General features: G+C 42.1%; 2 protein-coding genes and 2 non-coding genes across 4 annotated transcripts; 1 reads left to right on the top strand and 3 right to left on the bottom strand.

The window, feature by feature from the left end:
- Positions 1-21,484: 21,484 nt before the first annotated feature.
- LOC139917253 (transmembrane protein 151A) lies at positions 21,485-35,871 on the bottom strand. The gene is made up of 7 exons (XM_078291714.1): positions 35,803-35,871; positions 29,698-29,736; positions 24,654-24,992; positions 23,518-23,652; positions 23,189-23,328; positions 22,844-22,883; positions 21,485-22,717 (listed from the first exon to the last, which is right to left on the bottom strand). The coding sequence occupies exons 1-7, from the start codon at positions 35,869-35,871 to the stop codon at positions 21,485-21,487; spliced, it is 1,995 nt and encodes a 664-aa protein (XP_078147840.1).
- A 923-nt stretch (positions 35,872-36,794) lies between these two features.
- trnay-gua (transfer RNA tyrosine (anticodon GUA)) lies at positions 36,795-36,882 on the top strand. The gene is given in 2 exon segments: positions 36,795-36,831; positions 36,847-36,882. It is a non-coding gene; the product is annotated as a tRNA-Tyr (tRNA).
- Positions 36,883-37,510: 628 nt separating this feature from the next.
- Positions 37,511-66,857, bottom strand: spag17 (sperm associated antigen 17). Its single transcript, XM_078291713.1, has 48 exons — positions 66,747-66,857; positions 66,108-66,248; positions 65,408-65,467; positions 64,986-65,114; positions 64,688-64,844; positions 64,072-64,284; positions 62,621-62,790; positions 62,023-62,163; positions 61,761-61,842; positions 61,516-61,634; positions 60,399-60,599; positions 57,878-57,982; positions 57,490-57,640; positions 57,180-57,383; positions 56,179-56,318; positions 55,274-55,428; positions 54,852-54,961; positions 54,048-54,118; positions 53,178-53,453; positions 52,281-52,395; positions 51,481-51,614; positions 51,131-51,236; positions 50,707-50,876; positions 50,266-50,374; positions 49,843-50,006; positions 49,291-49,417; positions 48,246-48,418; positions 47,344-47,488; positions 46,611-47,101; positions 46,200-46,385; positions 45,803-45,939; positions 45,136-45,266; positions 44,443-44,576; positions 44,121-44,309; positions 43,160-43,273; positions 43,008-43,056; positions 42,661-42,751; positions 42,442-42,492; positions 42,247-42,340; positions 41,819-41,930; positions 41,543-41,582; positions 41,148-41,212; positions 40,391-40,527; positions 39,451-39,629; positions 39,054-39,114; positions 38,816-38,963; positions 37,774-37,938; positions 37,511-37,658 (listed from the first exon to the last, which is right to left on the bottom strand). Exons 1-48 carry the CDS (start codon positions 66,855-66,857, stop codon positions 37,627-37,629), a joined length of 6,585 nt encoding a protein of 2,194 aa, XP_078147839.1. The 3' UTR covers positions 37,511-37,626.
- On the bottom strand, positions 60,123-60,193 carry trnag-gcc (transfer RNA glycine (anticodon GCC)). The gene has a single exon. It is a non-coding gene; the product is annotated as a tRNA-Gly (tRNA).
- Positions 66,858-72,089: the final 5,232 nt, after the last annotated feature.

The raw sequence follows: 72,089 nt of genomic DNA, 5'->3' as shown, positions 1-72,089 counted from the left end.
GGAACCGGAAGTGCAGTGAAATCTCTCAGCGGTACAGAATGTACAGAATGTGTGATCATTTATCTGCTCAAGAAAGTAACTTTGTATGAAATACAGCAAAGTTTGACTTTGACTTTGTGCTGGAAGCAACACCTTGATAAAGATTCAGCTGAAGGTAGCATTAGTGGAAGTCAATTGAATGCCTGTCTTTTCTGGCTTTTTGTCAATGCTAACCTTTCAAAACCCTTAAAACTTGCTTTTCATCTGAATTTCTCCTCATCTAAATGTTTACCTATCTGTAGTCCACAGAGTAAAACTGGCTAAAGTTGATGTGACCAACTGAGATCCATTATAAGCAAGGGGCCGCAGTAATCTCATGATCTACACACAGAAAAATAAGTTGCTGAAAATGGTTCTTCGGAGTGATGCCGTAGAAAAACCATTTCTGGTTCCACAAAGAACCTTTCAGACTGAGATTCTTTAAAGAACCACTTTCCGCTCTCCTTTGCTTGACACCTGCATTGAGTTTTTCTTTATCTGCCCTTGTACAGCCTCATTTGCAATATTGCGCAATATATTTGGGTTTGGTTATTTTCCACATTTACGCCATCACCCACCATCCAATAAGTAAGAATTAGTATCCCAAAGTACTTTTAATATCCCAAAGAACCATATATGGTAGACATACAGGAAGTAGATTTTCAAGTCTAGGTGAAATTTGTCATGTAATGAATTTGGAATTTTTAAGATTACATGTGTGCACACATATAAACTTTTTTTCCTTCAATGATTGCCTCTGAATGTTAATATATTTTTCTATGCTCTCTAAGCTGAGACCAAATCTACATTGTTTCATCTTCTTGTAAAAGTTCTTAATCTAAATATGTTTTAAAGCCCTTAGTGTACAAGGATGTCCCACTGTGTCACACAGTGTAATGGTCAATGAGAGACACAGTGATTCAAATTTAATTGTCTTTAATATGTTGCAGTCAACAAAAGATTTGTCATGGATCAGCCAAATTTACACGGTCAGGCAATAATCCTATTGAAAGACAGGGAGCTCCAAAGCTGTGATTGTTGGAGAGGTGCTTCCAGATATGATGTAATAACAAACATACTGTGGCTAATCTGTGAATTGTGCTATATTACACTGAATTCTTTCAACAATTATCTCTTAAATTATTGAAGTATCGTCCCCTTTGGTTATCTTCTAAAAGGCAGCGAGGTACAGCATCTGCAAGACAAAGCAACAGGATGATTATTCAATAAAGCATAACTCCAGCTATGACTGGGCAAGATATTTCATGATACTGGTGTAATAGATTTTCAAATTCATTCAACTTACGTTAAACCAGGGGGACAGTCCATTTGCCGTGGAACAATATCACTGAGAAGTGGAAGACATGCTTGCTCATTAGCATATGTTAGGTTTAGTACACAGACATTTGAGATTAGTGACAACCTGTGATGTAGTAATACTCTATATACAGTCGTACCTGCATTCGTAACGTGAGACACAGAATCCCCGAATTGACCGACATGGAAAAGCACTTACTTCATATTCACCTATAGTTTGAGTGCAAAAAACAAAGTTATAAGATATGGGTTTTCCTTCTTTGACCATCAGCCTTGTTGCTGTTTACTGTTTGCTCAGCACCTTGCTTCTAATATGATTTGACAGTTGCATCAATTAAATAGAGAACAAGCCTAATCCATTGAAATCAAGACAAGATCTTGGAAGGTTACAACTTGAATACTCACATGCAAAGACCAGCAGAGCCATAAAGATCATCATCATTACATGTTGGCGTCTCATTTTCACCGGTATTTGAATATGCAATGTCCTGTCTTTGGTGAAATGGTCAGTGAGCAGCTACACACTTCTCACCATAGATCACCATACAATAAATAGGACTGTGTAAGTTAGAGGCGGTGCCCTACTGTCCAATCAAATTATAGGGCTGCATTTGATGATCCTGCTTGTTCTGTCTAGTAGTGTGTTTTTTATTCATAGGAAGAGTACATATTGATCTTTGTGCCTAATATGGTGCTTTTGGCTGTGCCATCTCCTGGCTGGACCAGTGTGTCCTTCTCTGCCTGGATGAGTCTCACTTTATTTACTTTTTTATTCTATTTTTTTTTTTTTTTTCTCTGCAAAAATATTGATGCACACTAACAACACAAATATCAAAAAACTAGAAAGCAAAAACTTAAGAATCACAAAACACTGTAAGCACAAACATCGCTCCTATAAGCCCCTACAATGAATGTGCCGATTATTGACTCCCATCCATCCCTTGGTTTAGTTTACTCAGTTACCACATGGGTCCAAAGGCTGGATTAACTCTCCACAACAGGCCGCACTTTCTCACAATCATCAAGCAGATTTAAAACTAATACAAGGTTGTACATTTTCATATTCAGGCTTGGGCATTACAGGACCCTCTGCCTGACCACACACCCCTAGGCTCTTTTTGCCTGCCTTGTTGAAGTGAACGTTTCAGTCACACTTAGCTGCAAACTGCTCCAGTGCACATTGGAGATCATGACGCAGTTGGGGAGAGGATCAGCTCCTCCATGTCTGAGGCCATGGTTCTCTCTTGGAAAAAAGGTGATCGGTGAGCAGCTGTTGCAAGCGGAGTTTTTTTTTTGCCTATTTACATTGAAATTTAAAGAGAACCTGAGAAAAGAACCAACAGAACACGTGTCAAATAAGCATTCCTGGAAGCATCAGAAGTTGATGGCTAATGACGTTCAAGCAGTTAAGCGTATTGAAAAAAGAAAGCAAAAATCTAACACTTCCTCTCCATGTTGCATTTCTGTCCTATTATGTTTGCCACTCCATTTTGGTGCCACCTCATCCTTTTGAATGTTCGTCACCTGCACTGGCACCCTGAGGTGATTTACGCGCTGCTGGACCATTATTCCAGTGGGAGAGCTGCTGAAGTGTGACACTGACACCTGACTCATAACTGAGCTCTTATATACTAAATACCAAGATTTTAAATGATGTGTAAAAATCATTAACATCATCTGGTGTTTCCTATCTGCCTGGATTTCTGTGTTCACACTCTCTCCCTCTAGTCTCAACTATACATTATGTGTGAAAATCACAGCAGGTTCAAAGATGAGTACAAATGAATTGTTGAGGCATTTTCTACTGGCAGCCTAGCTTAGAGGCAGATAGTAAGACATTAGATGCGTGAAAAACACTGCTTTGGTTCATGTCGCCAAAATCAGTGACCTTTTAGATTTAACAGTCTTTTTCTCTTCTTCCAGGTGAGGAAGTGTGTGGTAGAGACCAAAGGCAATGCAATACAAAAGCATGTAATACATGCAGGTGGGTTACCGGAAATATGTCAACCCTAGTATAATTCCAAAATGTTCTGTTAACACTTGTTCATATCACCAAGAATACTCAGGTGACTGCACAGAGAGTGCAAAAAAATTAAAAAAAATCTTGAAACATTTTACAGAGGTTTCCTACAATTAGTTGTAATCCATTTTATTATTCAGTGTGTGAATGTAGCTGCTAACATTGCGATCACACTGGAATAATGATGCTTTGAGTGAATAAATGTGCAACTACATGTTTTGACATCATAATGGCATAGCCAAAGATAGGAGCACTGAAAATTCAACTTGCTGTGATATCATAATGGTACAGCCAAAGGGAACAATGAAAATTCTAGAATTTTACAGATTACTGTCATAATGACTTCAAATTTTCAAATCTCCTCTGATTTTTCATTTTTATCAGTTGATATAATTTAAAATAAGTCTCAATATACATTTTTAACTCTTTTTCAGTGTTCCAGATGGTACTATGATCAGCAGCGGGAGACGGCAGTCCTAATCATGTTCTTAAAAAGGACGTGTCATGTTTAACACATCTAAAAGTGTAGTTCGGGACAGAATGGAGCTTGTGTAGTTGCACAGTATGTGTTAAAGATGTGTTAATTGAAATAATTTTGACACAAGATGTGTAGTCCCAAAATACACTCACGGGTGTGCTGAGAATGACAAATTGTTTATTAGAGCATGGCCAAGAGAGAGTCCTGTGTGTTGGTACAGCATGTGTGGAGAGCAGATTTCACCAGACAGGCAGATAACTATGTGTAGGTAACATAAATCCATTCAAGTTACATGTTAGTGCACCATATTTTACATTTTCAACTGAGCCATACCCATTGCAAAACTATAGTGTACATTAAATATATGTTTTCTGTAGGCATGTGTGTTTAAGCGTGCAAAGCTGATTGATATGACATTAATTGTAGGCCTTATGGCTTCATTTTCTAGATTTTCTTCACAATGGGTGGCCTATGCAATATTAAACTGTAACTATAGCAGCAGTAGCAAAGCAACAAGGCCTACGCTGGCCCATTTATTCCCACTGCTCTTAATAATTATTGCTGATTGATAGCTTGTATGCCATTTAAACACCTGACCACATTGTGAAAATCAATTCTAAACTCATTTCATAGTTTCAGTGTTCATCAGTAGCGGATCCATACGAGATGCTGATCTGAAATAGCCTGTAGTAAAAGGCTGATTGATAAGGAATTAAACAAAATTGTTTAAAAAGCATTGCAATGAATATGCTGAATCGTTAAGTCAAGGTCTGCTCAGATGTGCTCAGGCTGCATCGATATTCAGGTTAGTTTTAACACAGGACTGTGTTGAGTTTGGGGGTAAATTAAAGAGTAATCATTAATATCTGTCGACCCTTTTTAAAAGAGCTTGCTTTTCTGAAATACACTTGCTCTATATCTGGTTATGAGGATAAATTTGACCAAACCGATTTCAGGATTTACCCATTTTTAATCATGCAATATGTGCATTAGAATTAATATTTTTACATTAAAAAAATAATGAGCGCCTTTCGGGTGGCCATCTATTCTTGCTCATATCAACATGTCCACTATGCATTCCCAGATCCCACTTGATGTCTGGTCAATTGCACACAAGTTCAAAATTTGTGCAAAAACTTGTGCAATCTTTGGCAAGTACTGACTTGACTTTAAAGGTTATTCTGAGGCAAAGATTGTTTTCATTCTCTCACCAATACCTCTGTATTTTCTTACATTTTAAAAATGAATTAATGAGTCATTTTATGATCCATTAATGGATGGCTTGGTCCCAGGCTCATGAGTCATTTTCTGCACGTCAAGGATAAAAGCAGCTCTTAATTATCAAAAATTACCCAAAAAAAAAAAAGAAAAAAAAGGAAAAAACCTTGAAGCCGTGAGGCTGGTTCACTGGCAGCGGTTTGAATTCCCTGTCTAACTTTATTTTGGTCTTTCAGTCTGTCATGTTTGTCATGGATTTGTTCAGCCAAACTCAATAAAGACCCAATAAAGTATATAATAAAGATGCGGTCTCTCTGTCTGTCTGCCTGCATGTCTCTCTCTGTGAAATGGAAGACATCCATCCTCCCTTTCTGTCGTTGGTTCTCTCTCTGATCTGTTCTTTCATATTCTACCTGGGTGCAGTAATGAGGTTTGTTCAATAACTGTATGAATTTAACAAGAAAATGTCTTTGCTTTTATCTGTCTGCGTGTGTGTGTGTGTGTGTGTGTGTGTGTGTGTAAGAGTGCAAAAATAAAGAGGCAGTGGCGCTTTGGAGTACGACAGTGAGCGGGTTACAGGTAAGAAGAAAAAAAAAAGAAGAGATTTGTGCCTCAGGCTTTGGTTTAATACTTAGTCAAACTGACGTGTGAGAGAGAGAGTGTGTGTGTGTGTGTGTGTGTGTGTGTGAGTGTGTGTGTGTGTGAGTGTGTGTGTGTGTGTGTCTATCTGTGTGTTGTGTTGGAGAGTGAGTGGTACAGGGTGAATGCAACTTCTTGCAAACACAAAAATAGACAGACTGGCTAATTAGCATAGGTAAATGTGCACCCACATACACACACACTTCCAAACACAGAGAATGCATACATCAGCATTCTCAGACACATGCATGGACACAAATACAGCACATGCAGAAATATAATGAGAGACTTCTGAAGTTTTGAGAGAGAGTGAGAGAGCGCGAGAGAGAGAGCGAGAGAGAGAAATCGAAAGGGGAAAAAGGCAGACAGACTGCATAGTACACACTCCTGCAGAAGAGCACAAAACAGAGGGAGGGGGGAGAGAAATGCGCAGAGGGGAGATGTGTGTGTGTGTGAGTGAGAGAGAGAGAGAGAGAAAGAGTGATAGTGGTTTGGTGGGGAGTTGAGGACCACATACTTGCACCGCTGAAAGAGCCAGCCTACGCAAACAGGAGAGCAAAAGAGACGGGAGAGCAGCAATCGGGATGAAAGGGTGGAAGTAAAAAAAAAAAAAAAAAAAAGCCGCCGCCAAAGAGTGGGAGGGGTGAAGGAGACCGCATGTTCGCACCGTTCCACCAGCCAGCGGACGGAAATAGAGGGATGAGGAGAAAGGGGGGAAGGAATGGGGAGGGAGGGGGACGATAACACCAAACAGCATATGGAAAGCAGAGGGAACGGGAAATGTGAGGAAAGAGGGAGGCAGAGAGAGAGAGAGAGAGACAGAGAGACGGAGGGATGAGGGGTTAAAGAGTGTGCAGAGCTGCTGCGAGCGAGACAGACTGCATCCCCATAACACATTACGGCTATTATTAGATGGAGAGGAGAGGTATACCGGGAGGAGGAGGGGGGTGTTGGGGGGCTTCGGGAGGAACGGAGAGAGAAGGGAGGGAGGGGAGGAGGAGAGAAAGAGAGAGGGCTACCGGTAAAACAGAAAAGAAGAGGAAGAAGAGAGGGGGGGGAGTGCCACCTCCAAGCTTGAGGACGGGAGGGAAATGCATGAATGCATGAATGCCCCCCCACACACACACACACTAACACCTATCCTATGGCGTGATACTTAGGGAGTCCTACACAAAAAACAGAGAAAGGATGAATTTTTATGAGGGGAGGGAGTGGAGAGCGAGAGGATGCAGTGGGACGAGAAAAATAGCAAAAAGAGAGAGGGAAGAAAGAGAGGGTGTGAGAAGAGGAAGGGGCTTGTGAGGAGAAAACAGCAAAAGAGACAGAGCTAAAGAGACAGCGAACAGGAGGGGGGGGGGGGGACCCAGGGAGGGAGGAGGGGGGTGGGGGGGATGGGGGGGTCAGGGAAACGCCTGTAAGCAAAAAACAGAGGAGGAAAATATAGCAACAGACAGATGGGATAAAAAGGAGAGAGAGAGAGAGAGAGAAAGAGAGAGAGAGAGATCAGTGTGTTATTTTAGAGGAAGCCGGAGCGTGTCCGGTTATGTCACTTCGGATTTGTTATGTATTCCTCACTTTCTTCACTCCTCTCTCTCCTCAATCCTTCCCTCCTTCCCTTCCACCTCATCCTTCGCTCCACCGCCTTCAGCCCAACTCGACGAGAACACAGCCGGCTGCTGGTGTGGTGTGTGTGCGTGTGTGTGACTGTGAGTGTATGTAAGCACCAACCTTCCTCCAGCCACCCCCTCTTTCCTCTCTCCCTCTCCTTTCCAGAATTGATAGACTGCTGTTCTGTCACTGTGACTCCACACTAATTTCACTGTTAATGTCGTGAAGCAATTTGCAGGGATCTGACAACATAAAAAAAAAGTTGGGAATAATGAACGAAAAGTAGGAAAATTGGAAATCTCTAACAATCAAATCCCTAAAATGTATAATGTTAGTGTTTTTAATCCAGATTTAGCTTCATAAACTCACCATAGGTTCTCTGAAACACCTTTAAAAAAAAAATCAGTTTAACAGCGGTTTCAAAACGGAAGTGAAAAGAGGACCCATATGTGACTGCAATTCACTCCACAGTTGGTTTATACCAATCAAAGTCAATTTCTCTCCTCTATGGAAATTGAAGAACATTCCCCAAACACTAAATGCTCTGCTTAACGTTCCGCACTGAGATGTTTAATGCAATTAATTCCTATTTTCATTAAAATCTCTTTACCCTCTCAGGCCCTGTGCTATAAATTTTACAGACACACACGCGCACACAGATACACGCACACACACACACACACACAATTCCCACACACACAATATATATAAAATATTAGAATTTCCCTAGCCCAATGCTATTAGATATCTCAGAGGATAGCTTAGATTTTGACACACACACCCCTGCACACACACAGTCTCTCTCCCACTCGCTGAGTAACTGTTATGGATCCAAGGATCCAATGGGGCTTAATTTTTACCAATTATAAGTGAGTATTATTCAAATCAAGTTTTACAAATGTCTGCTAATCCGTTTTGTCTTGTGGGTATTGTTGGGAAATCGAGAGCTGTAGCCTTGATGTGGGGCTCCTGTGGTTATGTTGTTTCTCTGTAAGGTTCAGTTCAAACTAGTGGTGTTGCTATTTTATCAAGTACGAGGGCTTTGTTCAAAGTTGTGGAATTATTGCGCCATCAAGTGGCCATGGCAGTCCAGAGCAGGTGGGGAGAAAATAACATAGTGCAAAGATTGGAGGTGCTGTATATACAGGTCCTACCTACTCATTAATGCATACTGGAAAGGGCTAAGTAAGGAAATATAATGGGAAAATAGGTTGATAGCTTTATTGCTGGGTAATTTGCCAAAACATGTTATTATAGGGTGACAGATGGCTATATATAGTAGATAGAATAGTGACCACAAAATAAAAGAAATATGGCAAAAGATCCTGCAGGTTGCTTCACTAATAGGCTATATTTCTATATCCGATCCCCTCCAGGAAGCTTTACCTCCAAGCGTCTCCAGCAGCAGCAGACAGGCTCCCTCAGCTTCTCCCACTGTCAGACTCGGGCCAGGAGAAGAAGCTGGACAAACAGCCGCAGGTGCAGCCAGCAGCTCAGCGAGATAGAGACAACAAAGCTGGATCTGTGAAGGCACATCAAGCACCAGCAAGAATGTCAACACAGGGAGCTGATGGCAATGAAAGGAGGGGAAAATAGACGGCTGCAAACAGCCGCCAATATCAGTGCCAACACAGCTATACTGTAGGAGGGGAGCTGTTGGTGTGAGGCTCATGGTTGTGCATCTGAGTGTTCAATTGTTTTCCAGGAAAAAAACTTCTCATCATACCATTTTCCCAGAAGCAAGCCAGCCTCTCAATATGCATTATATTGAATCCTAGATACAGGCTTGGGCCCATGTCACAAAGTCATAGGCATTATTACAAGAAGATGATAACTGTAATCTATTACAGTCACTGAAAAAATAGTAATGAATGAATGAAACATGTTGCATTACTCAAGGGGGCATGTTTGAAGAGAAAAAGGCAATTTAGTAAATCATAAATAATGTTTTATTCTGTTGGAGATTTTGGCATATTTACATGCCATATCCTATTGAACCAGGATGACCTCATATCAGATAATTACAGGCATTAATACATGTGGGATACTGTATGCCCATATGAACTGGGATACTAAAGGCATGCAAACACTGTATCCCGTTTACAGTTGTTTTTCTCTTTAAGCTGTGTTTCTATGCTAATATTTATAATTTTCTATGAATGTAGCCTATGTATACATGGATAGTTGTGGGTGGGGTATGAAGACGCATATAAACGCATCTGAATATGACCCGAATTTCCTGAATATGACCTTAACCCAGACATAAGCTGATATGCGGTAGACTGTGCATATAAATGCTCTCATTGAAACTTATTAAAAGTTTCAGACCTCAACATCTCTGTCGTTTCAAAAAAAGCAAATTGCATGCCATTTCACAGGTTGACTCATATGCCCACTGGCCGCCCAAAACCCAATTTCAGGACAGCTATCGTAACGTTGAAATGTTAGGAACCCTCCTCAAACTTCATATAAAATTTGCTCTGAAAATGATGAGAGAAGTCGGCCCTCACAGTTAACTCAAACTCAAAATGTGGTAAACAGAGAAGGAGCCTCTACCCGGCACATCAACTGAACTGATAAAAGCAGAACCTGAACCTGACAGAGCATCAAGACTAGAACCAGTTAAAGGAAAAATCCAAACCAAAACACTTTAAAGCTGTTGACAAAACAGCTATTGGCGATGTACCTGGCATTCCTGGGCCTATTTTGTTGTTTGGTGGTGAATTATTTTTCTCATTCCCACAGATAACTGGCTAGCTCCCCTCTTCAAACTCTTGCAAAATGGAAACTTTAAACCAGCGGTGTCCAATCATGTGCTATGGAGAGCCAAGAGTCTGCAGGTTTTCCTTCCAGCCAAACACTACACCAGTGATTTCACTAATTAGCTGCTCCCCCTCTGCTTGAAGGTGTGCTAATTACTGAGTCACCAGTCACCTGGTGTACTGTACCACTGCTTTAAACAGTGGTGTTGATTGGAAGCAAGGACGTCACTTAGGTTTAAACACACTGAAATTAAACTTAAATGAAATCAAGGACAATCAAGGTAGACGTTCAGGGGTTCAATAAAATTGTTCTGTGAACTGAAATCATTATAAACCAAACTCCATGCTCCCCACTCTAAAGTCTGTGGAACATCTTTGGGAAAGTGTTTAGCTCAAATCAAGATCTTGCAAGCAAATGAGAACTCATATTTAAGTTGGTTGCAAATTTGTTCCAGCAAAGGACTTCTTTTTTGTGTTGTAACAGCAGTTATAATCCATACTGTGTTGTATTACCGCCATCTACTGTTTACAAAATCATGATTGTTTCTGTACTTGCAACCTAGTATCTCTCCAATAGATCGAAGATAGCTGAAATTCTGAACCTGAACCTATCCTTTTATTTATATTTTTGCAGCCATTGCATCTCTATGGACCTCAATGGTAGTGGTCTTGCTTTTAGTAGCAACATGGCCATTCTTCCAGTTCAATTCAATCGGAATTAACATGCATAACAAACTCTATGAACTAAAATATTTATATAAATGGAGCAACACAAACAGAGAGACAGATGAAATGAAAGCCTACCTGTTGACCCAGCATATATTGGTGTTTGTAAGTGATAGCCTATGTCTGTCTGTGACAGTCCTGTAGCAGTAGAAAAAAGAAATGAATTGATGAAGCAATATAGAGCAGGGCTTATATAGAAATAGCTCAGTTGAAGCAGTTGATGTGTATGAGGTGCAGAGTTGAACTCCTGTCTCCCAATAAACATGATACCGGATAATAAGCTTTTTGTTGGTAGTGTGATTATTTATATGAAGAAAGTATGAAAACATCGAAGTATAGCTTGTAGAGAGTCCCATGGGATGGGAACACAAAATCACAATTCTGATGCTTGACTCCCTACATGCGTTAGGTGATATAGATCTTTGCTGTCAGTACTTTGTTGTCAGGACTTGCAGTATATAAATCAGATGAAAAATTAGGAGATACACAGTAGCTCCATGAAATAATCAAGTACTTTAATGCAGCAGGGGGGAGCTTTGAATCCTCCCTCCCCTGAATCCTAAGATGTCCTGAGTTATTTTTGTCAGTAGAGTAAGCATTTGTATAAAGAAGATGATGAAGGGGACAAACAAAGCTGAGACGCTCATATAGCTGGTGTTCTGAGTGTGGGTTTGATCAATGGTGGGGACAAATGTTATTGCTTAAACCTTGTGGAAAGAAACAAGCCACGTCAAGTCAGTTTAACATGATGGTTACAGACAGTGGCACTGCCTACAGCAACATACACACATTATACTGTAGTACAAGCCCCTTCAAAGAAAAACATATACAGACTAGAGCACACACATACTGATACCTATAGGCCCTTACACAGACATGAATAATGCCTACCTGATATATACAGGTAGGCCTACTATAAACAATCATGTTATGTTGGCACGGCATACAGACAACATGCTAACTACTACAAGCAGCTCAAAAAAAAAAAGGATTTCATCCCCTACAGGCATGAGCTGGCCAAGGCTGGAACATTAAATTACATTTACTCTCATTACTGTAATTAAGTAGCTTTATTTCGTACTCGTACTTTTTGGAGTATTTTTTGAAATCACTCATTTTACTTGTAGGCTATGTTTTGACATAAGTATTGTACTTCACTAACTTACAACACTACAAAAGTTTGTAGGCTTATCACATATTGAACAATGACATGAATTTCATATTCTTATTTTTAGAATACTCAATTTAGTCAATAACAGTGTGTACGTCTGGTTTTGCTCAAAGTAACTCAGTAACTTTTACTTTTAGTAGGCTACATTTGAAATTAGCTACACTTCTACATAAAACTGCTACCAGTAGAACTTGAAACTTGATGACTTTGGTGACCTGCTGAGTCCCTGAGTAGTAGTTTACATCACTTGCAAAGACAACTCACCGTTTTCACGGACAGCATCTGCAGCCTACTACTTCTCTAAGTATTTGTTAACCTACGAACAAGTGGAGTCAGTCTTCTTCCTGTTTTGGTTGACGCCCCTCCGTTGTGCCATAAATCAACCCTGATATTGTACCTGGAACACATGGAATAAATACAGAAAGCAACACATAGAATAAACCAATTTTAACGGTGATGGTCTCATTTTTCTACAGCCATTATACTATGCTATCAAAATTAATTTGAGAATGATATATGGAAGTACATATTCTACACGTAGAGGCTTTAAGTAGATGTTTAATTTTACTTCTTCAGTCAAATTTCAGCATGACAGTACTTCTTATTGAGTGGGATATTTTGCTACTCTCTCCACCCCTGGCGGTACTGCATACTGCATGAACTCATGAGCTTCTTTAAAATCCTTGTCACCACATCTAAAATATGTTACCCAGCCATTTCTCCCTCCTGTCTTCTGGGCTTGCTCAGTGAGAGCTTTAACGCAACCGAAGTCACGTGTCAAAGTGTTAACCTCAACAACTTTGTGCTCATTGCTAATTAACTTTAGACTGATGATTATTACAGCGTCTGAAGGCTTTAAAATGAGATTATTCACTGAAGCTTTTCCTTTTTTCTGAGTGCTGCCTTTGAAAACACAACTGGATATTTTAGGGCTTCACCCACCTCTTTGCTCAGGCTTTGTAAAAAGATTATTCCTCTGAGTTGCTGAGTCTAGTGACAGCTTAGCTTGTCTGAGATCCTTTCAATTTTGTCTTAGAGCTAGACTTCAAAACATCCATCACACCTTGAGGGGCTTGAGCAGAGCGTCTGGGCCTCTGACTAATTGTTGATACTGTTAAGCTGTAAAAGCTGGATTTTTCACAGTGCCACGGTGCAATTCTACACTATGACTTGCTATGATATATTGTATTTACTACTGTGATGTACTCTACCATACCAGAGTGGGCATTTTTACTGTGATTATGGCAATGATGGTGATGTAAGACTGGCAAGACTGGTATGTAACAGGCCCAGCTGTCCAGTCACATTGCTTTGCAGACCACTGTATAAGATAACTACATTAAATGACTTTCTATGTTACACAACAGTTAGTTCCAAATGAGTATGACTGGCTGAGAGGCATTCCAGTAGCCTAGTGATGGTGTCACTATACATCTTGGGTGCCTCATTGCTAAAAGCACCCAGACAACATTTTATACACTGGCAATCCGGAAAAAAAAACAACATTATGTTAAAAAAATGTTAAGGTTCATATGAAATTAGACATGAATTCTGACACCATTTTATAATTGTTGCAGCCATCCTACTTTTGCAATAGTGCTAAAAACCAAACTTAGCTTCTCAGCTAGTTAGCTAGCTACATGTCTAGTAAAAGCAACTTTTCAGACATCAGTTTTCTGCTTTCACAGGTGAACAAGCAACTACGTATGGACAACTTCACAACACAATCAGTTATGATTAAACAATTTGATTTGGTCATTTGACCTACTAGCATGAATTCAGCCTAACAACAGCTTTAATATGCTCTACAGCTCCCAACAACATAAGTGGCTTGTTTTGGCAGCTTCAACAGCTCCAACTGTTAAAGGAAATCACCCGCAAGCCATTCAAAGTAGTACAGCTTAGTGCTGTAACCTGTAAGAATATATAATAGAAGTGTTTGGAAGGGCCTGGCTGCATGCAATTGTTTGGAAAAATGATGTTAAACCACAGACTTCCAGTAGCATTGTTAACAAATGCTTACAGGATGCTACATCAGATTTCTCAAAAGCAAAACAGTACAAAAACTTTTAGGATGTCCTGAAAGAGTTCTTGATTAGAGATAATTCCAATATATTTTATGTTCTTATTCATATTGATCTCCATATATGCCTTTAACACATTAAACTGAGCAAAGTAGAGAAGAAAAGTTAGAGCAGCACGGACTAGGGCACAATACATTTGTGAAAGACAAGATGTTCTGCATGGTTACACATGGTGTGTGTCCGGTGCTCAACAGCTTTTGGAGTTGGCATATGCTACATGAGGCAAGCAACTATCCAAAATATATAATGGGTATATTAATATATTATAAAGACATCACTGTGGTAAAAATCCCATGACAAGACCAAATCGTGGTATATCAAGCAGTTTGATTTATTGGTATCTTTCATGACAATTAATTGTCATCATCATCGCCACGACTACATCACTTAACAGCGTCATCGCCATCATTATCACCATCATCAAAACCATCATTACCTTCATCGTCACAATCCATTGTAGTTATATAATGACATTATCTTAACCAGATCGATGACCATAGAGATAATCTGTCTGATCTGTGTGATAATGACAATCTTATTGTTATCAGTTACATATTAATTAGCTTAATACTGAGGAGATTTTGCTTGACAGTGCCTGAACAGAAAGCCCATTCCCGGCTGTACACGTCATTGTGTAACTCAATAATGCATTGTATGTAACATTATTGTTATAACTTCACAGAGGCTGCATGTACATAACAACTACATTGTATTAACAATTCATTCGTTCAACTGCTCACACGTAATCCAGCTGCATTAAATATTTTTACAGGGTGGATCAGACCGAAAACAGAGCTAATATCCTGAACTGTCTGAGGTCGTATGTCAGTGTGAACATGACCAGCTCTCCTGAAGCTGGAACACAGAGAACCAGGACTCTTATCTGAGACGCTTTCTAGACCTGCTGCATTGACAAGGAAAGCCACACTAACTTTGTGGACTCAAAATGTTGAGCTTTTACACCACAGTGAGCTTCATGTGTTAATATTGCTAACAGCTCTGAATCAGGAAATGTATCCATACCCTGGTAAAATCACCCATGGCATGTTTACATACACCAGAGACAGAGAGTCACTTGTATATGGCTTTTCTACTGCACAATTGTGTTGTACAGCACCCACACTTTCATACTGGCACGTTATAGTATGTTTTCCAATTGTCTTTTGTGCACAATTCAGTTTGACAGGCTCAGTACAGATACAGCACAGTACTTGAAAAGTGTCTGTTCATAACAGACAAGAATCTTGGCTCCTTTGTTTCTAGTTCTGAGGGAGAATTATTCATGCGCACAAATCCATATTAAACTGTCTGAGATCACAGGAATAACCTGAAGTCTGTTTTGGGTAGATTATTCCTTTAATAACAAATATATGTTCCCTGGAAACTGAAGTTTGACTTCTCAGAAAAAAAACAAAAACAAACAAAAAGAAATGCAGCTGGAATTCATGTGATTTGAAGTTGAACCAATTCTATACATTTTTTTTTTTTTTACAGTGTACGACAACCTTGTTATGATTAGTAAACCCATCCACAATTGTGCCATCGTTGAGTGATCACGAGAGAAGCAGTAACAGTATTGATAACAATACATTAGTCATAATTGCTAGAGCTTTTTCTAACAGTGTAAAATATGAGCAAGAGGATATTCGGTTGATGAATGCAGTGTCGATAAAAGGGTGGAGGGAGGCATTTTGCTCCAAACCAAAAGAATAGCTATATATATATGGGCACACCTTGGGTATATTTGCATTTTTGTTATCATGAGTGATGTCTTTTTTTAAAATAGAAAAATGTTGATCACAAAAGCCATACAGCTACCACAACCTTTCTATCTTTTTGTTTGTAGTTTATGTCATAAAGAAGCTATAGAGCCAGACAAAGCAGGAGTTATGCAACTGCAATGGAGGCTCCGTTCCAAAATAGAATGCCAGATTAGCTAATAATGAAGCCTTTATCTAAGAGTTCTGTCACTGAAATCATGGTTATAAGGTAAAAAAAACAAAAAACGCTGAGCAACATATACAATTCTAGCCAGAAAGCAGAGTTATGGACAATATTGCTTAGCTACACATTCAGTCACAGGGACTAATAACCAGATCAGTGGTGGCTTAAAATAGTTTAGTACCACTTTGTCCCTCTTTCATACACAAGGCCCCGTATCACCTGTGTGTTGTCATAACTCTGTCAGTATAAGGCTTTGCTGCCACCCAGTGGACTAAAATCCCTTCTGCTAGGTTTCACCAAACATAACATGATGTATAATTCTGGATGGATCTACACACGAACAGTGACTCAGTGGTCCGGTCAATGAACAAAATAAAACACAACAGCAGTTGTAATCATACAATGTTTCATATTTTGTTTTGCCAGCAGTAACAGATGAGATCCCAGTCAAACAGGGTTAAAAAAAAACAACATTATTGTTAGTTCCTGAGTAAATCCAGCCTCTGTCACATCTTGTAAATGTTTGGTTCTGCAACACAATCCACCAGCACAGAAACGACTGCAGGTTGTACAGACTTGTGGCAGCCAGTACTGGCTAATGTGTGCGTGCATTTGTGTGTGTGTGAGCGTTTTCTCTGTGATGCGTTATGCTTTTTTTTTGCTTTGGCGTGTTAATGGCTGCGTTTAAGCGTGTGTATGTGTATGTTGATACAGGAATGCAGCATCAACTAAAATCCTGAGAAAAAAAGTTGGCAACATCGGACACAAAGGCAACACAGCAGGAGAGTAGCGTGTTTTTCAGTGCGTGTGCGTTTGTGTGAGAGGCTGTATGTGTGAGGCGATTATGGGCGTTGGATTAATGATAATGTCACTCTAGTCTAAAATAAGCTGTCATAATGTCTGCCTTAATGCTGTGACTAAACATGCAAGCATGTGTGTGTGTGTGTGTGTGTGTGTGAGTGTGACATCATGGGCACAGAGCGGTGTTCTCTTGGCACTCCCAAAGAGGCTGATGTGGTGAGAGACACGTGTTGAGAATATCAAACGCCATAAAAAAAATCTCACGTAAATACTCTAAAACAACTAAAACACAAGATCACAATCAGGGCTGGGGAGAAATTAACACATATAATTAGATTACAGTAATCTGATTAAAAAAAAGACCTCCTGGAAGAAATAGGTCATTACTAAGACATGAAAAATGTCTGAAGGGAACAAAGGCATTTTAATTATAGACATCATTTCACAAATTGAAATAATGGCTACTCAAGTTTTTGCGGATGAAATTACAGTCTGTAAATTGGAATGAATTGTACTTTATATTTTAATTCATTTTAATTTCAATGTTTGTAGCTTTTGGTGGCAAAGTATTGAAACAGTAATGGAAAGTAATCACATTTTACTACTGGTGGTTCAAGTAACTGATTCCAAATTTAAGCAGGTAACTAGTGATCTGCAAAAGATCACATTTCGAACAGAACCTTCCCAAGCCTGATCATTACAACCAAAAAAAACCCAAAACAAAACAAAACACCAGAATAATCAGTGAAACCAACATGATAGTGCAAATTAACACGGAGGTGTGTTCAGTGCTTTTGAGACAAAGGGACACATATAGAGACAATTCTAACCATGAGGAGACTGAGATAATGATTAATAGCTGTATAAATAATTGTCTTTAAATCTCTTTTCTCTCTCGCTCTTTGCCTCTCAATAGCTGTTTACGCATGTCGTTTTCATCATTTTCCAGTCATATAAGAAACAGCTGTCCTTTTGTAGTTTTTTCTTTTTTTATTTTCTCCATCAGTTTCCTCCCTTCTTGAAAGTTTTCTTTTCTTCCTTTCCTTCTCTTTTTTCCATTCATCATTTTGTCCGTTAGTCTCCTTCTCCCTCCCCTCCATCAGTCCATCAAGGTGTTGTGCCCAGTTCAGTATAATGTCCCCCAAAGCTACTGAAGGTCGGTGAGCCAGAATCTGTGTGTGTGAGTGTATGTGATTGTGTGTGTGTGCCACACACCAAACCAGGTCATCACTTGTGTTCTAGTTTTTCTTTCCATAAAGGTCCATTGGGAGATTTTGCCCACAGCTGTTGAATCCTGATTGGATAATGTTTGTAGTTACAGTATCCATGTTTGTGTGATTGTGTGTATGCTCATTAACATGTGCAAGTCTATTTAGTCATTCATGAAGTGTATGAAGCCTCTCATATTATTTTTGCTCCATTTCCAGGAAACTCCTCATGTAAGAGACTTCTCCAGAACTCCATTCTTTCACTGTGCTTTGCTTTTCAATATCATGTCCAGCGGCCAGATAGAGAGCGGGGGAGACACTTCCTAAATTCCAATCTGCCAGAAGTGACCTGTGAAGGGCACTATGCAGGGAAGGTGAGAAATTTTCATCAAACTACTAACTGCTACTAACTGCTTCTCGCTAGCAGGCAAGTGTGCTTTCTCAAGTTCTACTGTATACTATAAGCATCAAAGCACCGACTGTTTGTGTTATCTGTGCCAAGCTCTGCTCCCTGGGCTAGCTTTCCATGAAGACATACCTACTCAAGAAGTAGGACGCCGAGGTGAATCCCTACGGACTGGAAAACAGTTCTTGTCCATGCTCTTTTCTGCGAGGGACTACAATATCTAAATGTGTTGAACGACTGAATCGTAGAGTTTGGGCATTGCAGTTTGCAATGGCAGCCATGTTTGCTATTGATAACTATTGATAGCTCCTGCTCAATTGCTGCTGCTAAGTAACATGCAATTCTATGCCAGCTGATTTTAGAAATGTTATACTGAGGCGATGTTACAGTGGGCATTGTTACTTATTTTCAGGCAACACTTAGTAGATCAAGAGACGGGAGGAGCAGCATGACATCCATAGTACAACCTGGCCTAACTCCTTCTATCAGCAGGTCTGGTATCACAGAAGACTAAATCTGTTTGGGAAGTAAACTTGAAGTGCATTCCAGCCCTTCCAGACTATAGTATGACTACAATGTACAGGGGTTGCCAGGGGAAATTTAATTTAGTCAGAAGTGAAAATCTGACCCTGTGTCAGCAACCTCAGCCTGGAACCGATGTCACAGGCATCACCGCTGTCGTGTGAAACTCTGAAGACCAATTTTAGCATTTTTTCGCTTTCTGATTCAAATTGTGACATGATCCTCTATGTGCTGGGTAAGCGTTCTAATCCTAGCACCCACATAACCCATTCAAATCTCATTCTGCAGCTTTAAAAATACATGGACATCGAGTGAAAAATGAGAATCCCTTTGCTTAATTCTTATAAAAACTTCATATGAGAAATTTCTTCCGACAGCAGTGGTACATATTTGGTATGAGAAATCTGGTCCTAGAACAGCAGCCTCAGCCTGGGGCAGATGTGATGTGTGGAGCTGGAGTTGGGAGGTGAAATATGATCCCGGATCCCAGCATCTCCAGGAGCAGAGAGAGGTGTATCGCATAGCCACCACTCTATCTGTCTGGGTATGCAGTGGGAGAATGCAAAGGGAGGCGGAAGTGGAGGAGGAGAAGAGGAGGGGTAGTTGATGTAGGGACGGATGCACTGTGAGTGTATTTTGGTACAGCACCCATCTCGTTTCACTTAACAACACAACATGTGTTAATAGCACAAAACTGTTGCTATGAACTAGTCTTGCATTTAAAAATAAAAGTACGGAAGGGGTGATGAGATGGAGGGAGGAGCGGATAGGAAGATGAGGAGAAAAACAGGAGAGGGGTAGAGTTGAGAGGCAGTGGAAGCAATCGCTCTCCTCTTCTATAGAGTTTATTATCAGGTCCATGTCAGTAATGGATGGAGTGTGGTGGGGGAGCAAATGGTGAAGAGGGTAAGAGGGAGGAAGGAGGGGAATCAATGTTTCTCCTCCCTTTCTCATCTGAACTGCCTACTGTAATTGTTGCTCATCAGGCGCTGTATGAATAGGAAGTTGTAGGAAACTAGATTGCTAGATTCATTTGGTCTGTCTGGAAAGGGAGTGGAGAGAGACCTAATTTGGACCTGTTTGAAAATGTTATTTGAGACTGTAAAATGAATTTCCAGATTAGATTTGAGGTCAGAGAACCACAGGGTGTTCTGGCTCTGAGATGAATCCCAAGTCTGTTGATCTTGATGTCCCATGTCTTGAGTTGATCTTTTTGAGTCTAGATATTTTGGTTTTGTGTCCTTTCTGTCAAATGGAAAACAGATACAAAGGATTTAGGGTAACCATGCCTGTCATGGTCAGTATCCTGTCTCGTTTTGTCATCTGCTTCTTCTTCTTCTTCTCTTTGCGTGTTGCACTCTTAACTCCTGACCTCTTCTTTTGCTCACTACATTTCGCCTTGAGAACAGCCTGTCATTATTTCCCTCCCTTTGTTATTCCCTGCCCCTATTCTGCTCTGCATTTCACCTTGTAAATCCTGTTGTCTCGTCTCCTTCCTCCATCCTTTGAAATATTTGAAGAACTCTCGCCTCTTTCTGCATGTAAATGAGCCGTCTTGTTAGTGCTCCTCTCTTTCCTCCCTGTTATTTCATTTTATTTTAGCAAAACCACTGCGTCTCTTTTGCTATTCCGTCTCGAAATATCACTTTTTAATTTTCCTCCTCTCTTCTTCTCTCTGACTTGAAAGAAAGCCACTACCAGTCGGCTGGTTTGGTGTCTCTCCACCTCTCTGCAAGCTGCGAACGGCTATCTTTAGACTTGTTGCTCCTCCCACTACTGGTCTTGCATAGATATATCTGGAAATAGACATTCCCAAGTTTTCAGTCTTCCTGTCCCTCCCAAGTATCCGATCTGTCTCTGTCTTGCGCGCACTCACTCCATCTATTGCTCATTCTCTCTCTCTCTCTCACTCTCTCTCTCACACACGTTAACAGTATAACAAAGTCTACGACTGCAAGTATTTTCTTGCCTTCTCTCATTCTCTCTGATTCTATCTTATCTTGCTCCTGCACTGCCTATCAGCCCTCAACTCCCGTTGAACCAGCATGCTTCCCTGCTATTTATACACTGCATCTGTTCAAATCTCTTCCTTCTCACCAACAGTCCATTTGCTGTCTGCAGCAGCCTTTTCTTTCCGTTTCTTCTCCCCTTCTTCCCTTATCTTATTCCCTCCTTACTTTATCCACAGATTCACTCTTCTTTCTACCGCCTCCCGCCTCTTTTTCCTCTTCTGCTTTCATTATTCCCGTCCAGTGTTTCTTTCCTTGTTGATGATTCTGTCCATCACAGGGCTATTCTTTCCTCTCATTCTTTCCGCTCCTTTCTTCTTTCTGTACTTGGTCGGCATTCTGTCAACCACTCCATTTCTTTCACCCTCATGCTCTGTCTTTATTCTTTCCCTTGCTGTTTAGTTTCAGGTCTCTTTTCTTTCCCCTCATACTCTCACGTATCCCTTTTCTTCTGTGATCCACTCTTTTACTGTTCAGTCTGTTCTTTCATCTCCCTCGTCCTCTGCCCATACTTATTACTTTCTCGCTCTTAATGTGTTTATGTTTATGTCCGTCACATGTCGTCTCCAGCGTGGCAGCTCTCCTCTCCGTGTACAATGAGAACAGGGAAGAAGAACGCGTCCTGGTAGGGCGGAGGCCGATCCCTCTCGCCCTCCCTCACCTCGCCCCCCTCTCCACCATCTTGATCTACTTCTTCGTCCCTCTCCCCCCCTCCTCTTCCCCTGTCCTCCCTCCTCCTCACCACCTCCTCCTCCTCCTCTTCCTCGTCTTCGTCCCCCTCTCCTTCCAGCACTCCCCTGCTCTCCTCGTCGTCCTGTCTCGACCCTAACCCTAGGAATCCTCCACCTCCACCTCCTCCTCCTCCTCCTCCTCCCCCACTTCCACCTCCTCCTCCACCTCCTCCGCTTCCTCCTCCGTCCTCCCCTCTTCCTCCCAGACCTCCACCCATGCTTCGGGAATGAAACAGGCTGGCTGGGCGCCCACCTCCGAGTCTCCCTAGCGAGAACCCGCTCCGACTCAGCACCAGCCTCCCTCCTCCGCCTCCGCCCCCCTGCCCTGCTGCCCTAATCCCGGCCACAGTGGCGTTCAGCAAGGCTGTGGTTCCCGTTGGGGCCCTTAGCCTGGAAGGCAGGCTGGAACTCGACGTGGTCCTCCGGCACCGGGGGCAGCTCTGGAGGAGGTAAGCTGAGTTGAAGACCACGGGCAGGGCTAGAGGAGCCGGGGTGACCCCCTGGCTTGGGGTGATGCCTGGAGGTCCAGAGATGGGGGTGGTGGTGGTGGGGTTGGTCCCCCCACTCCTGTCCAAGTCCATGAGGAGGGCTTCAGAGTAGCTGGGGACCATCTGTTGGTTACAGCGGATGTGCCACTCCAATTCTGTCATGTCCACCGTGTTGACCCGAGAGATGGCTCTGTAGCTCGTCCCGTTTAGCCCCACTCCAATCCCAATCCCTCCTCCGTGGATTCCATTCTCAGTCCCTCCCTCACTCCCATCCCCTCTCCCGCCTCCTCCGCCACCTCCTCCTCCACTCTCCTCGTCCTCCCCGAACAGCTTCTCCACGTGGTAGTGGACGTACGCTGTGCGATATTCTGACACGACGCGCAGCGGCCATGATAGGAGGAAAGCTGACGCCAGCCAGAACACCCTGTGCCTGGAATACCACGGCTGGCGAGCAGGATCTGGGAATGCCAGGATGTGCTCCCGGAAATCCACGTTCTTCAGGTGCATTCCCTCCCTGGCCTCCATGTAGTCGTCGAGCCCCTCGTTCTCCCCGAAGAACCGTGCCCGCTGGGGAGTGCAGAATAGACGAGAAAAGAATAACACATTAGCTGTGTCACCATATACAGAATACAATAAAATAGAAATACAGAGCTATATTAAATATGTTTAGCTATAGCTTTTACCATAGCTTACCTGGGTGAGGTAGGCAGCCTCAGCGCGTGCACTGGAGAAGCTGAAGAGGAAGAAAATGACTTATTGCCTCTTTTACCCAAAATAACTGTGATAATCTTGTCATGTACCCCTCCAAGATAAACACACATTTAGCCTCCAAGGGCCATATAGGTGATACATTGAGGAGGTGCGATGACATGAGGAGTGGGATGGCAGCTCCATGGTTAACTGTAGATTTAAGGGCATGATGCTTACTTAACCACCACCCCCTTTGTTAAAATCAAATAGGGAAAACTTCCCCACCATGTCTCCCTTTTTAAAATTGAGCCAGTTCACATTGTGGTTACCAGCGGGTGTTTCTCTAACCTGAAACACTTGGTGAAGCGGAGGCGGACAGCGGGGTGCAGCTGCATGTCCAGCAGCTCCTTGGATACGTCTTTGACACCGTAGCGGGCGTAGTCAAACTCTGAACTGGAGGCGTGGGTGTTCACCCGCTCATGGTAAACCTGTGGAGGGGAGGGAGAGGGAGAGGGAGAGGGAGAGGGCAACGGAGGGAGGAGCATAGAAGGAGGTTTGAGAAAGAAAACGTCACGTTATAGCCTAATATAGAATATAAAACGCAATTAAGAATAGAGTGAGAGCAAGAGAAAGTGTGTGTGTGTGTGTGTGTGTGTAGTAAATATAGTTCCCCTCACCTGTGTGGTAGTATATGCATCTCCGTTGCGGTATCTTGTCACCTGTCTGGTCCTCCTCACATAGTGATAGCTGATGGCCTTCCACCAGATGCAGGGTGTGGCCTGCTGAAGCCTCTGCACACGCTCGTACACTTCCTGTGTCAATCAATCAATCAATCAATCAATCAATCAATTTATATCTCATAGTCAAAGCATGCGTTTAACCCATTTAAGCTGAACTGTTAAAAATTAGGCTGAACAACATAAAATAAAAAGGCATAATATTGCATATAGAGTTCTGGTAGTGGCAGTACATACAGAAAGAAATAATCAAATCTATACTGTTCGTATCCGGCAATGTTAATATACACAGCTTAATCAGCTGCAAGTGAGACCCTGCCAAGTTCTGTCTATGGGGTACATGTTTCATGTTTTGGATTTATTTTTTGTCAAACATAAGGCTATATTGATAACTGAGCCTCATTATTTAGAGCTGCCTTGAGCCATGTTTTTAACCACATGGTAAGTGCCTAAAAGCTGTCAAGGATAACATAAAAAGCCATGAAGGTTTTTGGCAGTGGCAGAAAGATAGGCCTGAGATGAATAGAAAGCAGGATGCACTGCTTTTAAGGGGCGGTATGCTCCTGGAATTCCAGATAACAGACAGAGCAGAGCAGAATAAACCAAAGATAGACTAGTGCCCTCAGGTCAGCTCATTTCCATATGACTGGCACTTGTTTCTTTCTACAATTTCACACTCAAGGAGGAAACTGAAAATAAAATGGCATTCTCATCAAATCTGAAATCTCTGATCCGAACCAAATTCATAGCTGTTTGAAGGTAGGATTATAATTATCCTGTACCCTGCCTCCACAGCAACCTGCAGTGCATTTGTGCAATTCATTCTCAATATGGGGTCATTTTATAAATCATTTTAACATTTTCATTTTAGGCATTTAGCTGACACACTCTTATCCAGAACAACATCCAAGCAGATAGGGGTTCAGGATCTTGCTCAAGGACACTTTCACAGAACTCATGGCTGCTGCAGGAGTCAAATCTACAACCTATTGTATACAGGACGGTCTCTCTAGCTACTAGGCCACCCTGCTGAATCCCCCTGCTGATTTCAAAGCTGAAACCCTTTAGACACGTACCTGGAATTCAGCATGGGCCAACATGGCAGTCTTGGAGAAGCAGTGCCAGCACTCCACCAGGTAAACCACATACAGCATGGCCAGAAAGGCCAGGGGGATGTAGACGTAGCCGCTGGAACACGGACTCTCTAAGTGCAGGATGTCGTTGTAGTAGGCCGCCGAGGTGGCGTCGTCATCAGCACCGAGGGTGATGGAGGAGGAGCCGAGGACGGGGACGCGGCAGAGAGCGCACCAGGCCAGCGTGGCGAAGCAGCCGTACATGAGGAGGGTCAGGAGGAGGCACTTCCAATGGGACTCCCGACACAGGGAGGAGGCCAGGGACTGTTGGACTGGCCGTTGCTGTGGGGGCAGAAAGAGAGAGCAGAGGGAGGAGAGAGTAGAGGAGAAGAGAATAGATGTTAAGACACTAAGGGCCATATTTACTCAGAGGTGCGCTAATTCCTACTGTGTGCAAAAATGCACACAGGCTTCTCCAGTTTAACGCCTGATTTATTAACACCACTTATGCAAATCAAGTCCGTTGCAATTTTCCAGTTAGAATACCTGAGGTGCAATATAAGTGTATGGCAAGCCGTTTTAACATTGTGCAGGGGAGAGAGCAGAATGTCATTTCCCAACTGTAGCTGAGCCAGAGGCCAACAGATGAAGGGTTGACACAAGTTTTATCTATGTGGGTATGGCATGACTCCTCTTGGTCCAAGGTTCCAATTCGTTTTTTATTTCACCAAGCGGTGCTAACTAATATCAATATTATTGTAGGGGAGGACGAGGATGAAGAGCATTAAGTCCGGGCTGGGGATAGAGGGCAAGCACATGAATGATGACTGTGTGCATGGTGGGGGACTACAGCCTTTGAAGTTCAGCTTTCAGCGAGGCAATAGATGGAAGAAGGGGGGATAAATTGAAATGACTGAGTAGGGTAAAAAAGTCAACAATGCCAGTATGATCTGTTATGCAGGAGTTTTTCTTCTACCATATTACCACCTTTGCTTTCCTTCCCTTGTTTACAAAGTACTTACTTTTAGACTTCATGGGGGGAGGTAATGCATTCTCTTTTTAACAGTGTCTTCTAAAATAGGTTTGGGGTTTTATATACACATTAAATTCATTTCAAGACAAAAAAGCAGAACCATCACAAAATCATTACAAAATTTGATCGTTTTTCATATCTTCAACAGCTTGTTCTCCATATGGCAAGACACCCTCTGTGACTTTTTAATAATCATAATCTTCCTGTTTTGTAAAGAGTGTCATATTTCAGACTAAGTGTGTAAGCTGAGGTCTTGACCAAAGGACTGCATTACACTGCCCTACCCTTCATCAACCCATCATAGGGTAAGTGCTGCATAACACACACACACACACACACACACACACACACTCTTTTATGCCTCTCTCTAAGTGCACAATTTGAGACAGCCTCACTTGCCCTGTGTTTGAGTGTGTACTAGTACAGTACACACTCAAACACACACGTATACATTAGACACAAGCGTGTATGTATCTCTCTCTCACTCTCTCTCACATACACACACACACACACACATAACCATGCACGTTCATAGCACTGTAATGCAGCTAGGAGAGTGTGTGTGAGAGTGTGTGTGAATAATTTAGATGAGAACGATGCTTCCAGACTGTTCTCTACCTAACTGACTCCACTCCAACATCAGCAGCATATCACTACTGCTGCAATATGTGTATGTGTGTGTGTGTGTGTGTGTGAATGAAAGAGAGAGAGAGAGAGAGAGCAAGAGACAGAAAGGGGAAAGAGCTGTACCTAAAGAAGACTGTGTATAATGTATGTCGTATGTGTGTGTGCATGTCAGAGAAAGAGATCAAAAAGAGAGAGGGGTACAGAGAATATACCTGTGTTTATGCGTGTGCGTGTGTGTTAGGGAGAGAGAGAGAGAGAGAGAGAGATGGTTTACTTGTGTCCATGCATGTGTGCGCTCCCTCCATGTTGTTATTCTCTGCCTCGTGCTGAATGCGGCGAGGCGAGAGCGACAGAGCAGATGAAAAAAAGAGATGGGATGACACCAGTGTCCTCTCCTCCTCCCTGCCAAGTCTGCCTGTCCTGTCAGCACATCTCTCCCTCCATCTCTCTCCCTCTCTCTCACACACACACACACACACACACACACACTAATTAAACAGTGTCTCTCTCTCTTTATTTCCCCCTTTCTCCTTCTCTCTCTCTCTCTCTCTCTCTCTCTCACACACACACCTCCTTCACTTTCATTCTGTCCCTGACTCTCTGTCTATCCAGCACAATGCAGCCACATTTTGCAATCACCCCTGGCACGTTTGCCTGGCTCCAACACACACACACGCGCACACACACACACACTCAGCTTTGAGGGCTCCGTTTAATAAATCAAGGAAAGAGTGAAGGGCATCTACATCAGTCCACTGCCCTCTGCAAAAGTCAATGACAAACCCAGCCAACTCCTCTCTCTTGCACACTTAGGCAGCCAAAAATACAACATATCCTTTACAAAACAGACTATGAATAGTAAAATTCACCATCATAATCCTCTCTCACTCTCTCTCTGTGTGCCCCTTCTCCCTCCACATCTTCCCCCCTTTCCTTAGGTCATCTGTTCCTCTCTGTCTGTCTCCCTCCCTGACTCTTTCCTCCCATCTCCTCACCATTCACTCTTCAATCCCAACCTCAGTCTCTCCTTCCTCTCCTCACTCTCACCCTTCCTCCTTACCCCCCATGTCTCCTCTGCTACATCCTCTCCATACGTCTGTCTCTAAGTGGATTGATTGGGCTAAAATCTAGGAGAGAGGGAGTGAGAGAGAGAGAGGGAGAGGGGGGGGTACCGTTCATTACCATTACCCAGGATGTATCCACTTCAACTTTGAAATGAACTCTTCATGACTGAAAGTCAAAGGAGTGGTTCAAAAGCAGGCTGCATGTTTGTCTTTCTTGATTGGAAGTATGGAGTATGAAAGGATGGAAAAGGAAGAAAAAAGAGAGTGACAGATAGAGAGAGAGCCAAAAGAAATGGCAGAGTAGTGACAGATTGCACCTCCCCAGGGAACTCCATTACCAAAAATCAGCCTTCTCCTCCCTCTCCCTCTCTCTCTGTCTCTCTCCTTTGGTCTTTCTCTCGTCAGTCCCCTCCCGTCCTTTATCCCTTACTTTCTACAACAGCTCAATGTTGCCAAAAACAAACAGAACATTCTAGCAAAAGCCTGGATGGTTCTAGGCTGACATTTTTATCAAGTAATTCAGGATTGCCGGTGCAAGACAAGTCCATTAAAGGGAAAATCCACCCTGAGACAGAATTCATGTTATTCCTACTGTATACACTTATGCACGTCAATCAATGCAGCATGAGCAATTATTTCCCAAAGCTAAATACCAGAGACTCTAATCTGTGCTGTCATCGAGACGCAGAATCTGGAGATGCTCCATTGACAATTAACTGTGGGCTGACTGCGGACGCTTTTACAACCAAATGAGCTCCATTCCACAGCAGTGCTGAAAGTTATGAACTAGTGAGACTAGAGTTTCCACACAAAGCAGATATGGGAACTGTTCATATGGTGAACCATGAAATATGTCAGTGCTCTTTCCATCTCCGACACTAAGCGATGTTGCCAGGTTACAGTGTTGAGACGTTGCTAGCTAGGAGGCTGAGGGACCATTTCATGGTCACATGGTATTGATAACTAATAGAGGGTCAAGTGAACCGCTCAGTCACCTGGCAACTAGCTGTAGAGATGCTCTTCAAGTTCCACATCTAGCAAACAATAACTAGCAGGGTGGTGTTTTGAGTAGACCTTATAGACAAGATATGTAGAAAAGATAGTTTTATATGTCTGATTTTTATATAATTTCATTTGATTTGTTTTCTTATGGTATGAACTGCGGCTCTCTGCTGCAACATGTTTTCTTTACATCTTTTAAAAGAGGACCACATTGGAAATAAGTTTTGGGAACTTTGTGTGTTATCCTTGATGATTTTAATTAATGCAAGACTGATGACTGTGCATTATTTTTGATTATCAAATAAACAAACAAACCACTTTGACTAAGACACTGAATCCCTATCAGCTCCAGGGATGCTGCTCTGTAGCTGATCCTGTGCTCTGACCTCCATCTGCACCGGAGTAGGCAAAAATAATATTTCCCAACAGGAATCAATAAAGTACATTATTATTATTAATTGTTTTCAATGGGCATTAGAAGTGTCAGGTGGCACATCAGACCCTTGATGCATCTGCTTTGAACTTGGCTCATTTTTGGAACAGAGGACCAAAAAGGTGAAGTTTCTAGAGCAACAGTGACAACTGATTTATTTGGAGGAAAAAGGAGATAATCCTGGTTTTTAATCAGGGTGTTCTCGTCAAGAAGTAGGATACTGGATTCCAATACATGAAGTCAAAACAATTATTGTACGAATAGTTAATACAGTTTTATTTGGCGGTGCAGGTTCTGCTCTCTAGGCTGCTCCCCGTATGAATCCAAGCAGCATGCTAAAGATTCAGTGGGGAGCGCAATCGAACCCCCCAGGGAAATGCAGAGCAGAACTCAGCAGACACATATCATTGAAATATACATAATTTCGAGAGACAAGCCTACAGAAACATACCATTGCTAGTATACTGATTAATAAGGAACCAGAACAGGAGGAGGCTGGGTGGTGGAGGGAGAAAGCAGCACAGCCAGTCAACAGACAGCAGTGTGTGGCAAGTAGGAACCGCAGGGATGAATGAGGAGCTGACAGCTGAAATGCACCGCCTTGTTTGAAGTGCTGAACGTGATTGGTGTTTGTTAGGATCAGCTGATGATCAGCTGCTGTGGCACACATGACTTAAAGGGTAACTTCGGTATTTTTCAACCTGGACCCTATTTTCCCATCTTTTTGTGTCTAAGTGACTAAGGGGGCCAACAATTTTTGAAATTGGTCCAGTATTGAGCGAGATCTTTTGGATGTAATCCGACGGGGCAAATCGCACCGTCAATGTACGTCCACTAAAAGTGCTTGTTTTTGCCACTGACAGGCTCAGATTGTTATTAACTTATAACTTCCTGCAACAACTCAACACTCGCGAGACTTGAGCGAGACTTGGTTACACACAGACCAGATCAAGCGAAAGGTAAAGAAAAACGTTTCATTTCTCTGTAGGGTCCTTTCCATAATGTTCCATAATGTCAGACACTTATAATAACAATCTGAGCCTGTCAGTGGCAAAAACAAGCACTTTTAGTGGACGTACATTGACGGTGCGATTTGCCCCGAGAATGAAATGTGCATAAGTCTTAAATACTGAATTAGCAGGCTAAAGGGGACTCAATATATGAAACACGCCAAGGTTCAGCCACACATATTCCCAAATCCTCTGTACAATTTAATTTGCATTTATACCTTGTCGGTAAGGTCCCACTACTAATAAAGAGCAAAAGCCTATTAAGTATTTAGCGTTGATCCTAAATGACTGCGCTTCCCAATAAAATAATCACTGCAACTGTGAACTGCTTTTTGATTAGACACATTAGACCGAGTTGGGTTTTTTCATCCTATCCAGGAATCAGCTGGCTCTGTAAAAGTGAAACCGCTATAATAATTTGTAATATCATTTGCAATGCTTACATTTCCAGCTGAGCATAATTTCCCCTTAAATCGCTTCAAAGCTAAGAAATGAGACTTTATCTGCATTCTAGGCCTGTAGTATGCAGATTTTTATTTGCTGTGCTACAGCACATCTATATTAAGTGATATTTTCAAACTGGAGATGCAGTTTGGTCATGACAGTAACAAATACGATGGTAACGGTGTGTCTTGTTGAAACAGTCACATGATTTATCGTGTAGTTCAGGTTCTCCTTCCTGGTTAGACACATTAGATCAGTGTTTACTGAATAAAGGCTCCTGGAGCTCTTTCTGGTGGATCCCCCGAGGACAAGAGCAGCAATACGTTTTCATTTGACCTCGTCCTAGTCAGGGCCAGACTACATTTCTCCTGTTTAGGCATCCTGATGGCTCTCCAGGCTAAGGCATCTTATGCTCACAATATCACAGGTATAGGTCATCCCATCTCACTTTCTCTCATCTTTCCTGCCACTGTATACTTTCTAACATTTCAAAACTTCTAAATTTGTGTACTGGGAAGAGAAGGTTGAAGGATTCCTTGCATTAGGTTGTCTGGTGCGAGAAAACACGTTTCTCCCTCTGTCTCTCTTTCTACTGATTCAGCTGGTTAGGTGTGATTGGAGCAGCTATAATTAGCAATCCCAGCGTGTGGGTGGCAAATGAAGAGAGGAAGTGAGGAGAGGAAAATGTGCTGTAGATACCTGCAGTGCACTCTTAAAAATGATGTGTCATTTTTAGCACATCTGTGAGTGCCACTTGGGATGTGACATTTCTGCAAGCTGTGCTGCAACAAATAAATCTTTAACATGTGTTGTGTTGGGAAGTAAGACAAAGTCTGTGTTGTCCCAACACACACTCACTGATGTGCTGAAAATGTCATTACTTTGTTATAAATATCCTTTTAAAACATATGTGTCTAGTATAAAAGCACTAAAACCGCTCTTAGTTGGAGACTAAGTAGTCCACCAATGTAATATGTAATAGCCAATGTAATATCCATGACAGCATACTGTAAGTGATAGGCAAGAGAAAGCTAAAGAAAATGTTGAACTTTGTGTTATGAGTAGTCTTGTGAGTGAGACATACAGCAGTCCTTTCATTCTTGCAGAGGACATGGACACCTGCCACCATCTAGTGCTTATAAAGACATTTGAGATTAGCTGATAGCCTGTGCTATTTTTATATGCATTTCACTAAAACAGGGAAATGTGCACCAGTTAGTAAAATAGTGACAACAGACATAAATGTACACATGTATTAAAAAAAAAAGTTGACAACGACCAAAAAAGTTCTCACATACACATTGTGAGAACTGATCTGCTGATACATAGTACGCCACAGTGTACCAAGGGATCTATATTCGTCAAGAGTTTGTGTGCCTTGTTAAACTGATATAAGGCCTGTAAATTCATAGTATAGGCCGAGATTATACTTATATAGGGTGCCATACTTTCTTCTTTAATCATAATACTATTCTGAAAATGTAATTTCTTTGCAGTTTGCCTTTGGGTAATCATCTTGCGGAATTCATGGTTTGCCCAGCTTTTTATTTTTCCACTAAAAGTAGGCCTGTGCCCAACTACCACTGGGCTCTGAGTGCAGCTTAGATGGAAGTGTTTGTTCTGAATGTTTGTGAGTATGTTGTTGATACTGTATGTCCTTATCTGAAAACATATTGCTTTACATGTCCTTTGCTTATTCACTACAGTTTGTTTTGGTATCTGTTGGGAGATGATACATGTCTTGTTGAATGTTTGTCACTCTTCCACTGCTGTACCGGCATCTGCAAACACCATTATGTTTTTATAAAGAAATTATCCAATAAGAAATTATCCGATAATTTCTTTATATGGACTATTTTGTATTCCTACGACCAACCAGCACCTGATTATAAGTGGCTGTGTCAGAAGGTGCTGTAATCTTTTGGATGTCTTTCAGATTGCAGCCTCTCCAGGCTGTAAGCACTGGCAACAGAAAGCATTTTTCCCTGAGGACAATGAACTATCTATCTATTAACTTTTCGGTTCACCTGCCAACGTCTGGTACACTAAAAAAAAAATACCTGCTAAGAGCTTTTTTTACTGGCCAAAATAAATAATATAATTTTTTTCATAAAAATATGGCATGGTTTTCAATGCTGTTTCTGTGTGAAACATTCAATCAAGAGATAAGAGCAGATTTAGAGTTTTAATTTAAAACTTAAAAGGTTGTAATTCATCATGCATCTGCATCAACTGATCTGCAACAGTTCATTCATCATCACCATTTTGTGTAGAGCCAGCGTAACAGGCAGCCAGTCAGGAGTCTATTTGATACAGAACCATTGTTTTGCTTTGATTTGATTGGCTAATACGAGAGAGTGTATGGTGGTAGGTAGCGCTAAAGTTGGAGAACAGGCAAAGAGACATTCAAACGTTATCACCTCAACAAGGAACCGGCCAGGGTGGCGGGTGACCCTTATGGATCCACCAAAGACCAATTTTATTGTCAGTTGGCGCTTAGCAGTTATTAGCCTAATTTTGGACCCTGTTTAAGTATTGAACATATTAAGATCAAACAAGGATCAGGTTCATCAAGTTGTATTATTGTAAATCACTACTTGTACACAAGGTGGTGGATTCTCTAGCTGGTGGAGCTGTCAAACTGTGACAGTTTTATGAGCCTCGATAGCTGACCAATCCCAGAGCTTCAAATTCTATATATAGGCCTACAGGTCTTTCCCAGAAAACCAGTGGTTTCCATCAAAACAGACCTGCCCATTCTTACTGTCCCTTGGCTCATTACCTTCTTCTCTTCTGCAATTAACATACCCATTTATCCCATCAAACACAAATTTGCTGTTAGCTAGTCTACATAGTGTTAGTCTACTTCATGTTGGCAGCCAGTCTGCTGTTATCTTCTCAATGTCGTTTTTCTATTGCAGCCTATCTGCATGCTGCATGTGCTGGCCACTTACCATTAATAGTGTGAATGTGTGTGTGTGCACGCCTGCGTTTGTGATAGTGCTTGTGTCTGTGTGTGTGTGTGTGTGTGTGTGCGTGCATGCAGACCCATGTGAGCCAGCGAGTAAGTAAAGGTAAGTGAGGATACGGGTGTGCAAATGTTTGAGAGAGAAAGAGAGAGTGAGAGACAAGGAGAGAGAGATGGGAGGATGACGTTGTGTACTCCGGGAGAGGCAGCGCTGTCCTGTAAGAGGAAGGAGACCAAGAGGGGAGGCTGAGAGAGTAATGGAGGCAGAGCACAGATGCAGACCAAATTCATTGCATTACATTGCCCTGTCTGCACTGCAGACATGGATAGAAAGACAGACTAAGAGGAGAGTGGCAGAATGAACTGTAAGGCATCTTTTAACAGGATTAGTAACTCTACATTTTATGTGCCTGGGGCTTTAAATTAGTGCTAGCCACGCACCAAATTCTCAATTTTGTCACTGTCAATTCTACTAGCCACTTCTCTGTTAGGTCAATCATATATATTCTAAAAACTAGTTTAAGAAAGATGGTTAAGAAATAAAATTTGAAGGCAACATGCATCTAGATGTGCAGATAATGCCCACAGATGATATTTAACCTAGCTTGCCTTTTCAAGGTGGTGTGACCAAGATCATATACAGGTATACAGAGTATATAACCACCTCTATCTCACTTATTAGCCTAACACTGACACATCACCGCTGGTGTTGAGGTCACAACATGCCCACCACCACTCTGCAATATATCCACTTCATTAACTCCACACAACTACATACACAGGTACAGCGATTATACCCATCACTTTCTATGGGCATATACTGTATTCCCACCTAATAACACATAACATAACCATTAACTTTTTAGCCAGTAGGCCACAATAGCTGATGAAATCCCAAAATAGACCAGCAGGTTTGACTATTAGGACCTTCAAATGATGGTTGGTCACCTGCTAAAGTGGTTGGCAGAGTAGACAAATTTAACAGCATTTGACTGGCGTTTGATGGTAATTTCCCACTCAAAGGGGTAACAGTGTAGCCACCTCCTTAGCAGTATATCAACTTCTTCAGCTACCATTACACCAGTGCATACAGAACTCACCTCCTCTTAGGATATAGGCTATCGTGTTTAAAGCAGTACAACAGTGAAGGGTGGTGGGGCGACAGCATGCCCACATCCTTAGATATCCATTAGACCCTATAGCCTGGGCCGTGATAGTAGCCTAGTCTACCCACCCTTGGGTTGTTTTCCCTGTCAACTGACTTCATAATGCTGTGTCATATGTATTTGTCTTGCTTTTTACTATAAAGCCAATGAGGTAGAATAAACATTGCAGCTTCCCACAGTGTTGTAGTGGTAGATGAAGAAGTCTGTTACTGCTGAGGAGGTGGTATATTGCTTAGGTGGAAGGTTATATGCTTAGGATGTGGGTGGGCAGCAGGGTGATGTATTGAGACTGCCCTTCAAACAGGGGATCCATGCTCAAGCCCCCGTGTATGTAACCATAGGCCCTGCTGATGTGCCCTTGAGCATGACACTGAATCCCTGCACTCTGACCTTCTTGTGTAGGGGTTGCAAGTGAAAAGGATTTTCCCTATAGAGTCAATAAAAGATCTTCATTATTACCGTTCAGGAGGTGGATATACTACTTAGGAGCATGTACAGTAGGTGCACTGCTGAGGAGGTGTGCATACTAAGGAGGTGGACAGCTACTATGGAGGTTGGCGTATTAGTAAGAAGGTGGACATATTGCTGAGGAGGAGGAGGGTATAATGTGATTCTATTCTAAATGGTATTTCATCGAAAATACTGTTTGCTGAATATACTCTCACTACCCTGACAAAGAGCTAGGTATACTGCTGAGGGGACGCTGGTACTCTATATTAGCCTATATTTCAGTGGAAATTAGGCTGAAAGGTCTATGCCCAGAGGAAGGGCTGCTATACTGTGATGTCACCCTCCGATATATTTCAATGGTTTCAGCAGGTAGGTGGGCATACTCCAACTACACTGAAAAAGATGTGCACACAGTATGTCATCAATCACACCACTATCTACCCTACTCTCTCCCACTAGGAACACATGATACAGCGTTGTCAGAGGTGTTGCATCAGTATTATGGCTTTGTTTGTTTCACATGGAGGCACATTATAACAGTTCAGCACTACCCTCCCCTCTCTGTTTACCTAAACCACAGCATCATCACCATTCACTTCAAGGCCAAGGTCCTGTCCTGTGTCCTTCCCCTTGTAGAAAGCACCAAAGGCTGTGAGAAATGTGACAAATCCTTCACATTAACACCGTCATGCCCTGTTTTGATAGTAAAAGGCAAAGAGGAGGCATATGTGGTGCATGGTGTAGAAATGACTAGTTGTTTATGGGAAAGACCAATGAATAACTCCCTAAGTCCCGTGAGCTATGACATGAGAGCAAGAAGGTGGTTTTTGGAGGGGCAAAATCTGCGCAACTTCTAGACCCTTTCTATTTACACACAAACACACGCACGCGCGTGTGCGCCCGGAGTGGGAGGAGGAGAAGGTGAGAGAAAGAACTAGTCAATTTCCTTCCTTACCTGCTCTCTCCCTGCCCCTTCCTCCAAAATGGGCTCTTCTGCGGTCGCCGTCTCCTCTTCCGTCTGCATTTTCCCTCTTTCCTTTCCTTCCTTCCTCCCTCCCTTCCTTAGAACCGGGCACGGGCAGTTCCTACCCCGGTAACGGCCGAAGGCAGGGACCTCCCCGGCGGAGCAGCAGGCTCGGTCACCCCATCCGCCGCAAGTCGGTATCCTATTTCACGATGGCGGGGCCTGCGGCAAATAAGCATCATCTACTCCGAATTCAACGGTCGCCCTCTCTCTCTCTCTCTCTCTCTCTCCCCTCCGCTGACTCTCTCTCAACCCGCTCGGTGTTTCTCCTTCAGCCTCTCCATCCTTCACTTCAAAGGCAAATCTTGACAAAACACCAACCGTCAAAGCCCGTTGCCCTTCTTGCCAAACCGTTTTTCAGCTGCTGTCGGTCCTTCTCGTGATGCCCGAGCGTGTGTTTATGTGTGTGTGTGTGTGTGTGTGTGCGCGCGCGCGCGCGTGTGAGCGAGAGCCAACGCTTTCACCAGCTGCACAGATGACGGATGGAAGACGCTCGTGAGCTCGAGAGGCTGCAGGAATAAAAAAAAAAAAAAGCACTATCGGTCATTCATTTAAGGTATTCGGGCGAACGAGGAGGATAAACACGAGGCATCGCGACGCAAAAGGCTAGTCCAGGATGATTTTCTTTCGAGTTAAGAAGACAACAACTTTATTTCGTTCCGTGCAGGTCACGGTTGCACCTTGCGTTGTGTCTCCGCTGACGTCACATACCAACACCGCCACCACCACGGTCCGCCACCTGCGCGCATGCACAGGCGCAAGGATCTCCCACAGAGACACACACTCACATGCACAGAGGCACGCACACGTAAAGCAATACCAGTGACAATAAAAATCTGCTCAAAATATTTTTTCACAAATGTCCACGTTCTACATTGGTAGAAAATGGATAGGTTACTCTTCGTTGCCTATGCTTTCCCATCCCTTCGATAGCTCAGTTGGTAGAGCGGAGGACTGTAGGAGCTTAATGCTGAAATCCTTAGGTCGCTGGTTCAAATCCGGCTCGAAGGAGGACATTTTTAGGTAGCAGAGTGACATTAATGAGAGAAACCACTTTTAAACCAAACGAAATCGGGAGAATCGGGACCAATACCCCGTGTTGCCATCAGTGTCCTGAAACAAAAACCCTTAGTGCCTGGCAGTGGCAGCTCTACAGACAATCGGTAACTCATTCAGTACTTTGACCTCCCTTTGGAGGGGGCAGGCAAAAACAACTCCCCAACATATATGGTTTAATAAAGTAGCACATTATTCATAATTTATCAAGTTTTTATTATCTCTTATCTATCTTAAGAAAACTTTAACACGAGAATAAAAGCAGTATCAAATTATTATCTCTGCCTTTAGTGGGTGGCTCTGCCTATCACCATTTCACTCACAGTGAGGATCAGATGTGCAGCAAGGAAACTAACATCTGATTCTTGCCAAATTAGCTAATTGAAATGAGCACAGCTGTTGGTATCAATTAAGATGTCTTGTTTAAAAGTGTGCCTGCTAATCTGCTTCATTCTCTAGCAGCTGATGCAGTCCAAAGGAGGCCTTGTGTTAAAACACACACACAGACACACACATACAAATACACACAAATCCTTAAAAGTCACTGGCAACAAATATTTCAGTGTGGATAAAGAGATTTTATTTGGTGACAGAGTGTAAAAAATCATATCCTTAAGAATATTGAATTTTTGAGGAACAAAATAGCAGGGACTGGGATGATGATGTGAAATGTGATTCAAGATGGGTGAGGTTTATTCCTCAGAGACTACTGGTGGGATTGGGATGTCCCTCTGAAATTTACAAACAAAAAAAAAATGTCTCAGTGACATAAAGCCTCTCTTTCTATTACATATATCCAGAGATGTAGTATTTGAGTTAATTTTTTTGTGTAGGATGAATACCAACCTATGTTTGCTGGAGTGGTGAGAGGAGGGGGTCGTCTGTGGGGCAGCACCACTCCCCGTCTCACTGGTGGGGTGGAGGACAGGTGACGCACCCTGGAGCCTTTCTTGTTGTGTGTATTGCTGTGGTCCTTCAGCCAAATGTCATAGAACTTCTCAGGAAGGATGGGTGAGATGATTCAGGTCAAGGGCCAACGTCTAACATGATCTTTTTCCCTCACGGGCCTGACTGAGCGAGTAGGTCAGAAATCTTCTGGCACTAATCATCTTCATCATTATCAATCATTATTAATTTCATTCATGTTTCTTTCCTCTCAAGAAATCTCTATTCTGTCACCAATTGTATAAGCCTGTCTGAAATCCAGGCAGTGGTTGTTTATATTCTGAGAACATGATGAAGTACATTAAGACATGGTGAAATTTTATTTCACATTAACACATTAAGATTTTGTAGAGCCAATGCAAGCAAAATGTTTGCATGTCAGGCCTGTTTAGTGCCGACCTGACCAGTGACTGACTAGTTTACTAGACAGTGACTGGCTTTAACACAGTTACTACACGGCTTAACACAATTATTATTGGGATACAATTACTGTTGAACCCTGACCGGGTTTAGAGAACACAGACAGACTATTAGCTGGAAGGTAAACCAACAACACAGTGACATTCTCTGAGTCTTTTAAAGCCTTTTTCACTTTTTAGAATGCACACCTCTGTTCAGGAGCAGTAAACCTCCAACATGAGCTGCTCTGGGGACCTGCAGTCATAATCAATGATCGATTTTTTTTCCTGAAAACCTTAAAATCATACTTCTAATGCAAACGCAGCAAAGTCGATACAGATAATATTATTCAGTTCTGTGTCCACAGTCACAATTTCAAGAAATATGTTTAGTTTGCCTGTTGGCTGAATTCTGGCTGCCGCAGCACATCTCCAGAGACATAATGTTGGGGATGAATTGCTCCTGAAAACCAATATTGGCATGCATGCTAACAAGCAAAAATGTTTCTACCAAAATGAACTCTCTTAAAGTGTATAAAGGATATTAGCGGTGACAGGGAGGTAGAGGATGTCGGTCTCAGTGAGGATGGGAATGTGCTGGGAGATGTAGTTCTTTGGCTCTACCTCTCCCTCTTGGACTACAGACATGGCGAACAGCTGAACCTGCAGCTCAACCTGCAAACCTGCCGCCACCTGAGGCCACACACACAAACAGACAGACTGTACATCACATATATGTATTGTGGTACAAATTCCACTGATGATGACCAGATGGGAACTTACAGGCCCGGGGTTGTAGACGACTCGGAGGCCTGAAGCAGGAGGAGGCTGCTTCACACTGAACCTGATGGAAGAGACACAAATAGTTACAGGTCAATGTTTTCCCTTCAAACTCTGAGGTGACCCACATGAGCACCCGCTGTGCTGGTTTTTTTCTGACCTCTTAAAGGAAAATTTCACACCAACATTGTCACATGTGTGTGTGTTCATACAGTCAAATGGCATCCTCTGACCTATTTTTTCTGATGCAATTCATAGGTAAATAAAAATCATTTCAACATCACTAAACTGCAGTTTTGCACCCCTAATTCCAGTTTTTGAGGCACTTATCAATACTCAGGGTCCTTTCCCCCTGATCCATCCATCCATCCATCCGTCCATCCACTATCTCGTGTCTCACCTGCAGGTGTCAACGCCCACGTTCTTCATCACCACGGTAACGGCGTACGAGGTGCCCTCCCTGAGCGTCCCAAAGTCAACGCTGGACGGGAGGAGCTGGAAACCCCTGGCTACGGAATTGGGATCAATCAGAGAAATTGTTCGACACTTCCTCCTCACCGGCTCCTCCACTGACAGGAACTGGAAAACAGGGTGCAGACAGAGCAATGTGTGGACATGCATGTGTGTGTGTGAGAGAGAGAGACAGAGTGAGAGTGAGGCAGTGTGTGTCTATACAGTATATTGTATATGTCCCGTTTTCTCTTTATTGGCTTAAGTACACTTAGTGCATACAGTTTAAAAGTGTTGTTTTTTTTGTTTTTTTTCAGTTGCATTAAAACACATTTCACTGAGGGTTCAGCTGTTGGGGTATGTTAACTATGACAACAGTTCTGATTGGTTAAAATATGTCCCTTTGATTAACAGGTTATATAGGACATGGCTTTAGCAATTTTAAAGAAATACTACATTTCCATACTTGTGACTGTATCCTATGCGCTTTGTAACGTGGTTACGAACATGAATCATGTTTTCATGACAGCTTATAGACCTATTCTATTTGTTCAATTTTAAAAGCTACATTCCTATGGCAATTTTTTTATTTTTAGTATTTATTCATTAGGCAATAAGTTAGTTAAATGTAAAGATAGTTTATTTCTACTGATGGATTTATTGATCCATCAAATGAAATACATGATACATGAAATACATGATAGCTACAAATGTTCTGTCTCAATTTCATGAAAACATATTTTACCTTGTTTTTACAGACCATGGAATATTGCAGAAAATGTTTTTTTCGAACTGCATATTCTTAACGCTGGGGGCGACTAGTATGTCCTCTGTGGATGTGTGTGTGTGTGTGTGTGTGTGTGTGTGTGTGTGTGTGTGTGTGTGAGTACCTGTTGATTGGGTTCGCTGCAGGGTTTGGATCTGAGGATGGAGGTTGGTAGAGTGACTTTAGTCCTCCTGGGGTTTCCAGTCACATCCAGCTGGACTGACTTACACTGGCCAGATGAGCCCCTCAGACTGCTGTCACCTGGCATAGGCACACATACACACACACACATACAACATATAAACACATATGCACATGACAGATAGACTAACACACACAAAGCACTAAGCACATTAAGTCTGATGAATTAACAACAGAAAAAGAGAAAATCCAACAAAAGGATGAATTGCGAGGGTAACTACAGCTGTCTTTGAGCGACCTCATCAGCAGCAAGCACAAAGAGAAACATTTTTATGTGATTTCTGCCACAAGTCTGAGCTCCACTGTTAGGTAGATGATCCATAAGCAAAGTCTACAAATACGAAAAGTATGTATTGTCAATAGTCAATACGTCTTTGTGCCAATACCATCAAGATAAATGGCAGTGGTTTATTATATTTGCTTGCCTGGTGATGCTTTAAATAGAACTCAGACTCTGCCCTCAAAGTGTCCCTGTGATAGTTCAGTGGAATTGCTGATTGATTACACTGTTCCATGGCTGTGTGCTCCTGTGTATGCTCCTCTGAATAGGTTAATCTGAAAATAGTGATTTAAGCTTATCTCTGCCGGCCTCTGGCATTGAGTGAGGTCACAGGACGGGGGGATTAATTTCTGTATTAACTAACAGAGGAAGGTGAGGTACGGTAAGGTGTGAGACAAACCTGCAGTCTGAGGCGTGGGGTTGGTGGGTCTCCCTACAGGCATCGCATCACTTCCTGCTGCATGACTAAGAGCACAATACCAGGAGAGGTCAAGCAGCGTCCCAGCAGTAAATGTAAACAAAGTCAAGGGATCTGCATGTTTGACTGTTTGATATGGGAGATTAACATTGGGAATTTATGCTAAATTAGGAATTGGGAATTTATGCTAAAATGCATTGCTGAGTACATTATGTTAAAATTTTCCACTTGGACATCAGATTTTTATGTCAGGCTCACTCATTCCCATTCATTCTGACTACAATTCTGGTCCAATAAAGGAGACGTCTTTACTGTGAGTGCACAGAAACATATCGGATATCAAGCCACCATTGACAACATCCTCTTAATTTAATTACCTTGCTGCATGAGAGGGCGTCGGGTTCAGGGGTCGCTGGGCTACAGGGACACACACACACACACACATATATAACATGATATGTATGTTATTGAATCTGGAATTGCCACTTTAATTGAGCACTGCAGCACATTGCTCTAGCATTAAAATTGGGATTTTGGTGTTTAAAAAAAATCAATTCAATTCAGTCTCAATTGTTTTATACATAATCCTAACTGGGCACTTTTTAAAATTAATTTGAGCCTGGTATCAATATGCCTGTGATTCCTTCATTTACTGTTCTCTTGTGGGGCATCTTTCAGGAAGGCCTCGGCATCGTCTGTCTTGGGGATTGGAGGGAGATCCATGGACAGACTCCTCATGTCTGGTGTTTGGTGGTGGAGCTGACTCTGGAAAACAGGCACCACACAGCTGTGTGTACCTTACTGTATATTCACTCAGCAATAGAAGCTAAAAATTGCTTTGTTTCTCAGCAAGCCACCACTGGAGAGATGTCAATAAAATCCATTACATTTATCATTTTCAAAAATATAAATATATGTGCAATGTTTAGAATTAAGGCTTTTATCATAATATAGTATACAGTTTGCAAGAGATTGGCTAAAACTAATATACCAAATATAGCTTATATGCTAGCTTTCTCCCTTTCCTCCCTATTGGTGATGAGCAGTTTTATTTTGAATATATATCCAGGTGTACACATACCTGGTGTAACGGTGCATTTTCTGGGTGGAAATAAGGAACAACGATCCTCTTCCTCTGAGCCTCTCTATAAGCCTTCTCCTCACACAGCTCCTGTCTGCAACACACACACACATCCACACAACAATATGAAAATTATTGAACAGTTGAGCTGGTGCAAAAATAAAAAATAGTGGGAGAAATAGGCAAAAAGTTTACCTGTGTTGTGCAATTCTTTTGGTCCACTGTGACTCCTTTACATTACTAAAACTAGAGAGGAGAGGAGAGGAGAGGAAGTTGCAAAATTATTGTATCATTCTTAGTTTTACAATTGTTGGTGACGTAACTGTAGGCAGTGTTGCATTACATTACATCCATTTATCTATTCATTTAATCATTCAGTCGTTCATACATGCATGCCAGTGTGATCTCTCCCACCTGTCACCAGCTCCTCTGGGTGTGTCTTCTGAAGCATCTGACTGCTCAACTGGGGCTCCCATCACTTGGCTGTACAGACTGGCTATGTCCCCTGTGAACACACACACACACACACACACACACACACACACACACACACACAAACTACTAAATGTCTGACCCAAGCCTTACCATACCTTTACCGTCTCCACCTCACATTTTCAAAAATGACATGGCTCCTTGTGGGTACATTAAGAATCAAATACATATGTGACAGCTATATTAATAGGTAAACACATACATATACACAGCAGAAATGCAGTTTTCCAACAATATTTTAGCCAACACTCTTGCAAGCAGTCACCCACCTGAAGTCCTCTTGTCAGTGTGACCTGGGCGCTCTGCCTCTGGAAGAGACTAAAACATATATCAGTCTATTACTTATTATTTATATTACTACTTTACTAGTATATACCTTATCTGTGTATATGTGTCTGTGTGTGTGTGTGTGCGTGCTGACCAGGACCAGTTTGAGCAGTTCACTAGCATGGACTCTCTCCTCGTCGGTGCGAGGGTCTTTAACCTTCATCTCTTCTGATAGCTGCTCCCTCTGCAACAAGCTCTCCATGTATTCCTAAAGTCAAAGCCAGATTTCACAGGCAATATGTTAAACCCCAGGGCAATGTGAAATGGTGAAATAATTGAATTTGGGGATTAAGATTGAATAACTGTATCTCATCCAATCTAATTTAATTGATTCCTCTCTAATATCATCCTCTTCTGTAATACTGTATGTAGTTTTAATACACTGAACAGGGAGTAGGAAGTAGGAGGCATATGATGTGGGCAATAGAGGTGAACCGTTGTGTGAAAAGTGTCTCATTAAAATATAAAAATCTCTCCTCTACAACTTTTGTCATAAACTCTAATAAAACACAAAGGGCATTTTAATTTTTATTTAAAACTTTCCTACATGGAGCTCCTCAATAATTTATTGAAAAATATAATAAAGAATTTTAGAAAACATTCAACTAAAACACAAGTTATAAAACAGTGAATGTAGTGTTGCAAAGAGAATGGTGTAGACAATGTGTAACTTATCAACATTGCATTAATATTGCATTACAATGACAATATATGACAATATTGCATTACAACTCATATGTAAAATTACATTATAGTTAATATGTGAAGTAAAGAAAATATAACTTTCACTCCTATTCCGATCTAAACCAAAAAGAGATATGGTGCCATTTTATACAATTAGTGCTTTTATCATAACTATTTTATAAAAACTATCCAAAGAGAAATAGTTTTAGCACACCAACAAGAACTAGAACCAAAAACTGGCACCAAAACAAGGACGGCTGGGGGAACAGATCCAAAATCACTGCCCAACCACCTCAGTAACAAAAGAAATGATAAGAAAACAATAAAATGACTCACTGAGTCATGTGTCCACAGAAATGTGTGTGTTTTACCTTCAGTCGTGTGTCTAGAGTGTTCCTGCGCTGCGTGGTGACGGGTCGGTGCTGCCTCAGTTCTCTGAGCTCCAGGGCCTCAGGACAGCTGTGGACGGGCTGACGCTGAGCCGGGGAACCAGCGGACCTCTCTCTCAGAGTCAGACCCAGTCCCAGGTCAGAACCAAACGGAGGACCTGCTGTCTTCTTCTGGAATAGGGGGAGACACTGAGGGAGGCAGGTGTGTGTGTGTGTGTGTGTGTGTGTGTGTGTGTGTGTGTGTGTGTGTGTGTGTGTGCATGTGTGTGTGTGTATGAGTGTGTGTGTGTGTGTGTGTACCTACTTCTACTCTAGGGAAGTCGTGCCAGCTGCGGTTCCTGAGGTTGATGGGGATGATGTCGGGGTTCTGTTTCCCTAGCAACCATTGGGACCACACACTCTGGTGGCTGGGCTTTAGGATGGTAATGCCAAACTCACCTGGGACACACACACACACACGCATGCCAAAGTGCTTATCCGTTAACAAAAATTCACATAACTTTCTTGAGATTGAGATAGCATTTTTGAGTTTAGCTCCTGAAGTAAGGCTACAGGTAGATATCTTGCCTAGGCTGCTAACATTAGCTGTCAAATTGGCTGCATACAGCCTTCTTAGCTTATCTTACAACTTGCAAAGTTTTGATTTTTGATATGGTCAATGCCCACTATACATTGCAATTTCACCAGTTATGAATATAAGATGGCAATGCCAGCAAGTGATTTAAAGTACACTCACTCACTGTGTTGCGAACATCCAGCCTACTCACAAAATTGTGAGCACATCTTGAATAGCAAGTAATTTATTATTTGCTTTAGTCTATCTGTAGTTTTTATGTGTAAAGGAATGGGTCTCTACCGTGTAGTTCTCAAATCACTAACATGATTGAATCAAACGTAATCACTTCCCTCGTACGTCCCAGAGGGTTGCATACTGAATGGATTGTTTTTTGGACACGTACCATTCTACCCCTAGTTTATAAGATATCGAAGAGTGTACCTTGTGTGTCTGGCAGCGGCTCCTTCAGCAGTGCTATGGTAGGGTCAGAGTAGGCCTGGTAGAGCAGCTCCTCTACAGTCTGAGAGCTCAGCAGTTCAGTGCCTGAACCATCCCCATGCACCAGAAAGAGCCTGGAACACAACATATGTTTTCAAGCTTAAAGTCTCTATCTATAATAGCAGTATGTTTTAACACTGCCACACCACTACTGGCTTTGTGCTTTTGGCAATTCTTTTTAATCATTGTAATAATTTTTTAACTTTGGTACTTTGGTACTCATCTTTTAGTGTGTATATCACTAGTAGAGTTCATGAATAGTTAACCATTAATACATGGCTGCTCTGGCTCCTCTGAAATCACTGTCTCGTTTCCCAGTCATCACCGGCATTTAGTCAATTCTCATTACTGATAACTGCAACAGACAAAATGACTTCTTTGCAAAGTATGACATGTAAAAAAAGAGGAAGACTAGTCGCCCACACATCTCTCCAACTATTTTGTCTATTAATACTAGACAGACTGTGGCTTTGCCTTTCCAGTGTTACTAGATTGCCAAAACAAAAGTAAGTGAATACTGATGACTACAAGTCCCCAGAGTGGTCATCATTGGTAGTTGACCATTAATACACTTGTGGAATATCACCCTAAGGCATGTATGGAAGCCCACCTGGGACAATGTTCTCTATGTTTTACGTGAAGCCTGCCCATTTCTCCATCTTCCTCCTCTTGACCCTCCTCCTCTTGTTCCCAGTTGCTCCCAGCAGGGCTGGAGATCAATGCTGATACCTGCCCATCTTCCATCACCTGCAACACACACAAACACACACAAAGCTACTACCACTATTAACTCAGAGAGGTAGATTGACTTGTTGAGTGGGAGAAGGTGTTATCTCTTTATCAGGTGTGATCTATTTATCACCTGAGATTTTGACATTGATGCTTATTTACAGTGAGATTACTTTTCCTAACTACATCACATTTACAAGACAGGCTGTCACAACACTGTCCCATGCCAATAAATGAGTTGTTTACCTCTACAAATACTGACACAACTTGCAACTGACCTGGAAGTGGTTCCCGTCAGGGTCGGTAACGTCACAGGCCACCTTGTCTGTGTGACTCATGATGTAGCTTCCTGGTTGGCTGCTGGGGCTGCCACTCTCTGGGCTGGGGGTCATCGGGGGGTCAGACGAGTACACGCACCTCCCATCACCTTGGATCTGCAGAAGGCCCACACTGGAGGGGAACACCTGGGACACACACATACACACACAAACATACCAGTGCTTGTATTCAGTGGAAGCAAAACTGCACACTGCAAATATGGAGAAATCAGCCAAGAAGGCTGCCACTGATGACTATTGGTGTTGGTAAAGTTATTTCTTTTATTAATATTTTTTTTATTTTTCATCACTTTTCCTTGTGAATGTGCTCTCCAATTTGAATCTCCTTTTATATATATTTCAACCACCCACCTGATAGGCTCCATGGCTGTTTCCCGTGACAACAGTGCCGTCTGCCAGGAAGACGTGAGCGGTGCGTTGCTCTGGATACATCACCACCGTGGCACAGCCCTCCTTCTCCACCAACAGCACCCGCTCTTTGGCACACACACTCGCCTTACCACTCTCACATGCCCTCCCCTTACTATTCTCACCCACAGTCTCTTCGGCAAACACACTCTGCTCGCCATTCTTGCACACGCTACCATTAGCACACTCCCTTTCCTCACTGTTCTCACACACACTCAGCTTTGTACACGCATGTCTGGAGCCCTCCTCGCCACATGCGTTCCCAGCACTGTCCCTGCCATACTCCTCTCCGTCGACACACACACTCGGGGTGTGTGGCCTGGAAAACACACTCTCACACACACTCTGAGCACAGCGTGTGACACACACACACTCAGTGTGGCCGCACACACATTCAGTACTTGATTTGACGCACACACTCTCAGGCCTCTCCCCTGGAAAAGTAACAAACACTCAGGTCAGATTCAAAAGTTGGAAAATGTGTGTGTGTGTGTGTATGCTCATGTGTTTTATGTGTCTACATAAATACGTATGCGAGCGTATGTTGATTTGACTGGCAGTGTGAAAGTGTGTTTAGCAGTGTGTGTATGCATGTGTGTCTGTCTGTTTGCTGTGTGTGCATACATGCTAGTTTCAAGTGTGTAGCAGTGTGTGTGCGTGTCTGCGCGCTGGTCACCTGTGTGTAGCAGTGTATGTGGCGCCGTGTGTGGCGGTCTGTCCTGGTAGAGGCTGGTGATCCTGGTTCCATCTGTGTGTTCTATGGTCAGAGATCCGTCCGTGTTCTGGACAGAAACCACCCGGTCCTCCCGGCTCAGCATCACCTGACACAACAACACAGACCAGGCTAGGAAGGTTACTTTGAATGATATAAGGTGCGCGATTATTTCAGTGAATTCTGAATGGGATGTACTGTTTCATTTTTTGAAAACACCAAATTGAATCTATTCTACACTTTGAAAACCTCAGACAATGAAAAATATCAACTTTTTAATAAATTAAATTTTTTATCAAATTAAGACTACATTTCCCATAAAATCTGTTGCTTCTAGAAGATGTTGCTACCTGCCCCTCCCCCTTCCTGGCATCACTTGCATTTGTTTTCTCTTTCACTTTACTGAAGAGGATAAACATGTTGGAAGTGATTTTTCCACCAACCTCACTCCTTCCACCATCTGCCATTGCAAGAAACTCTGAAAGCCTTAGCTCCGTTAGTGCTGGAAGAACAGCTCCCTCTTCCTAAGCAATACAGCAGATTTCCAACCCAGTGACATACAATGTAAAAGTAGTGTAGAGGGCCGCAGTGGTAATGATTTGTTGATGCTAAAATGCTACATGTAGCACCTTTATTACAGATGACCATCCCATGGCCTAAATAAAAAAATGACATGACAAGAATCCAATTTTCTTCATGGACCCCTTTCATAAATTGCAAACGCTCCCTAAGCTGGACCAATCAGGCTGAACAGAACAAGGAGTCTGCGATGTTTCATTTTTATTTCCTCCTCACAGCATCCAACATTTTCTTTACTACTTGCAAGCCTCATTTTCAAGTCTAGCTTAGGTTAGAGACACACTCACAGCCTGGGTGAAGGGGTCTGTAGCGTGGAAGGCGAGCACAGAGGCGATGGGAATGTGTTTGTGTGTGTTGCCCACAGTGGAGATGCGAGTTCCAGAGGGCGTTGTGGTTAACCAGCATCCTCTCTGAGGGGTGGGGACAAACTCTGGCTCAGCATCCTTCTTGGAGCTCTTCCCTGTACAGACAGACACACATATACAGTACATATACATACATGCATACATACACACAAATAGAATATACGATTGTGACCTGATAATTGAGTTCCAGGATGTTTGGGATGATTGTGACCTCTTAAAGGAGCTCTGAAATGTTGAGAGCCTCATAAAGGAGTTATAGAAGGTTCTGGACAGTTGTGACCTCAAAATGAAGTTCTCATGTGCTTGGGACAGTAGTGATCTCACAATGGAGTTGTACAAGGTTCAGCGTGATTGTGACCCCAAAATTGAGTTCTACTTTATTTGGGACAGCAGTGATCTCACAATGGAGTTAGACAAGGTTCAGGGTGATTGTAACCTCAAAATTGGGTTCTATGTTTGGGACAGTAGTGATCTCACAATGGAGTTCAACAAGGTTCAGGGTGATTGTGACCTCAAAATTGAGTTCTAGAATGCTTAGGACAGTGATCTCACAATGGAGTTCAACAAGGTTCAGAGTGATTGTGACTTCAAAATTGAGTTCTAGTATGTTTAGGACAGTAGTGATCTCACAATGGAGTTCTACAAAGTCCAGGGTAATTGTGATCTCAAAATGGAGTTCCAGTAAGTTTGGGACAGTAGTGATCTCACAATGGAGTTCTACAAGATTCAGGGTGATTGTGACCTCAAAATGCAGTTCTAGAAAGTTGGAGTGAAATTGTGACATAATGATGGAGCAATAGAATCTCCATAGCTATAACCTAGTTTACCACCCAGTTTTATGACATGCACTTTAAGTAAATCGATACTTAATAAAAAAAAATTCCTCTTAGCTGCATGGGGAGACCCACTGTGCTCATTCAGTGGTGGGGGGAACATTGCATTGTATTCTACGGTACTGCAGTCTAACCTTTCTTGTTGTCCTGGGCTTCTTTACGTTCTGGTGGGGGGGTGTTTTCTTCTTCAACCTCAGAGTCAGGCACCCACACTGGACCAGAATCCTGGCTGAAACTGACCGAGCCATCTGCAAAAAGCACCTACACACAGATACAGTTCATGATTTGTGTGGTTGTGTGTGTTTATTACTGTGTGTCACTGTGTGATGTTGCACATTTTTATGCGTGTGTGTGTGCATATAGTGTATGTATCTGCATGCAACAGTGGTACACAGATACCAAAGCCAGTAATGAGTATCGGCCCTATACCAGGATTTAAAACTTGTAAGTCGGTACCAATGAAGGCCACATACATAAAGAACCGAGTATTAGTACAATGGTACTTGATGATGGCCCAAAGATGTTTACCTATCAATTACATTTCAAACTTTGTAATGTTTTGGGTATCTTCTGGTTTATGTGTGCTTACGTATTTCTGTGGATCCAATAAAGTGGAATTGCTCACTTTGAAAGGCCATTTTAGTCTGTGTGTGTGTGTGTGTGTGTGTGTGTGTGTGTGTGTATACCTCTGTGGACCCATCTCTCATGTATCGGACCACAGCTCCCTGGCTGGTGACAATGCGGGACAGCTCTCTGGAGAGGGAGGGGTCCTGGAGCCCCGCTGCAATCCCCCCACCATGCAGAGGGAAGCTCTGTCTCACCAACATACTCTGCTCCTCTGAGGACACACCTGGACACACACACATGCACACACATATACAGCACATGTATAAGCAGTTTTGTACAACTATACTGTGAGGACATTCCATTAACTACATCCAGAATGTCATCACTTCAGAGGACATTTGATCCTGATAGATCGAGGCAGAAAAACACACATGCCTGTGTGTCTGTGTGTGTTGTGTTGTGTGTGTGTGTGTGTGTGTGTGTGTGTGTGTGTGTGTGTGTGTTTGTGTGTGGGTGGGTGTGTGTGTACGCACACCACTGACCATGTGTATCTTCTGTAAGGAATTGCAGCAGTAGGCCGTTGGGGACAGACAGGTTGAGACTGTTGAATGTACAGGTTGGCAACACTGGCTGGACTTCACACACCTTGGACTACACACACACACACACACACACACACACACATATATATATAAGCAGTACACTAAGAACATTAATTCATTTTACATTGAGTAAGACAAGCACAAAACTACAGATAATTTTGGCCCAAGATGATTCTCAGAGTACCATATTGTGGTTTAACTGCAACTCACAACTTCACACAGCTGTGTGTGTGCATTCTCACACTGATGTACACGTGTGCTTGTTTCTGTGTGACTGCACATGTATGCTTTGGTGTATGTCCACACTTGTATATGTAGTATGTGTAATGTATCTGTCTGTGTGTGTGTGTGTGTGTGTGTGTGTGTGTGTGTGTGAGAGACCTGGGACTCCTGAGGCCTGGTTTGGCTGGCTGGGCTCTGGGTCTTGGAGGGAGATGAAGCCTGGTCTGGTCCCTTGGAGCAGTGGGTGGGGGAGGACACAGGGAGGGGGACAGGGGGCGGAGAAACACTGATGGTCTCTGGAACCCCTCCCTCCAGCACCTGGGGACTCACTGGGACATCACCACACGGAAACATCACTCATTGACTGCTATGTTAAGAAAATCCAACCTTCAAACTCCAAAGTAACATGGAAGGTGTTTGGAGAATGGGAATATTTGGAGCACTGAAACGCACTGAAATTCTTGAATGGTTACTTTAAAATGACAGTTAATTAGCGTAAAGGCAAATGCTTGAAATATTTACATAAAAATGAAAATTTTAAAAATGAAACTGTAATTTTTTGTGATTCAAATATGTGTGACACCTGTGTATTGTCCGGTGGGTCCATAGCAACTGTAAGACAGATGGACTCGGTTGTCCAGCACTGCTGTGAAGGAGCCATGTTTCACTGTCTCAGTCTCCACAGGCTTCTCCCCTGACATGGACATGGACACACACACACACACACACACACACAGAGAGAGGTAATCTTGGTTCATTATAATCATTTTTATTTACTATTTTACAGTGAAATTCCTTTACAACCACACATAACAAAAATGATTAAAATTCTACACAGGCACTCATGTAGCCACCTGTTATCTCTCCAGAGTCTGGGCGGTGCTTGGGGTCCTTCAGTTCTTTAGAATAATTGGCATCTTTAGAATCTTTAACATCTTTAGTTTGGTCTTTGGTTTCATTGTCTGGAGGCTGAGGAGGAGTTTTCAACGGCTCAACAACAACATGGTTGATGTGTGTGTAGAAGTGATGCCCGTCTTTCCTCACACCCACTTTCATCAGACTGGAACCTGGAGGGAAAATAGCACAATAAGTTTGTGCATGTGTAAGGTAAGGAGTGTGTGATTACACACAAAATCATGCAGAAAATCACCCAAAAAGCCTGCTACCACCAGTAGATGTCAGTACATAGTAGTTGAGCTTCACATTGCTTTCACAAAAAGCCTCAATTACAGCCTGTTTCACACAGAACAGAACAAGTCAAAGCTAGGGAATGCTTCTGCACCACAGAGAATTCTTTCTTATAGGCAAAAGTTGTGGCTGCTGAAGAGAGAGGGGTAAAGAGAGCAAAATGTGTCTATTCACAACAAAATCACTCATAATGCAGGCTCTCTGTAGTGATTTCACAGCATGTAGGCGGATTGTTAGCTTCTCCTATCAGACAAGCATAAGAAGGACTGCAATGGCAATGTCTTACTCTCTTTAAAAATGCTTTTTTGGTCTGTAGTAACCAATAAAGTATCACATAGCAGAAAATTCCTGTTGTGAGGAAACAAACAGATTATTTTTCAACAAGTGACAGTTACCAAGCTGCTCACTGAACTCCAGGGACGTTTCCAGAGTCAGAGTGTTGTTTTTTTTCTTTACATCTCGCAGAATGATGCATGCACATTTGTTGTGCAGTAAAAGAACATAGAAAGCTGGATAGTTTTCCGCGGCCGAAGCAGAGTGCATACCTTCGACATAGCTGACATTCTCCACAGTGATGTGACCTCCGTCTGAGGGGCAAAGATACTGGAGCCGACCTGACACCTGGATCAGTTTACCGTCCATGCTGTAGCCTATGAAACCCTAGACAGCACTCACACACACACACACACACGCACACGCACACACACACACACACACACACACACACACACACACACAGTGTTGTATTACTAGTGAGGAACTTCCTTTGACTACATTCATTCATACATTCAAACCCCTCAACACATGCCTAACCTCAACCCTTAACCTTAACCTTAACATAACCTTAATTCTTGTAACCTAAGCACACATACACACATTACATTAATATAATAAGGTATATCAATATATGAAAGTCTGTCACTGTAGTGTTTTCTCTGTGTGTCCCTATATGTGTATGAACATGCATGTGTAAGTGTGCCCGTGTGTGTGTGTGTGTGTGTGTGTGCTCAAACTAGAGGGAACCATCAGCTACTTCTGGTTGAACAGCATTAGCCATGCTAATCCCCACAAACATTACATTGGGGCTTAGTATTAGCAGACAAAGCATTCAATTAATCTGTTTCATTTTCAAACATATAAAATATTTTTGAAACTTTTAGAAGAATCTAGCATAGTTTAGAATGGAAGACTAAGAGAATTATACCAGATCATGACTTTGTTTTCCTATTGGTAAAGAGAATGTAGTCTAGCCATGTCACTGCCTCTACCAAGTGTATGTTATGTGAATGTTATGGAGGGCAACATGCCCTCCATAACATTCCCATGGTGATATGCCTAGAGTTTGAAAGATCAGACAGTACATATCAAGTCCCTTAGCAAAATCTATGGAATAGGATCCTGGATTCAACTCTGTTAGTTAATGGTTTTGTGTGTCCCCTCACATTGACGGGCTCCTCTGCCAGCTGCAGCTCCTTGTTGTCCTCCACAGGGGGCGCAGTGGCAGTAATGGACTCTGTGGGGCTCTTGGACAAGCTGCCTGTCATCTCCCCTCTGCTCTTCTTGCCAGCAGACGAGACTTTATTATCTTTCTTGTTGTCCTTAGTGGAGGCCGCTGACCCGACCTTCTCCTTCTGCAGCTTGCCTCCCTGTGTGTTGTCTTTCTTAGATTTCTTGGCCATCTCTTCCTCCTTCAGCCGGTCCTGCTCCAATTTCCATGCCTGGAACGCCATGCACACAGTAGTATTAGAATAAATCACAGTCATCACTTCCTTCAACTGTAGGTTTGTAATAAAGACAGTACGTAAGCCAGGGAGATTTTGGAGGGGGTCAACTGGCCTCCAACTGGCCCCCTACTATTTTTCTGATGTATACAGCAGAAAACAATTATCTAGAGACTGCTTCAAACACAGCAATACAATCCATGTTGAAATATACTACCCATTGAAATTAATTTTCCTGGAGTGCCTGGAAAGTGTCATTGCTGAATAGATCTGATAAAAGTATCCTCTTGTCATAGCAGATTTTGGTTTGCTTTTAGTCACTGCTGACTCTTTGAGACCAGTAAGAAAATAATCACTCCAGCAATGGTCAGTGCAAACTGTAATGATGTCAATGATGCTGCAATGATGTGGCTAACATCAAGCCCTGAAAATGAAAACCATGCAAATGCAAGCCAACCATATGCAAATAAATGTAATTCTACCTAACAAAATGCATTGAAATCACTGCACAAAACTGAGAAAAGGGATGTTTCCAGAGTGTTTGCATGTGTTTTTGTGTGTGTGTGTGTGTGTGTGTGAGTTTGTACTGACTTTAAGGGAGTCTTTTCTGATGGACAGCTCAGGAGTGGCCTCCACTGCTCCAGAATCTATAGCTCTGTCATCTAGTCCAGGACAAACATTTTATTGGGATGATGATAAAGCACATTCACAACGCCAAAGCATAAGTTATTCACAAACAACATCCTCAATAAACTCCAATACGTCCAAAACTCTGCTGCCCGCATGCTCACCTCCACCTGCCGCACTGACCACATCACCCCTATCCTCCATGACCTCCACTGGCTCCCGATCAAATACAGGATACACTTCAAAATATTACTCACCACCTTCAAAGCCATCAACAACCTGGCCCCCCCTACCTCTCCGACCTCCTCCACCACCACACCCCTACCCGTCGCCTCAGGTCTGCAGACGCTAACCTACTCCAAACCATCAGGACAAAGCTGGGGCGACAGGGCCTTCGCTGCAGCCGCCCCCTCCCTCTAGAACGCCCTCCCCAGCCACATCCGAAAGGCCAACACTCTGTCATCTTTCAAAAAAGCCCTCAAAACCCACCTTTTCAATTTTGCTTTTGACCTCTAATCTTCTACCCCTCCCCTCTCCCCCTTTCCTCCCTCTCGTCTCACGACTCACATTTTTATATTTCCTTTCTTTTTCTCATCTATTTTTATCTTTTATATATGTCTCTATTAAAATTGTTTTATCCTGTGTTTGTAAAGCGTCTTTGAGCGCTGAGAAAAGCGCTATAGAAATGTAATGTATTATTATTCTAACCTCCTTTCCGTTCCTTTTCTCTCTCTCTCTGGCTACTGTTGGGTTATGTTGACAAGCTACCTTTTAGTGACTCAGCAGGACTGGGATTTCTGATCTGCTTTGCCTCTCTCTTTGTTTCCTCCTCTCTTGTCCAATCAGAGATGGCATCTGCCACATGCTCCAGGTACTTCCTGTCAGAGGATGAAAATGTTGAAAGTCTGTGTACACTACACATGTTCTCTATTTACTTTGGTACCCCTAAAATGGCTGATATATAATTTTGATGAAGTTACCATGGTTACCAACTTCCTCAGTCTTATCCACTGCACCACTACACATCTGATAACATTATCAGAAGGTCCATGGCAGCCATCTTAATGGTGGTTCCAGATTTAGTGCATTTGATTTAAGAAACCAGCCTTGCATTCTGTGTTCTCTAGTCCAAATAAAGGTTGTATTGAACTCCTTCGGCTCAGAGGACCTCATGGAATAAAGGTGCTGACCTGAACCCGACGTCAGTGTGGAGGGCCATATCCCAGAACTCCTTGCTCTGGCGCTGATAACTCATGGGATTGTGGCAAATGATGTAGAGGATGTTGTCATGGCTTCCTCGGAAGGTGTCCAGGCAGCGGTAGGCCTCTGAGGCCGACTGGAGCACCTACACATACAGACAGCCTCATTTGTACACATGTAAAACTGTAAAAATATCTCAATCCAAAACACTATACATACATTTAAGAAATGTTTTGTTTTGTCCATCGGTCAATATTTTAAAAACATGGGTGATTCTATCCTCAAAAACTGAAGTATTTTGTAAGGAAGTGTCTTCAGATGACTCATAACTAGCTGTAAGCCATTATATGTTTTGCTTTCATGCCAGCAGTCATTTTGTAAGAGTACACGTCAATTTTTTCCAATGGTGGATATCTTCCTTTGGAAAGAAACTCATCAACAATTCATGTTATAGCTGAACTATGATTTGTATGGTCTGTATGTATTGTATTCTCTGTTCTTTAATTGAGCCCTACACTGCCCTTCTCTTGCATATTATATGAGATCCATCCCAACTTTTGTGAGTTAGCAAGTTCTGTGATTACGCAGCAACACATCCATTTGGAGAGATGCACTGAGTGTCGGAACATGGACAATAACAACCAACCACGATGACAAACAAAATCATAACAAACTGCAATGGGATCATACATAAAATGAGAACATTTGGATAAGTGGTATGCCAGCGCGATAAAAACAGGTTTTAGTGGGAATGGGGCGCCTGTCAAAAATAGTCAAATCATCTGCAAAAAGATTCCGACTTAGTAGAAAGAAAGCAACTCCCAAGAATGGATAGCAACCACAAAGATGTAATGTCAAAACACGTCAGTTTTAAGAATAGAAGAGCAGTGGTGACCTGTGGGAAGACGGCAGCGCTGTGGTGTTCAGTGTAGTGCCAGTCAGACAGAGATCTCAGCCTACAACTCTGCATGTCAGATAAGTCCAGCTGACCACACAGCCTCCAATTGGTCTGCTGAAGAAAAAATAGATGTAACACTATTGGGAGGTAAAGCGGAACACATGCTCATTAGCCACATCTAAGATGAAGCCATCTGACATGCTAGGTGGCTCAAAACACATAAAGATATCTAAAGAGAGAAAGATAACAACAATACCTCTGTGCAACGAGGGTCTTCACTGAGAAATGTCTGACCTATGGGTGAAAAAAAACACTTCACGTTACAGCAAGTCTTAAGTCAATTTTCTAAGGCCAGTACTAGACTAGACTAGTGGACTAGAAGTGTACTAGAGGTACATTTGCATACATGACCAAACAGACTTTGGCAGTAGTGAGTGAACATGAAGTTTCAAAGCTACAAAGTGCCATGATTTCAGTTATTGTGCCATACTTTAAATTAAAATTTACACACTAGGAAAAATAATGCAGGGTGTCTGCAACTTTCATCAAGTTAAATTTAAGACGTTTTAAGACCTTTTTAGTGCCAATTAGAATAAAATAGACAAATTTTGCCATTGAAACAAAAGTGAACATGAAAAAAAACTGTAGATGTATTACAATATAGGACTTTGTGACTGGGGTGAATTCCCACTAGAGGAACAGCACACCAACAAATTACAACATTTTAAAGACCTCTAAAACTGAATTTAAAGCTTAAAATACTATATATAACTGTATTTAAGATCTTTTGAGGCCTTGAATTTCTATAATATAATTTAATAAATATTGTAAAAATAAATAATATAATAAAATAAGATGTCTTAAGACTTTGTCACAACCCTGGGTAAATATAATTTGAATGGCGTTGTATCATAACAAGCTCAGCTGTAGGCAGAAGTCATTCACAATGGTTCAACTACTATTCCAAGGCAGCACAGTTTCTAACAAATGCAACATACTTTTGGTCTGTTGGCTACGTGGCTGTTTGGCGTAGGACAGCGGATCGTCCCAGGGGATGAGGAGGGGCGACTGCTGCTGTGTCGGTGTTCCCAGCGGCCTAGTAGCATTCAGTAGCAGACCCTGCTGGTCCAGACCGGTCAGCGGGACGCTCTCCAACACACTCTGACGGAACAGACGCTCCACTTCCGGCCACGAAACACCATCTGTGACAAATCATAATATGTCATTTCCAAGCCCATGAAGTAAGAGTGGAGCTAAGGTGGGTGCCTCTGAAAAGTACAATGATGTTTGTTTTGATTGGTTTCTGACCGTCTGTGCAGTAGTGGAGCAGCTGCTGTTTGATTGCCATCTTGCAGGGGTCGCTGTCTCTCTGCAGAGCTGCAGACTGGATCAGATCCCACACTGGAGACAGCTTCATCATGGACAACTCCACCTCTGCTGGGTCAAAGCCTTGACGCACCTAAGGGGGAAACACACGCACACACACATACACACACAGTATATAAACATATATACAGTGGCAAAATATTGCCGCTTGCATTGGGCAAAAATACAGGCTATATCCTTTGTCTCAACCACGGAGTAATATACACATTCCTAAAATTCATGACAAAACTTGTAAACATGATAATCTGTATATTGGATATTGTTTTTATTGCATTCCTCATCATCTTGCAGCTGTGCAAAATCAACTCACAGTTATCTGCCTCAGTCGTAGTGCCCTCTCATCGTGGTGTCTGAAAACCAGGGGGCGCTCAGCCTTCTGCTGGGCCTCCTCTACTGCAAACTCCTCCACTAGCCTCTAACACAGCAGACGGCAGGGAATAGAACAAGGACAAATGAATGTATTAATTCATGCTGTATAGGATGTCAGAAAAATGTAGAACCATAGAGAAACCGACAACTAAACAAGTTTCAAAACTGCTTGTCAGAAGTGGGATTCAAACCAAAGCCTCCATTTGGAGACCACAGACCCAGTGTGCAGGTAAAACAAGTGCAACAAAAAAAAAAATTTTACTTATCCCTATGACTCCAGGCAGGACCACCTGTAGAAGTGAGTGCGCGTTTCAACAATACTTTTCTGTGATACTCCATTGATTCCTGTAGGGAAATTGTCTTTTCACTCGCCCCCCTCCACAGGGACGTCAGGGCACAGGGTCAGCTGCAGAAACAGAGCTCAAGTACCCATAACTGCAGCCCTCAGAAAGGGGCAGGGGAGGATATTTGGCGGGGTCAGATGTCTGATAGGCGGGGTCAAGACATAACATCACCCCATATCGCACTAGGGAGCTCAAACGTGACTCTGCTGTCTTTTAAAAAATATTTAAAAATCAACTACACAGCCAACCTTCCTTTTTTTAATGGTCTACAATCTGGTGAGCTTGTACTCGACCCATTGCTTCTCAAGCTAAATTAGGTTATCATTTGTGAGGACAACTTTATTATCTATAATAATATGCTCTTGATTAATGCCTAAATGGCTGCTACTTTGTAAAACGATGCCCCATTTAAACGCCCACACATCAGTTTGACTAAGCAGAGCCCAGAGTAGCACCATAGCGCTCTATTATAATGAATGAGAAATACTGATCTCTCAATCCTGAGTGATTTTAACTACTGTACTACAACCAGTACAGCTTACCAAAATCAGTCATTGCTATATAATTTAGTGCCTGTTTCCCTTGTGGTTAATTTCATGGATGGACATAGGTGTTAGATTGTAGCCTCAATACGGCAAATAATTTGCCCTCTAAAAACACAGAGCCATAGACTGAGTATCCATGAGATATAGTTATTCCTTTATCGTCTATAATCAAATTTAATAATCCAGGAATAATTGCCAGTGACTTCAGAAAAACTACACAGCTGGAGTGACAAAATCCATAGGCATGCCCTGTGCAGCTGTTTATTGAATGTGAGCAATCTGTTATGTTATTGTGGTGAAGTGGGTGTCAAACTAGGTGCTGGCACATAGCCAAGATTACTCACTGCCATGGGCATCAACTGGATATGTTAAGGTATAGCACTTTCCATGTCTTATCCTAAGTGAGTTCTGATTCATAGTATTTATCATTATAAGGGAAAATCATTTAGAAGTCGTATGTATCTAATAACCTCTAATAATAACACTAATACTAATATACTAATAATAAACATATATACTTCTTTATATACTGTAGTACTTGTATGTATCTATGTGTGTCTGTATGTATGTGTATGCCAGCTATTCTCTACTGTGATTACAGCACCATCTGCCGGACATTATATGTATTTGTATCCCAGCTATTCTCTACTGTGGTTATTAGAGTATACGGTCATTTTGAATAAAAATCTGATTTCTATTGAAATTAATGTTTAAAAACACAGAAAGAAATATATCAACAACTTTATTGTGTGTATGTGTATGCCAGCTATTTGGAATTAAATCTAATTTCTATGTATGTGAAAGTTTCAAAACACAAAAGGCATTAAAAAAAAGGATTCTGATGACTTTATTATGAAAATACAGGTTTCATGTTTTATGGTCATGTTCTTCAAAACTTTCAAGGTGGAAAACTGACGTCTTGCTGAGTGAGCAGGAAGGGCTGTATGGATAATTCAGCTGTGGTTTAGAATATAGACTGTTTTAGTTAAGCGTCTTATCTGAGTTAAATACAGAATGTTTGTGTTTAGGACCATTAATAACGTGTCAAAAAACAGCACATGAAAGAGAAGAAAGAAGTTCCTCATTCCACATGCTTTCGTCTCTGCCGGAGCCGTTATTTGAGAATGCCCCCGCCCACACAACCTCTGACCCTGTCCCCGCCCCAGTCTTTGTGCAGCTGTAAGGAGCCTGTCAACATGACGCTGGAGCTTGTAGGGATTGGGTGTGTTGCAGTTTGTCCCGTCTGTTGAAATCTGATCACTTCACAGGCAGTGACCGCTGCACTAAAATGATCTCTTGCATTGGCCGGGAATCGAACCCGGGCCTCCCGCGTGGCAGGCGAGAATTCTACCACTGAACCACCAATGCTCAGATGTGAGACTCTGGCTGAGTGTCTGGGGGAATTAGTGAGTGGGTGTGGGAGAGTGACTGCACACTATTTTTCACTTCACAAAATACAAAGAATGTGAATTAGTACTTTTTTTACACGATACTTTGCTGTCCTGTTGCTATCAGCATGTACTATACTGTACTCTTCTCAAAGTGTGTGTGTTTTTGTGTGTGGGCACCATACCTTCCTGTCTTGTTGATTCTGTACCAGAGTCAGGAGGCTGTTCAGCATGTGGCTCCTCTCCTGTTCTGTGCGGACAAGAGGCAGGAAGCTGCGGAGCATGTAGCTCGCCTGCTGATGGTCCATCAAGAGACCAGCGTTGGTTCTGGGCTCCTCAGCCGCTTGGGACAACGAAGGGAGGGACTGCTCTGTGGATATCACCACCTGCACACACACACATACACACGGAAGAATCAAACCTAGAATAGACTAGCAAATTAAGGCTACACTAGGCAGGATTATCATGTAAAAATACACCCATCTTATCAGTCTAAATCACAAAGTGGGGCTGCCTCAGACAAGAGTGTCCCGTCCCACCCTCACAATTTAAACAGTTACTTCTTGCTGCCACTTGGTGGCGCCAATGTGTGAATTTGGATTTTTCAATGACTTCCAAGTTCTTGTTTGGTGAAATTCAAGGACTCAAAATTGGCATGTTTTGGGGTAAGAAATGACGTTGGTCAAAACTCATTTTAAAACTGCTGCTATACAAACAATAAATACCCATCATAGGGTTTTCTTCAGGATGTGAAGTGTTGGAGAGAAGACCAGAGAGCTGAGGCATATTGATGAATTTGGAGGCTATATTTTAATAAAAAATCAAGTACTTTCAAGGCCATCCATTCAAAAACGTTTGTGGCCTTATTTTATTTTTTTCAAATTTTCAAGGTCCATGGGAACCCTATTGATAACAAAATTTAAAAAAAGAGAGAACTAATTTCATAATTTAAGATTAACCGTATCCTTTACTCTTCAAAAATGACTAAAGGAAGATCTGAACTGAGCTGCCCACTATAGCCTTCTGCATTATCTATTGTAGTGATTTCTTCACTTCTGTTGATATAGGCACAAAATTAATTTCAACTGGCAACATATTTCAAATAGGTGACACATTTATTACTACAGGTCAAGCAGTCTCAGGAGCATTGTTATCTGCTGACCCCCTCAGACAAGGTGTTGATCTCACAGACAGGTAGTAAGGGACCAATTTGACACCTTCAAAATCCTGGTTCTGCTCAAACACTGTGCATCTGCAGTCACAGTAACACATACACACACACACACACACACACACACTGACCTGCTCCAGCATACAGTGCAAGATGAGGGGCACAGAGCAGGCCTCAGGGGGAATCAGGTCCAATAGGTTGCCATAGTAACGCATGTCCACGTGTGTAGAGAGAGGAGGCAGCTCGGGCTCTGTCCATAGAGAAGAGAGGACGGGAAAGAACAAGGGTTAGGGTGTCCTCTCCTCTTCAAATCTCTCTCACACACACACACACACAGTCAGTGCTACAGGAGGATTACTGTAGAGAAAGGTTTTACCCTGGCTGGAGCCTGGTGGAGTGTCCTCTCGCACTGATTTCTTCTTGGAGCCTGGACTCATGGGGAGAGGGCTCTGCATAACCTGGCACGTAATATGTAATATTGCTTAGTGGAATATAAGGAATATAAGCCAGCTTGGAAGCTCTTGCCAGTAGTCTAGGTAAGTTAAGCGGCTTTATTTCTTTAGCTTATTTCAAAAATGCTTTATCAATGAGTCATTATTTTGACATGCATGTGTGTGTGTGTGCGTGCACATGTGTACCTCTGCAGGTTCCACCTTAACAACAGTGGGTACATTGATGAGCTTGATGTTGTCCTGGTAGTGCCGGTGCTGCCTACGCCAGTCCAGACAGTCATAGATGAGACAGGCCACGCCCTCGAAGATACGGCTTCCCAACGGCAGCTGGACATACAGTACACACACAAACACAAAATCTAATCAAATGCAATGTGAAATCAACTGAGTAGCCAACAAAGAGAGGGAGAGATACGGAGAAAGACAAAGAGAAAAAGAGTAAGAGAGCAATCAACAGGGAAAAGCAAAAACTGAGACTGGCAGACAAGCAAAATGTAAAAACAGAAAGAAAAAAAACAGATAGACTGACAGGCATGCACAGAAAGAGAGAACAAAGGAGCAACTGAAAAAGCAACTGCCTAATGTCATTTTTTAATTACTAAGTATGAAGTAAAAATGACCAGTTTCACACAAGTGCCAAAATAGTGTGTCATTGACTGAATGTATTAGGGCAGCAATTTGATTTGATGATATTTTCAGAACTTTTTAATCTGTAATATCTGATCCTTTAATATCAACGTTGGCATCGGATCCCAGAAACCCGTACCGGTCAGACCCAACTCACCACAGCCTCGGGGTCCTGTGTGTGTGGGGGAAGTGAGGGATCTGGGACGGTGTAGCTGAGTCGAGCCACATCGTGGAGCTTGGAGACAGGTGGCCCGCTGTCCAGCACCGGCCCCAGACCTGACCAGAAGAGCTCCAGCCTCTTGGACTGTTCAGCCAGCTCAAATGATTCTTTAACATAATGTGAAAAAAGTTAATCTCTAATATTACTACTGTCACTGGAAAACCTTGTGCCCCCAAAAAGTTATCTGTGATCTATAAATACCAGATTTGACGGCCAGGAATTTTAGCACTTCTGAATTATACAATTTTTACGAAGTTTGAATGGGTTTCATGCACCCGAGGGTCTAACCCTAACCCTAACCCTAACCCTCTAACCCATAAAACAATTATGTCAACCTTTAATTCATGTGAAAACATAAAAATCTTCTGCTGAATCTATGAGGTGTTGACAGAAGTGCTTGTACAAAAAATATTACTTAATTATTACTTACGTATAAATGCAGGGTTCCCACACATTTTCTACAGATTTCCAACAGATTTTAAGATTTTTTTGGTGCTCAGTATGATGTATGCTAATAATGGATGGGCAATGTGACTATGAACTACGCCTTGTCAGTCTGTTGTTTATTGTTTATTAAATGGATCCCCATTAGCTGACGCCTTGGCGACCACTAATCTTCCTGGGGTCCACAAAAAGGACATAAGACATAATACATACAATACATAACATAAAACATACAGTTAAAAATGGTACAATCAGATACTTAGGTGTATAGTATCAGTACAAACAATATACATTATATTTGGTCAAATACAATTCATATGGTCAGCGGCCCCAAGTGTGCCTTTAATAGTTTTTTGAATGACAATTTGTTTTGTGTGTGAGTTATGTGAGGAGGAAGTGAGTTCCAAGACATTATTGAACGGTAAGTAACTGTGCGTTTGAGGAGGTTTGTTCTTGGGGTTGGAGGTATCAAGTGACCTGAGCTGGCATTCCTGGTGTAATGGTTATGTCTGTTGCTTGTGTTTAGTACTTGGTTAAAAAAATATTCAGGTGTCTGATTAAATACTACATTTCTGAAGAACATGAGGAGGCTATAGTGGAGTTTAGTTTCAACTGAGAACCAGGACAGGCGAGTGTGCATATATGCTATATTTGTGCGTGTTGAGCAATGGAGTGCCAATCTGGCAGCTCGATTTTGAACTAGTTGTAGTTTATTTATGTCTTTCTTAGCTGCCGCTGACCATATAACTGGACAGTCTGTGGCTTTTTCACAACAATAAATATCACAATATGTAAAATGACAGGGTGGGGGGCCATTACTATGGCTACTACTGTATATCTAATCTATATATCTGAAAACAGTTTCAAATAGTGGTGCACCAATACCAATACTGGGTATCAGGCTTCAGAATACTTCAACTAGTACTCATGTTTCTTTATTTTACCTGCATCCATGACTGGAGATCCTCTCTGGCTCTGCTGGCTTCCTTCAGGAGTGTGCGGTTCCTGTTGCTCCTCAGAAGCATGTGTGTGCTCTGAACACAACTTGATGACATTGGCTACATGAACACCCACAGCATCAAGCGCACTAAGCAGCTGGGGCTGATGGAAGCCCAGCAACAGGATGTAGTGCTGTGGACCGTCGTCTGGCTCGTCATCTGTGCAAAACACAAAAACACACGCACACAGAGCAAATAAATCCCATTAAGTCTAACCTCCCTCTCCCATCCGCACACATACACACACATACCCATGTAATGCGTGCAATCACCCACACTCCCTACACATACTGTAGTGGTGGGTGGTAGCCTCTGGCCAAACCTCTTGTCCACGTGTTTTCTCATTATGTTTCATGCATTTCCAACCAATACAGTCTATGGCCTACCAAATATCTGATATGATGTTTGGGTGCTACAGCCTTGAAAACGTCAAACTACAAAAGACCTAGTATCAAAACCCATGCATTCACCTATGCCATTGCTGCAATTATTGCACATAAGATGATTGTTTTAGCTTGAGCTCCATCAGCCAGACACATTGGTGTTGAATTTTAAGAGTTACCTATGAACTTAGGCGGCTCAACGTTCTCCCCCCTGCGTTTGAGCTTGGTCTCTTTCTCCACAGCCGGAGGGGGTTTCTTGGCCTTGTCATCTGAAGCCTTGGCCCCTCCCTTGTCTTTTGTGGCGGAGCGAGGACCTACCTTACCTTTTGCCTCAGCCTTAAAGGAAACACAAATTACACAAAACTGCACAAAAATTAGCCCTGAGTAACAACCTCTTTAATCTGACCCCTTTAATTTGCCTTCCTCTGTTGAAAACTGATCATAATGTAAAATAAAAAAAAAACTAAAATCACTCACCTGTTCGGCTGCCCTCCTGTGCGGATCATTGGCTTTGATCTCTAGCAGCTGGAACTTTAGTATTTTTGCCATCAGGTCACAGGGAATCTCCTCCCCTGCATCCAGTAGCACCTTGGCAGGCTCCATCACCTACACACACACACAAACACCCACCCAAGGTTTCCCTTATAAATTCTTCCCGTTGGGTTGGAAAGGCCTCTATACACCATGTGACATTAGAACTCTATTCAAAATGACACCAACACTAATTTATTACCAATACCAATTTTCTTCCAAGTTTCAGACATACTAACTCAAAAACTCACACACATGATTGCACATGATGATGAATTCAGGCACATAGACACTGACACACTGATCATTCATTCTCTACTACACTACATATACTGTAGATTTACAGCTTTAAGAAATCCCAAGCTCACCTCATAGAAGATGGGGACATCCTTGGGCTTCTTGGTTTTGGGGTTCCCCAGTTCATGGATCTGCAAATACAAAGGACAGAACAAGGTTTTCCTTTGACAAAATACAAATAAGGAAGGTATGTATCGTAGTGATGAATCATAAATCCAAAAAACCAGCAAGTAAAATCTGGGAGGTAAGAGGCGCAGATGTTTGAGTATTTGAAATACTCAAAAACATGTTGGAAGGCATGAAGAGATTTAGATTGTCAGACTATAGACACTAAAATTAATTTACACCTCTTGAACTTACAGTTGTAGGTGATACATGGAGGACAGATGAATGTCCACACAAATTCAAGGTTTTGTATTTATGTATTTTATGTGTGTTTTCAGTTTGTACAAGTTTTTAAAGATGTGAAAGCTACATAAATCTGAGAGGAAAGTGCTGCAGATGACCGTATTTTTGTTTCTTGGTAAGCTCTTTGTTTCATTCGAGACACAAGTTAGTAACAGAGTTAAAAAAGCCACTCATTGACAATGTTAATACCTATTCATTCCATACGCATTAGTTGAATCATGGAGGTTTCCAGTTAGTTTAAGAACAGTTTAAGTACTACACTAGAACCAAACCTGGACATAACACCAGACCACCACAGCTACAATTTTTTTTTACAGGAACCATGCTAATATTAAGCCTGAACTTGGACAAAGCTTAGATTACCTTAGCCAGGGTGCTGTCCCAGGTCAGCAGGGTGAAGAGTTTGCGTAGCGGTTGCTGTACAGCCAGACCCAGAGCCCCAGTCAGCTCCTCATCCTCTGGACTGCTCCCAACCACCACTGACACACAGGCCCTCCAAGAGTCCTGCAAACAGCATTCAGATACCATCGAACACAACAGACACATGCATACACATCCAGGTCAACAACACAGACCTGAAGAATAACCTCATGGTGTCCTGTGATGGTGTCATTGACATTCACATTTTAGGCATTTAGCTGATGCAATGTCCTCCTTGGTCAACAGCACAACCAATAGTAAGGAGTGCAAGGGTCAGCGCTGCAGCGTCCTGACAATAGTTTTCTGTGTCCCTACAATGATGATGTGTAGGTACAAAAAAAAGAGCCAGTAAGAAAGGGTAGAAGGGTTTAGTGCACGCACACACACACGCGCGCGCGCGCGCACACACACACACACACACACAATAGCTAAATACCTGACACTAGCTACCTCTATTGTGTGTAGCTACGTGTTAATATAGGTATTGCCATTGTCATTTTCAGTGAGAAAATAGTAAACTTTAGAGCCAACGTGTTAGCTAGTTAAGCTAACAATCAAAAGTGGTCAGTTAGCATAACAGACCTCTTCAAACAGTGCTGCGGTGAGACCAGTCTCCCAACTCTTGTTGCCAGCTGCAGCTCCAGCAGCAGGGGCGTTGTTGCCTGAGCCACTTTTAACTCGCTTTGGTGGCATTTTCCCTTTTTTTACTACTCTATATGGACGGTTACACTGTGAAGAACATAAAATACTGACGACACTCAAAGTTTTCCAAGCAAAATCAAATTAGTGAGCAAAATTAGGAGTTGACGTTGAGTTAGTTTGTCCGCCAGCGTATGGTGCTTGTGTTGCCATGGCAACAGCAGTGCAGGTAGTGACTCCAGTGTAAAGACAACCAGAATGATAAATCAGACTTCCTGTAAACTTCTTTCAAAATAAAACCCATGTGTTTAAATGTTCTTTTCAATTATACAAAGAATGACAGTGAAAATAAATAATATATTTAAGGAGTCATCTGAAGCAAAAGAAAACAGCATTGCTGAATTGCAAAATGTTCTTTTCAAAGCCAACGTGGCGAATTTTATTGTTCAAGTTGCGAGTTTTGTTTTTATTTTGAAGGCAAAGTGGCTTAATTTCCGGTCTTATTCTGGTTAACTTAACGCAGCATCTTGTACACATGCTGACAAAAAGCTCTACGTGATTAGTTTGCCCTAAACATTGTGTTACAGGCGACCAGCCTTGCAGCAGAGAGGAATAGATGTGTTAATGGTATTCTCGCGCTGGTTTGCCCTTTAATGCCCGTGCATTTTTCTCTAAAAAGTATGAGACAGATAACAAAATATGTGAGGACATGAAAAGACAGGACAGCACAAAAGACAAAGATGTTGTATTTACTGCTGGGATACAGGAAAAGTTACTGGCTAACAGTTTCAGTGGAAAAACGTGAATTTTAACAGTTGATTTAATGGGAAGACTCCGGTGTCTACCTTCCATATGAATTCCCAGGCACCAAAGAAAGAGAGTTTAAAAATAGAATTTCTTTTAAAACATGAAAAATGTATGTATTCAAGGAATGACCCTTTCCTGGATTTCCCTGCAAGATGTGTTGTATTTACATGACAGGCATTAGGCCTCACCACAGCAAAATTAACACACACTGAAGAACCACTCCAACTGTTAAGGTTGTCTGCCTACAAGATCCATCTGCTGTTTCTATGCTCATCTCTCTTATGGAAATTCTTTGATACAGATGAATATGTTGTTTGCATGCTAGATGGAGAGGCTGTGGCTGAGGTATGATTTTGATTTTGCTGATGTCTGAGAAATGTTATATCTGTCCTTTAATCAAATACTGTTATCGTGCTTCAATTCCACTAGATGGCAGTGGATTCCTTGTGTTGTGGGACTCCATGCCTCTTGGAGAAAAGTATGTTTTTAGCTCCCAAACAGTTGAAAATATGGCAGCTTACAGTCTATTTAAATGACCTTTCGTATTTCATATTTTAAACCAAGGTTAATAAACACACTTATACATTAATGAGCCAATCAATGAGCAGCTCATCATTAAGGCCTATGATCCATGTCTTACCAAAATTAACCACAAACCATCCCCCACTCTCTCTTTCTTACACACACACACACACACACACACACACACACAGACACAGCACACACAAACATACACACACACACAGCATAAGTAAAAAGCAATAAAGCAATATTGAAAAGAGAGGATTTGAGTTCACCCTTGACATTACTCAATGTCTTGGTGTCCCAGATCAGCAAGCAGGCATGAGGCTTAGGTCAAAGAAATTCAATATTTCTTCCCCTGCATTGGATTTTTAGTCTCGGCTTCGGCCTAAAGCCTGAAAGCTGAAACTACATGACTGGAGAGATCTGATTGCCCCGATTTGCCTGATCGTTTCAAACTTGTGTGTGATATTGCCAGTGGGAATGGTGGAAGGTATTTGTTGTGAGCATAGTGGGCCTCATTGTGGTCAAGTCTTTTGTCGTTCCATGGGATTATCATATCAATGGCTGAGATAACTAGAGAAATACTTCCCATAATGAGTGTGTTTTTCTGCGAATGGTGCAGCAATGAAATACTGACACACTGTCACATATGCACAAACATATACACCAGGGTTAGATTGATATGATAGATTGATATTTTTGTTAAATATCAGATATCAGCCAGTCATGTCATGCACTTCTGATATGATGGAGGTTCCTCCCTGACCACAGCTACATAAAAACAGTCTGAAAATAGGTGCAGCGGGTCACTCTGCCTTAAAGAACTGCTGACACTAAAATAATTTCATTAGTCTGGGTTTCAATGGAGAGTTTTAGTGTTCCATGATGGTCTGAATGCTGTTTCAGAGGCTTCTCCAATCTGCTGAGAATTAAATTCTGGGGGGAACACTTTCAGCCTTCAAAAATCCATATAAGTCCAACCTTACACACACACACACACACACACCCAAAAATGTCAATGGCAGTAGTTATGAGCAGTAATTCTGCTATGTCCAGTCAGTGAATCAAGCTCTTGAGCCACAGAGCAGTGATTGACACCATGGAAGACAGCTGCTTCATCTCCAGTGCCAGAAACCAGTGAAGAACGACCCAGAACATCCCAAGAATGGAAATCTGGAACAGAGACACTACAGAGTAATTTTATCTGCATCTTGAATGATGAAACAATTGTTCCACCAGATGAGCCAAGCAACAAGAGAGGGGATAAATTATCACAACAGAGATAAGAAGTGAGTCTCCAGTTCTATTTCGATATGTGAATCTAAAGTAGATTGTGAATCCATTAGGAACCAAGATACAACACTACAGCAGTTTGTTTTAATGCCTTCATGCTTGCTTTGAGTTGTTTTTCATTTATGGGAAAGAAGATTTTGAATGTTAATGAAGTGAATACTGAAGTGTAGTGAATATGAAGATACTAAACGCTAATGGATGGTGAAGCATGCAGGGGCCAGGGCCACTTCACCGCCCCCACACGCTCTCAGCTGTATTTGAGAGGGCCACAATTAAATAAGCTGCGCTAAATCTCATTATAATAACCATTTCTGCATCAGGTTTTTACTGGCTAATATTATTATTTTACACAAAGTCCTTCAAACATCTGCAGGGGAAATTGCATTTCTTTTTATTCGCTCTGCAATTACATCTCAGTGCTTGAAATGGAAACAACTATTTTGACCATCTGTGTTTGTGGTTTCAAGCAAAGTGGAGCTATAAACATGGCAGGTCTTGATTTAGGCCTGTTTTTTTAACAAAACAGTGTCTCCTGTTTATGTTTAATTAAAATAACTTATTATATAAAATAAATCATTGTTACACTGTCAAAATCAGCTCAAAAATGTTGCATTTTGACAATTATTGAAATTATATGAATAAGAACAGTAGAGTATCTGATCAGTAATCCTAGATCTACTGTTGTACTTTCCGAGTTTCTTTGCAAGTTTTAGTTTTGATTCACTCAGCAAAAATTTCAAGAGGGTCGATGGATTACTCAGGGCAAGATGGACACCAAAAGACCGGTCCCATGACAGAGGGTCATATTGGCTACTTACTTATGCTTTCCAGGGAGATGCGACTTTGCACACACACATGCCAAGATCTGCATGGCAAGATACTTTCATGCTTTTTGCTCAATAGAAGCTGATTTGGACTGTGAGAGCTGTACAGCCTACAAAGAGGCCTATTTGAGCTGGGCTCCATTGCAAAAATTAACAAGGACTCCATACAGTTCATACAGTGTGCCTTTATTAATAATGACTCATTTGCAGTGAATCCGTGGAACGCTTATTACTCTAGTCATGAGCGAACTGTAAAGCGCATTGTCAAGGATCTCATGATTTTGTATGATATTCTGTACGCCAATCAACTGCGCCACCTCTGCACCAAAGGCATGTTTTTGCCACAGATTTCCAATTGCTCCACTTGGAACAGTTTGCATATTGGCAAGGAGCCATTGTCGCGAAGGTGATTTCACCCAGGCAACGACCTACTTCCAGCCCCCCATAAAAGGTCAAGGGAGAGACAACGCCCACTTGTCAGATGCCAGAGAAACCCGTGTCTCAAGCCAGCAGCCCATTCATTATAGAGGGCTTGTCAGATCAGAACGTTCCCCAGGCAGCGTCCCGCGAAGAGTCAGACACTGGCCAGATAAACACGTAGTGGTGCGGTAACAGCGCTCCATTCACCCAGCTACGAATAGCATGGCAACATCCAAAGATATCAACGTTTTTTCAGGAAGACGCCATTGCTATTCATATGTATTCTATGTTGGTCAGGGCTATTTTGTTTTATGTAACAGCAGTTTGTTGTGGATTATCCATCAGGAGGCCTATCTTCTGTCTCTAGGGCATATTTAAGATGAGTCCTTAATCTTGTTTTAGTCCACTGGCCACTTACTTACACTCCTACTCAAGTCAATGTCATCTGACCAAGCCATAAACAGACTTTACCCATTAAAGTGGCCAACAAAATAAAACATTATTCAACTTCTTGGAAAGCCACTACCTGAACTTCACGCTCCGTTCCACCCAGGCCTTCGAGGCGCGCATGATCATGTGCAGCATCAATTTTAAATGGTTGGCCTCGCAAACAGATCAGCGGTGTGTGTCCGGATCGCTGGTGCTCATATTCATTTCAAATATCAAGTTGTTGAACAGTTGTCCAGCATCAATTAACTAAGTGGTGAGATGACCTTTATTTGCAGCTTGCCGTGAGGTAAAATGTAGTGGATGACTGTATGCATATCGACAAACACAGGAATTCACTGACTGATTTGACTTTACATTTGACTATGTGCTAAACTCTGAATGTAAACATCCATAATCTATTAAAAAAATAAACAAAACAACATCTCCCACAATGTGCCTGTGTTTCTATGTTGTGTCAAACTTGATACCTTGATGACTACTGTGATCCACCGCAGTCAATGTGTTATAAGTTGTGTTAAGCCCTCTCTGCTGGCGGCTCCAAATGGCAGCGAGAGGTAACTGTTGTAATTTGAAAAATTTGAACTTCAGTACCCAGAAACCCTGTAAGGTGATGATGTCAGTAAACTGCACACTCATATGCAATAATCCAGTTGTGCAATAATGAGTGTTTTATGCCATACATACATAGCAGACCAGTCGAAAGGCCTGTGGTAGAGGGGAATAGTCTTACAGATCATGTTGAGGCTATTTTTGACATTCAGTGATAGATTACATTTTTTTAATTGCTAATCCACTTATATCCACTCTACTATCTATTGTAGAAATACTGTTTTAGTTAGATATTTGTGAGTTAGATATACAAAAACAACCAAGTCTGAAGAGCTGTATTGGTAACACCTGGTAAACTCGCTTAAAGCAGCTTTTGTTCACGGATATCGCAATGAAAAACACTTAAGCCTTCCAGAAA

This window comes from Centroberyx gerrardi, chromosome 23 (genome assembly GCF_048128805.1).
Source record: "Centroberyx gerrardi isolate f3 chromosome 23, fCenGer3.hap1.cur.20231027, whole genome shotgun sequence".
Taxonomy (NCBI): Eukaryota; Metazoa; Chordata; class Actinopteri; order Beryciformes; family Berycidae; genus Centroberyx; species Centroberyx gerrardi.
Note: the sequence above shows the minus strand (reverse complement) of the source record. Positions and strands in the feature narration are given on the sequence as shown.

Bases quoted from the DNA above. Each gene is read 5' to 3' on its own strand.
- LOC139917253 (XM_078291714.1), bottom strand. From the start codon at position 35,871: ATGCAGACGGAAGAGGAGACGGCGACCGCAGAAGAGCCCATTTTGGAG. The intron at 24,993-29,697 runs GTTATAAGTTAA...CTGCCCCCACAG, and splicing joins GTGTTGAGTTGTTGCAGGAA to CAACGGCCAGTCCAACAGTC. The intron at 23,653-24,653 runs GTACGTGTCTAA...TGATTGACACAG, and splicing joins TGGCCCATGCTGAATTCCAG to GAAGTGTACGAGCGTGTGCA.
- spag17 (XM_078291713.1), bottom strand. From the start codon at position 66,857: ATGCCACCAAAGCGAGTTAAAAGTGGCTCAGGCAACAACGCCCCTGCT. The intron at 53,454-54,047 runs GTCAGTACAAAC...ATGGCGTTCCAG, and splicing joins TCAGAAAAGACTCCCTTAAA to GCATGGAAATTGGAGCAGGA. The intron at 48,419-49,290 runs GTTAGACTGCAG...CTGTCTGTACAG, and splicing joins AGCCCAGGACAACAAGAAAG to GGAAGAGCTCCAAGAAGGAT.